The sequence below is a fragment of the Amphiprion ocellaris genome, chromosome 12, assembly GCF_022539595.1.
Source record: "Amphiprion ocellaris isolate individual 3 ecotype Okinawa chromosome 12, ASM2253959v1, whole genome shotgun sequence".
Lineage (NCBI taxonomy): Eukaryota > Metazoa > Chordata > Actinopteri > Pomacentridae > Amphiprion > Amphiprion ocellaris.
The window spans coordinates 4142518-4203981 of NC_072777.1; the positions used below are offsets into that span (position 1 = coordinate 4142518).

Genomic DNA, 61464 nt, shown 5'->3' on the forward strand with positions numbered 1-61464 from the left:
AGTCGCTGCATTGCACAGTTTTAACAGAGCCTTAAACAAAGACTGAGCAGCTATATCTTGCCCGGCATTATTCTTCTCTAAGCTGCTTACAACCCAGTTGTGGTGTGATACAGAGATGAAATCTTGGAGAGGCGTGTCTCTGGATGCAGGAAGCGGTGGCCGCTGATTTGAGAACAGAGCTCTTGGACGGAGGACGTGCTCCGGGGGTATCACACACACCCCAAAAGACGGCGGGACACAATGAGAAATCACAGCTCTTTCACTTTCCGTCCATCTGCCCGCCATGGAGCGTGCTCAGTGTGTGCCACTTGGCTTAATTCTGTCCCATCAGTCACCACAAAAGCCCCCCGATCCAATCACAGGGATCAGACCTGGGCCAAGACCATGAGACGGGGAGCCAAGGAACAGACCAGAATCAACAGCCCATTCTCTCAAGATCACACACACACTCACACACAGAAAATATGGCGGCAAGAAGCGACGCAGGAAGAAACATGGACAGTGAGTGAACCACACAGGAAGTAAGACAGAGAAATGAGTAATAATTCCACCTTTTTTCTTTTTTTTTTGAAATTTAACAAGCTCCAACTTTGCCTCTGGGAACGGATGAAGAGACGACAAAAGTCAAACAAAAATGAGAGCAGAAAAAGTTACCATATGTTACATCTGTAATGCCATTTTTTTTAATGGCCGGAAGATCAGGGTAGAAAGATGAGGGCAGAAAAATGCTTTTCTCAAATACCACACATTCTCTCTCTCTCTCTCTCTGTCTCTGTGCTTCTGCCTCTAACTCGCTGACTGTTAATTGTGTGAGAGCAGGTCATCAGTAGCAGTGCATTAGAATAATGGAAATAGATGGCAGAGACCTACGGATGGCAACACAAGCCATCTTCCCTATTTGCATGGCTGTGTGCTCTGGGACAATTATGTCATTATCACAGACCTCTGAGTGTGTGTGTGAGTGTGTGTGTGTGTGTGTGTGTGTGTGTGTGAGTGTGTGTGTGTGTGTGTGTGTGTGTGTGTGTGTGTGTGCGTGTGTGTGTGTGTGTGTGTGTGTGTGTGTGTGTATGTGTGTGTATGTTGGGTGACAGGTGGGCAAATGAAGCTGCTAAGTGCCAAGGAAATCCGAACTCAATCTCTTTCGGTTCTTCTGTTCAGAATCTCCTGATAGCGTGTCCTCTGTTTGTTTTGGGGGTTTTAATTTAATTATTTGGTTTTAACTTGAAAACATCTTTGCTCTGTTTTCTACTTCTTGCTCAGTTTTTTTTTTCAGATTTCACTCCAGTAAGTGGAATCCCTGCAGTGACTGAAGTGCTTTAACCCTTACTTACTGTTCATATTTAATGCATTTACAGTGTGGTCATCTGAAAATGGAATGAACATTTTCCAAATGTGGGAATTTATAATATAACCATGTTTAACCACTGCAACCATTAACACTGCCCTCACCGCTATATCATAAGAAATCATAATTATCAATATTAATTACTCAGCCAAGGAACACGGCGGAGTTATATGATGATCGGCGTTGGTTTGTCCGTCTGTCTGTCCGTCTGTCTGTTACCAACATTACTCAAAAACAGACTAACGGATTTGGATGAAATTTTCAGGGAAGGTCAGAAATGAGACAAGGACCAAGTGATTAGATTTTGGCAGTGATGCAGCTTATAGTCTGGATCAATGAATTTGTTAAAAATTTCTGTATCATTGCGAGATAGCGGCATGACGTCACTGTAACCATGACAACAAGTGAACACTACACAATCACATGATTGTGATCCTACTACAAATCCACCACTGCGGTCTTATTGGGACTTATCCATTGGAAATGATACAAGGAACAATTGATTAACTTATGGAGGTGTTTCTGAGTCCCATCAGTTCCCGCCGCCTGCTACATATTTAGGTCACGCGATTCAGTATCCGTACATAATGTACACATGCAGAACACACACCTGTGCTCAGCGCATAGTCATTTTGTTTGTGGGTACATCTATATTAAATGGACACATTTGATGATGTCGTGATTTCTGATCATCAGTAACTAATAAATAAACAAATGCTGCATTTCTGACAATGGTATATGGGGGAATGAGCAGCTTTGGTGGAGTACTGTGCTCTCTGAGTGCTTTCCTAGTTCAACATTTACCATTTAGAACACAAAACATTAAATAATAAAATGCTTATTTTGAACTAGTCTCAAAGCAGTGGTAGGAAACTATCCCTAACCCTCTTCATCAGAGGGCCTGTGATCACTGCTAGATCTAAAATCCATCTCAATAGATACAGGTCAAATTTGACCTGAAACAGCCTCAGTGTACAAAAATTTGTAGCACCTGTACAGAAGTATAAAATTTTATTTTTCATTTTTGTGAATTTTGGGTCACTGTAGGAAAAGTCATCAGATTTCAGGCTAGAAGAAGGACATTTAAGGTGTTTTTACTGCTGTCAAATGACAAAACGGGTCAAATTTGCCTCAAACAGTATATAAGGGTTACGGTAGAGTTGAACATTTTTGAACTGGATTTCAGTTGGAGGAGAAGTTTCCAACCACTGCTTCTATTTATGAAGTGGATGCATAATAATGCAAACTGTGATTTGTTTTTTTTTGTTTTGCTTTTGCACTGAAGTTGTGACTCTTGTAAATCTTCTCAACTCTAAAACTAAGCCCTTCTTTTCTTTTGTTAACATTTATTCAGCGATTGTCTGGTAGCATCAATGTATAATTAAAGTAAATGGAGAAAATGGTGCATATCAATGAAAGCAAAGTCTGATCATGCAGTAAATACATCCCAAAATCCACAGACTTTATACTGTTTTTTTAATTATTTTTACCTCTTTGATAAAGACGTTGTGAACAGAAACTTAAATGTTTGTCCTGTATTGTATCTACCTTTTAGAATGATTCCTTTATTTAATGTGGGAAGTCCCCATTTTCCACACCGTACCACGAACTAAACCCACATGTGAGGGGATTCCCATCTTGGCCTCCTCCACCCGTCACCTCGCGACCTCTCCAGGCTATGTAAGGATACGGACTCATTTCCAGCCTGCTGGTGAAAAAATAGCGGAAAGACAAAAGAAAATAGTCAAAAGTCAGCGACAACATCTTCCCTCCTTCCTCCACCCCTGAAATAAGTGACCGTTGCCGAGCATGGCGGGACCTCTGCAGACACCCCGGACTTAAGAAAACAGTGCATAAAGCAGACAGAGGCGACCTTTGACTCAAACAAGTGTCCACCGCCTCCGCTGGACACGACTGACACTTCCTTTACTCATCAAGATGGGGGAAGAGGAGGCCACCTGCTAGCCACACTCTGTCACCTTTCACTGTGTGTTTGTATGTGTGCGTCTCTGCTCTGTTCCCACTTAGATTTGACCCCACTAAAACAGGCATATAGTAGTAACAACCTATTGAAATCACCACCAGTCGGGCCGCTTTTCTCTCCACTTTGAAAACAGCCCGGAACATACAAAAGTACATGTTTTGATGGTGGCAGCTGGATCACGGCGCTGTCTGGATTTAAAAAATTAGTATTGACACGACAAATCTGAGCAGTTATGAACACGAACAACAAGAGGCCATTAAATCCATCAGCAGAGTCTTCAGGCTGTTTCAGTAGCGTCAGAGATGTTGGACAACATGCATTTATCTCACTAGCAGCAGGCATTGTGGAGAAAAGGTGTGAGGTCTTTTTTTTCTGTGAAACCTCTTAGCATCCCATAATCAGGAGTGATAATGTGTCTCATTCTATGCTAATGTGTGTGTTTTACAGCAATCAGGCGACAGGTGATGATAGCACACGCTTAGAGATGTTCTGCTGTGTGCGTGTGCGGCGGGGTGTGTGTGTTAGCGCGCAAGTGTGGACGCAAGGCACCATTAGTGACTTCCCAGGTCCTCTTCAGGAATACAATGGGCGGCGAAATTGCTTTAATGGAAAAAGGCTAATGTGAGACGCACACACACGCATGTACACGTACACACACATGAACACACCGCCTTAGCAAATCACTCAAGCCGGTGAGAGGTAGAAAAAGGGAGGATATTATCACTTACACTTGAAAAAATAGAGATGGAGGAGAGAAAATAGACAGTGAGGAGAGAGTTGGCGCTGCTCTTCTTCCACTTACTTTATGCTTCCACCCACTAGAGTCAGTAGTTTTCCAAAACAGAGGCACAGATTCTCTGGTTAAGATTTTTTTTTTTTTTTTTTTTTTTTTTTTTTTACCCCTAACCCGTCTCACTTCCTTAAACATGCGGGTGCGATTTGTGGAGAGAGACAGGAATGGAAAAAGAGGAGCGATGGATGTATGGAGTTAAATATGCGTAACCTGTCCTCTGCCGGTTCTTCCCCAAAATATTTAGTTTTGTTGAAAGGGTTTTTATTCAAAAGTGGACAGATTTAAAAAAGAATTGCCAAAATAATTATCAATTTAGGCATTTTGCGTATGAATGAATTGATAACCCCGGTGACAACCCTGGAAAGTACATTTACTCAGGTACTGTTAAGTGTAATTTTGAGGTGATTTTACTTTACTTGAGTATTTCCATTTTGTGCTACTTTTCAGAGGGAAATTACACTTTCAACTCCATCACATTATCACAATTGCAGCATTTTCCATTTCAGAGAACAAGTTAAATATCTACATTTTCTCATTGTTCTCTGCTGTGCTGGATGCTGCCATGTCCGTTAGGGCCGTAGCCAGGGACTCCCATGGAGGCCGAGAAAGGACTTATAGAAAGGAGAAAGAACACATCTGAAATTTATCAAGATGAAATCCATGACAATCATGGTTTTGCTGACATTTGCTGCTGTCACTTAATATTTCAACAAGATAAATATGTCACCAGGGCTGCACGGTAGCGTGGTGGTTAGCACTTTCTTACAGGAAGTGTTCACCACCTTACAGCTAGAAGATCCCCGGTTCGCGTCCCAGCCTTCCTGGGATCTTTCTGCATGGAGTTTGCATGTTCAAACACTTCATTTAACAATGAATAATAAAACAAACCCTCAAACTACATCACACTGTTTAAGTCAGTTGTTTCCAACCTTTTTAGCTTCTTACAAAAAGCAGAATATAGTCGGCTGTCAAATTTCAGATGTCTATAAGCCAATAGTGATTCTTCTCTCTAAATATCTATTATGTTTTCATTGCAATGAATGTTCATAAGATATAAAAACTTGCAAAAGATCAGACATTAGAGAGAAAGTCCTAAAGCTGAAAGCAGATTTGTGTAACAGAACATTGTTTTTCTTCTTTTTTTTCCCATTGAACATCTGACAACTTCTCAGATTATATAAAAACTGGCTCCACCTGCAGCAGCTACAACATGCTGCCAACATACTGATGCGTTGCTATTAATAACCCGATGATGTCACATATAATGATATATTAGTCACAGGGACCAAACCAGGACTTTTATTTTAATGTTTGTACTACATTTTTCTGCTTATTCTCATGTGCTAAATACTTCCTTTACTTTATAAAACTGATACTGATGTGTAAAACTGCCAGCTTGGCCCTTTAAGTCTTTAAAAGAGGTCGACCCCAGAGCCTTTCCTCTTGCCGTTTTCTTGCCGTTGCATCATCCACCCAAAATAGAAGTCGTGCATCCGACGAGTAAGATGAACGAGGGTCCATTAAGCCAAATGTGGGCCATTTCCAACACAATAATCTCACAGTTTGCCGCTCGTGCATCAACCGAACCCCAACTTTCTTTGAACGCTACACCCCGTTAACAGCCGGCAGCCTAGACGTCGCTAAATGTACGGTCGACCAAAGACAACTGGGCGCATTAGCATAGCGTCAACAAACAGCTCACGCTCCCTTTTTTTTTCTTTGAGAGACAGGTTGCTACTCGGACGCACACACAAACACACACTCCTGCGCTGCTCGGTAAGACAAGGCACGTTCCTCCTTTGCTACTAATGGTCTCTTCTGTGCCCTGCTCAAGGCTGGCGAGGCCTGCAGCATCTGTTTGACTGGAGGCCATGCCATAAGGTGCCAGGACTCCAAGGATCCTCCGCACTCCCTCAAGAACACTGCTCTCTGCCCCGCTAACCTCACCCCCTCGCCCCCTTTTCACCTCCTTTACACTTCACCCTCAGATGTCGCCCTCTCCCCCCCGCCTTAGACGCCGCGATATCATGACGTCCAGTTAACTCCGCGGCCTCTGCCTCCCCAGACCTGGCTCTCCTCCCGTCACTCATCGCCGCGGTCCTGCGTCTTCGTAACAGCCTCGGGCGCGTCAAAGCAACCCTCCCACCTGGTTCCTTTTTGGTTTCCTTCTCCCCCTAATCTCCCCCGACTCCCCCCGCGCTCTCCTCGTTTCCGTCTAATGCCCCCCTCTCTGTCAAGATGTGTGAGATGTCATCTACCTCCCTTAATCTGCTGCCCCCTTTCCCCCCCGTCTTCCTCTCAACCTCCCTCTTTGCTCTCTCTCCCCTGGGGGTGAGGGAGATGTCGTCTGGCTGCGACTGCGTCTTCGGCTGAATGTGTGTGTGGTAACAGAAAGCGTCTCGTTGCCAGGAAGACTCGCGCCTTGGAGGAACAGACAGATTAGCGGGTAGAGTTTTTGCTCCCAGCGTGGCGTTCAAGCTACATTCCCGGGAACGTCTCCTCCTTAACAAGCATCACATTCCCCTCCAGGTCGCCCGCGGCAACCCCACAACCCTCAGACACAAGGTGGAGGCGAAAGCGATCTGATGGCACTCAGACTGTCGGTTCGTTTGCGCTTATCTCTCTTTTTCTTTTGCCGGAAAGTCAAACGGCGCACGGGCTTAAGATGTTTTTGCATGAGTGTTTGTGTGGCGCTAACAGGAGCCCCCGCTGAGGCCTCTTTAGCCCCACAGAGGGTGAGGATGGAGGGAGCGAGAGGGGAGAAAGAGGGATGGAGCATAAAGGCCTAGGAGGAGGAAGGGGAGGGTGGTCTTATGACAGAGGGGGTCTGTGGCTAACAAGCGGTGTGGAGCCACAGAAGGTGTGTGCAGCCGAGCGTGAGGAAGCGTTTGAGACAGCGCAGGCCCACTGAGATGACCGTGGAGCTAATGCTATGTTAGTGAGCTGCTAACGGCATGCCTGGGCCCTGGCACACCACCCTTCCACACGGATCACAGAGGCCCACAGCGCAACGAAAGGAGACACCTCAGGTCTGGGGGGGAGGTATTACTAGTGACACATCTTTTGGGCACCGGTTGGGACTCCTTTACCATCTGAGCCTCTCGAATCATGACTCACGCGCACGCATCTGGGTTATATAAAGACACCCCTTAAATCCAATGTGGCGGCGAAGGTGAGGTAGAACATCGCTCAGAGCGGGGAAATAACTGTCCCTTCGAGTCGAGGTATACAGAGGAGGCTTTATGCAGCAAGACACTCTAGGTAATTTGACTTGAAGGGAGTTGAGACATCTCCCAGGGTCAGCAGGCATTTAGGCCACTCTGTTCACCGACAGCGTTTCCTGCTTTGATTTCACTCCAAATACACAAATCCAATGTTGCATTCATGTCACACCGTTCGAATTATGAGCAGTCCAAGTTAAAAAAAACTTTTCATGTCTGCTACCAATGCAAAGTCTACTAAAAGATCTACAGACGCGTCAGCAAAGGCCCAATTGCTGGCAGCAACATCAAGTTAAAATCCAGTATTAATAATAATAATAATAATAATAATAATAATAATAAGACTAACTGATCTTTTTCTTTTAATGCTTTCTAAGAACTTGCAACTCAAATAAGTCGCACAACAAAGCTGATTTAGGCTATTTTCCTAATGACTAATATATAAACAAATGCTGCATTCCTAAAAAAAATTGTAAAAAAAGCATTTCTGAGTATGCTATATGGGGGAATGAATAACCTGGTCGTACTATGCTCTCTGAGTGCTGCAAAAAAAAAAAGAAAATAATTTACACAGCTGATGTAGTGTTCACTTGTTGTCATAGTTACAGTGACACCGTGCCACTATCTAGCAGTGATACAGAAATCTTTAACAAATCAGTGGATCCAGACTATAAGCTGCATCACTGCCAAAATCTAATCACTTGGTCCTTGTGTCATTTCTGACCTTCCCTGAAAATTTCATCCAAATCTGTTTGTCCATTTTTGAGTAATGTTGCTAACAGACAGACAAACAAATGTACGCCGATCGTCACATAAAATCGCAGTTCCCTAGCGAAGTAATGATAGTAGTATCGAAACAATACTGAAGAAATGCAAAACTATGTTCCATAAAATTAACATTTTAACAGGTTTCAAATAACTATGATCAAAGATCAACGTCACAGTCTGCCTTCACCTTTCTGGCTGGTCTGTCACATCCCCTGTGCCAGTTTCATCTTACTTTTTTCATCTTTTAAATTTCATGTCATTTTATTATTTAATTCCAATCAGAATTTAGTTTTTCATGTTTTTCTTTTTCTCAGTTAAAAAGAGAACTCACAGATGTCAAGCAGTATGTCCTGGCAAAGGATTCACACTGAAAAGCCTCATCAGCTGTACATTAAACCATCAAAACATCAAATAAATATCTTTATTGCTGGTGGGGGGGAATAAAGAAAGACTATTAAATACCTCAAGATGCAGTAGATGCATTTAATGTGAATGGATCTCTTTTATTTAGAGTCAGAGGTCATATGTTAAGTGTAAAGCATGTAGGGTGGTTTCGTACGGTACGACCTTACAAGCCTACAGTGACCCCTCAGTGACCCCTCAGTGACCCCTCAGTGACCCCTCTGGGTTGTCTTGAGGCAGAAGGCCGATCACTACAATCCACGGTTAATGAAACACCACTGCAGATGGAGCGAGTGTGGCTAACACAGCGGGTCAATGATCTGTCTGCAAGATCAGTAAACCCTCAAGGCCAATTTGTGGTTCATTTTCGCGACCGTGTTTACACTGAAATCAGAGAGCGGTTCTGCACGTGACGAAGCTTTTGATTCTTTTCTTCTTTTTTCTCATCTTGCAGAGGAGTTAAGGTAAGAGACTGAGCTTCTTTACACTATCTGATCAAATTAAAGTGTGAGACCGCCCAAGGCACAAGAGCAGTGACCCCGCTTTAACAAGTAGTAGTACAGCAGTTAATTAAAGTCAGTCCAGGAGGCGATTTGGCTTTGGTTTTATCTGCAGCTGATGACTTTTGCTATAATATACTGTATATGCAATGAATATACAGGAACTCTGCCATGATTGTGTTCACTTTAGCACAATTTAAAGCCCTTGAGTTAGCATATGTCCACTTAAAGTTACTATTTTTGGTATATTTTGGTCCAATTTTAGTATTTTTAGATTCTTACACAACAAAGCTCAGTAGATGTTCATAATGTCAATCTGAAAAGGTAGATTTGTGCCTCTAGTGGCAACTGAATGACGACAGTGTTCAGGTCAATCATTTTAATTGATATTGCTGGGTCATGATCACCTAATTTAAACCCCTTGAGTGAGCGTATGTCCACTTAAAGTTACTATTTTTGGTATATTTTGGTCCAATTTTAGCATTTTTAGACATTAGGGCCATGTTCTTACACAACAAAGTTCAGTAGATTTCCATAATGTCAATCTGAAAAGGTACATTTGGGCCTCTAGTGACAGCTGAAAGACGATAGGGTACAGCTGTGTTTGTTGATCTTCTGTTTATTGATACTGTTGGGTCACGATCAGGTTTCTGAGGATGACACTAGATACCAGCTGATATTGAGTGTAAATTGCGCAATAAAAAAAGAAACTCCAATTAAAGCAAAGCGATGGAGAGACAGAGTTTGGATTAAATGAAAAACTTGAATTTGTTATTTTTGAGTTGAAAAATTTGTTAAAATTAACCTGCTCTTATATCTTATAACAGCAGAAAGTGAGGCTGCTTATCAAAGAAAACTAATTGATTATCTGCCCAATTCGGGGGTGTCAAACATGCGACCCGCGGGCCAAAACCGGCCCTCCAGAGGGTCCAATCTGGCCTGTGGGAGGACTTTGTAAAGTGTAAAAATTACAGAGAAGACATTAACTGCAGATTGTAAATTTGTAAAACTATAACTTTAAAGTAATTTCTAGACCATGACAAGTTGCTTTGATCATAAAGTAAAATACTAGATTGCTGATTGTTCTTTTGTCATTTTGTGTCTCATTTTTGTAATATTTTGTCTTGTTTTTGTTGTTTTTTGTCTTTTCTTTTTCTGACTAGTCATTTCGTTTCTCGTTTTTTGGCATTATGGGTTTCCTTTTTGTCTCACTTGTAGTTTTTGTCTTATTTTTGTCTATTTGTTTTGCTTTATTTGTCGTTTCATATTTTTTTGTCTTGCTTGTGTTGTTTCTCTATTTTTTAGTCATTGTGTTTCTTGTGCTTGTCATTTTTTTGTTTCATTTGTGTCATTTATGTAATTTTTTGTCTCGTTTTTGTCATTTGTCCATTTTTTGTCAAATTTTTTTGTCTCCTTTTTGTTTTGTTTCGTGTCATTTGTCTCATTTTGTGTCTCGTTTTTGTCATTTTGTCTTGTTTTGTTGTTTTTTGTCTGACTTTTGTCATTTTGAGCAAAAAATAAAATATATCGTTCAGCTCCAGATACGTGAGACTAAATGTTTTCTTTTTAGACACTTTGTAATCTGTAGGTTGTAATGTGTAAATGATAAATTGAGGCATAATTTTGCTGAAATTGAATTTGTTTTTCTTAAAAAAAAAAAAAAAAAATCAGGTTGTTCACAATATTTTGTAAAACAGTTATTCCTTAAATGTGAACTTTTTTGCACTAAAACAAAGGGAAAAATTAGAATTGTGATTATTTATCGGTTATTATCCTCTGATTTTACTGGTCACCTGAGATCAAATTGGGATGAATGTTGCACCTGACCTAAGATGAGTTTGACACCCTGATCTAATTAATTATTCCTTTTACTCCTGTTAAACATAAGAAGAGCAGGGCGCCCGTATAGCTCAGCGTATTAAGTGGGTGATCCATGTGCAGAGGCTGGTCCTTGATGCAGTGGCTCGGGTTCGATTCCCGCTTGTGGCCTTTTGCTGCATGTCTTCCCCCCTGTTTCCTGTCTCTCTCTCACTGTACCTTTCAAGAAAAAGGCCAAAAGAAAAAAAAAAAACTTTAAACATAAGAAGAGCAAAATTTGTGACAAATGCCACCAACAGTGGAATAAAAGGTTTGCTTTATTTTCCTCCTCTACCTGTTTTCACCTGTGCCTCGCCATGTGCAACTTTGTGTGCGTGTGTGTGTGTGTGTGTGTGTGTGTGTGTGTGTGTGTGTGTGGGGGGGGGGTGTAATGAAGAGGCATTGTGTCTCTTCATAATGACATCATGGCTCTGACAGAAGCTGGAGAAGATGCCCGAGGTCTCCGAGCTGAACTCTTCAGCTTGGCGCTGAAGTGTGTGTGTGTGTGTGTGTGTGTGTGTGTGTGTGTGTGTGTGTGTGTGTGTGTGTGTGTGTGTGTGTGTGTGTGTGTGTGTGTGTGTGTGTGCGCGCCGGAGAGTGTGTGTGTGTCTGTCCCTGGGCTACTGGAGTCCTCCTGGGCTTTGTGAACGAAAGTCAAACCGTCAAAGACAAAAACAAAACCTGACCACCAGCAATATGAAGCCGAGGGCAGGCCATTTGGCTGCTGCCCACTCTGGTGCCTCGCTGTGAAAGCGACGGGCTGCTGGAGCTGAGGGGAGGTGCATTTAAGGAGAGACAGGGAGACAGAGGGAGCAGGAAGTTGCAGAAAGGAGTTCAGGGGTCAATTCAGCCTGCAGGCCCGGCCGGGTGACGCTGTCGGGGCTCAGAAAGAGAGGCCCGTATTGCATCATGGGAGTCCTTGGCGTGTCCTCTTAATCTTGCCTCTGACCAGACGATGCCTCCCTGTGGCTCTGCACACACACAAAGACACACACGCAAAACACGCAAAACACACACACCTTGGTTCTTTGTATGTGAGCAGCTGCACAGACAGTCGGGTGCTTCACTTAAGTAAAATTAAGAGTGGAACAATGTAAAAATACTCCCTAAAGTCAAAGTTCTTCATTTGAAAAAGTACAGAAGTAGCAACAAAATGCACCGATCAGCCACAACATTAAAACCACTGACAGGTGAAGTGAATAACATTGATCATATTGGTACTATGTGGTTTTCTGCTGGAAAACCTTGGATTTAGACACCCAAATAAACATCTCAGAACAAGCACACTCTCCTTCATGCAAATGGAAATCCTAAATGTCTCTGAAGGAAAATGTTCCCCACCACACTGCAAAAACATCAAACAATCAGAAACATCTTGAGGAACATGACAATCACCCAAGATGTTGATTTGACCTCCACACTTCCAAGACCTCATCCTGATCAAACATCAACAGGATGCAGTGGAACAAGTTTGATTCCCAGAGACCCCACTAAACAACCCAGAGAACCCAAAGGATCCACTGCCAACGTCCTGGTTCCAGACCCCATAGGACACCCTGAGAGGTCCTCTGGTCCAGACCCAATGGTTCAGAGCATTTTGGACCACATAAGGGGGACCAACACAATATTAGGCAGGCGGTTATGATGTTATGCCTGATCAGTGCATACTTGGAGTACCAAAAATAAGATCACTAGCTATGTTTGATTTTTTTTTCTCAATTGGTATGAATGTGTAAGCAGTATTTTCTTGCTATACGTGGACAAATTAACTTTGTATACAGTTTGGGATTTCAGTAGGTTTAGTGATTCTCTTCTTAAGAGGTCAAGACAATCTCAAAGCGCTTGGCATAGTAAGGTAAGACCTTACAAATTTCAAACAGAGAAAACCCAACAATCCCAAGTTGCCTTCACATTCCCTATGAGTGACAGTGGGAAGGAACGAAAACACCCCTGGGATAGGGAGGGAAAAAAAAAAAACACTCCAGCAGAACCAGGCTCAGGGAAGGCAGCCATCTGCCTCGACCGGTGGGGTGAGAGTGAGGATGAGGGGGGTGGAGGATGGCAAAATAAGAAGAAAAGAACAACCAAACTTATACTGAATAAGCATTTATATATTATTTTTACAGCTTTCTGTGATCTTTGCATATTTGGGAAATATTTGATTATTTTACCCCTTTATACAAGAAATGACACCACCTGAAAAGTTTATTTCATCATTGCAGACATCTCAAAAACATCTGAAACAAAGGGCTCCAATTAGACTAGTTTTATCCACAAATGAGGTCATTTTTATAGCAACCTATCATACACCGAGGTTATTCAAAGTGCTTCACAGATAAATGTAGAAATAAAATAAAACAAAGCAATACTTCCTAATTGAAATTTGAAACTAAATTAATAAAAAAAACAAGTTGGATAAAATGCTGTTTAATGTTTAATATATTTTTTAACTATTTTTTGGAACTTAAGTGTTTTGTGTAAAATCTTGATGTGAAAAAACTGTCAAATAAATCTGGTAGAGTAAAAAGTATGACATTTTCCTCCCCAATGTAGTGAAGTAAATATACTAAACAGCAAACAGAAATGGTTCAAAACTAAATGGACACTTGGCTACTAACTGTTTCTTGGCTTGTTTCATTGTTAGTTTATGCACAAAAAGAGCTCACAGATGCCTCCAGCTGACTGAGTCGCTATTTAGAATTCTTCAGAAGATTATGATGAGGTCAAAAAAGCAAAAATCTATCACATATCAAAGGTAGCTGATTTGCCAAAACAGGAAATTCTTAAAAAGCAGGTGCGCGCAGGAAAACTAGAAAATGGCAAATGGCCTATTAGCCCGAGGATCTCTTTACGACTGCATAAGAACGTTCTCCAGGATGTAGGCGTACATGTTTCTTTGTGAACAACAAGAAAAGACTTTGCGAACCTCAGAAGATTGGCCACAAGATGCAAACCCCTGCTAAGGCTCAGAAACAGAAAGGTCAGGCAGCAGCTTGCAAATAAACACAAAAATAAACTGCTTTGATTGTGAAACAAAGTTCTATGGACCAATTAAGTACAAATTAACCTGTCTGAAAATGTTGGAAGGAGAAAAAGCACCACCTCGCCTGCCAAGCGTGGTTGTTTTTCTAGTAGGAGTCGAGCATCTAAGGCTGATAATGGAAGTGGCACACTGGCATTTATTGATGATTTCACTGCTGACAGAAGCAGCAGAATAGCGTTACATTTTAAATAAACAACTAATTAAGGATCTGTCAGAGTCTGCTGGCCGGCCACGCCCCTGCTGTCCGATGGTCTCTGGAGGACGGAGTTCCAGGTGTTAGAAGGTGTAGGTTCATGGAATTGCTCTATGGTCTCCTTAATCCACCGTTTGTATTTGTTAACTTCCAGTGTTACGTTCCCCTCCTGGTCCCAGTCCAGAATGTGGTTATTTCTCTTGCAGTGGTCCATGATGACTGACTGTGACTTTTCTTGTTTTCTTTTTGTGTTCTTGTGAGTTGTCTATTTCTTTTCTGTCTGATGTTCCTTTTTTCCTGTCTTGTATGATTTTCCTCTTTCTCCAATATATGTTTTCTCGCATGATTTGCACGGAATTTCACGCAATTTTTTATCTTGGGGGTGTACTAGTGGATTAAAGTTCTTAAAGACTGAGAGGGAGTCTGCAGATCAAACAGAGTTTGGTAACTCGTTCCACCACCGGGGAACCACAGAAGAGAAGAGTCTAGCTGTCGACCGGCCGTTGTGGTGGTTGGATCAGGTGTCTTTTGTTGGAGGGAGGGAGTTTAGACCTGAATGACAGAGTTCAGATAGGATGGAGTTGCTTTCATTTTTTGTTCTTTGCTACACTGTAAATAACCTGAATAATTCTACTGCAAAAATCAACTGAAGCAGGCGCCCAGACAGCTCAACAGGTTGAGTGGGCAACCTATGAACTATAGTCCCCATGCAGTGGTCATGGGTTTGATTCCCACCCATGGCCCTTCCCTGCAGGGCATAGACGTTTCTAGCTCATTTTGGGGGGGGGTGCTCAAGCACCCCTAAATTGAATCCCAGCACCCCTAAAATTTGAGAGATTTTTTTTTTGTATTGCATGTCCTTTTTTTGACAAACCAGAAAAGTGTAAAAACCATACAGTACTTGGTTGATAGGTAATGTTTTAACAACACAAATACAGTTTATCTTGCCTGTCTGGGAACCTCTGGGTGCTCAGCACCAGTGTTACCAACTCCTCAGTAAGGAAAGTAGCTATTGGCTGTCCTAAAAGTCGCTAGAAGTCACTAAATGATGTCATCACCTAATTTGCATAATTTCCTGTTTACATGTAATTGTAATCAACGTTGTAGGAGAGATAAAAAGTGAGTTTAAAATACCCATAATGTGCTTCTGAACTATAGGCTGAATGCAGGGATTTATTTTAGTGACAGTGAAGAAACATTTTCATTTCCATCCTGCTCTGTAAGCAGGACGGATCTGCAGAGACTTTGATTCATCTGCCGTCTGGACATGGAGTGATGTGGGTCTCCTTCCTCTAATCAGACAGTGGGATGCTGCAGGTCACTAGACTGACCAGCTGTGCTTTGGAAGGGGAGGAGCTCACAGCGCCACCTGCTGCTCGTTGAGGACAGTAACTGCAGAACGATCCCAGCTTTCATGTCAGACAGGGGCGGATCCAGATTAATTTTAGTGGGGGGGCACAGGGGGGTACAACAGATATTTTGGGGGGGTTGTAAGAAAAAATGAAAGCTGCTACTGACCTCTGGCTTTTACAAAGTATTTTTCATGGGTTTTTTTGGCTCTTTAACCCAATAGGAAAGCTGTATATGACCTTTCCATTTTGGACTGTTAACATTCAAATTATGATGGACGTGTTTCCTTGTTTATGTGAATTACAGCATCATTAGCTGCAACATCTGCCTGTTCTGTAAAACTGGTAGCTCAACGACAGCATCCTGAGGGCAATTAAGTGACAAATATTGTGCAAGAACAGCACTATTACAACCCTGTCAATTTCTACTTCTTTAGAATGTTTACTGCCAATTATCACACATAAAACAAGAAATAATATTCTGTACTTTTAGCAACCAGTTCTCAGCTATAAACCATGAACATCACAGGGTTCTGTATGCTAATCAGTCTAAATCAGAATGAGTACTACTCAATACACAGGGAATAAATACTATCTGAAAGTCGGGTTATTGTTGTTTATCAGCACAATACAAAAAGATTCATGTTAGAAATATTCCAGTTAAGACTCTAGAATATCAGGATTTCTGTAAATTTACCTCAATAATATGAATGTTCAGGTTAAGATTGTACAGTGATATTTATTATGTAAGTTTAGTTGATTAAAGTTTATGACTCTGCACTACAATATTATTTATTATTTAAATTGACATCATTATTATAATATTTAGGGTCAGACTCTACAGTATTGAGATTAAGAAATAAAATATTCTATAAAATGTAAATACACTGAACTCATTTGGATATATTTAAGTGAGACTCTACAATATTATTTATGACACAAATCTATCTAAATCAAAATTTGAATCATTTTTAATCCAAACATTTACTGGACTGATTTAAATATTAAAATCACTCCTTTCTAATCCTCTGCTGTACGTTCAAGCCTGAGGCCTTAAATAGAAACACACAAGTATCTGATTGAAGGAACTTCTGCAGAGTCCTGGTTCCAGAACATGATGATAGAATTATAGACAAACTTTAACAAAAGCTGCCTGAGAGTTTACAGGTTTTTATGTTGGATTTCTTCAGTAATTTAATGAGAGTTATCAGCAAAAATCAAGTGTTCATTGGATGAGCTTCATTTCCTAAAACATCCAGAATTGGAGCTCATATCTTTGGCAGCTGTAAAGTTTCTGCTCCTTCAAAGGCCTTCAAACCGGACCAACAAGTTCACCGACTCGTGGGTCTGAGGACGCCGCCGAGACTCGGTCCAGCCGGCCTCCTGTCTGTGGGTGTTTGAGTGCTGAGAGGTTTGTGGATGCATGTGAACGTTCTGTGTTGAAACAGCAGCTTTGGACTCAGTAACGCTGGGAAAAACCAAGAGCTCCTTTATTTGTGACTTCCAATAAAAAAACTGATCAAAATAAGTTTGCCAAGGTTGTGACATAGTATACTATGGCGTTTTTTTCCGCCAAAATTCATGATGATTTTTTTTTCAAAGAAAACCTTTCTGGAGTGTTTTTCACAGCCTCCTTTACATTATTTTATCATATGGCACGTTTTTACAACATGTTGAAAAATCGCATTTTTTTTTCAACATAGTATACTAAGGCTTTTTTTTCCGCCAAAATTCATGATGATTTTTTTTCCTAAGAAAACTTTTCTGGAGTGTTTTTCACAGCGTCCTTTACATTATTTCATCATATGGCACGTTTTTACAACATGTTGAAAAATCGCATTTTTTTTTAGACATAGTATACTATGGCGTTTTTTTTGCGCCAAAATTCATGATGATTTTTTTTTCAAAGAAAACCTAAATGACAGACTAAATGACAGAAATCCACAACTGTAATTTTATTTCAGGACTCGGTTATTAAATTTCAAAACAATCCATGTGACTCTAAAAACTCAACAGCTTTACAAACTCTAAGATTAAACTCTCCACAAGGATCCAAAATAAGTTGGACTTCTACATGAGAGCTTTAATTATTCTTCATCTACTTCCTGAAAATTTTGGTCAATAAAAAAGACAAAAACTAATATTTTCAGCTGAACTAAAGACAGACTTTGTGATTTTTCTGCTCACATGTGTTGTTGTAAACTTACTCTTTCAAATAAATATCCTCCTAACCCCCTGGAAACCAGCGTTTGTCCTGTTTTTGTGTTGCTTCTCGGCGACCCTAGACAGCCGGGTCCTAATGTTTTTTGAGCAACACACCATACTATGACGTTTTTACAATGATGGTTCTACTATGGAACCAGTTTGACATGTTCAGGTATTCTTTGTGTGAAAACTCAGAGATTTCAGGTATCAGAAGGTGGTTTTCAACTTTCTTTGTTAACTTTCTGCTTCAACTTTAAATTAAATTTCCTTCACTAAGCCAGCCCTCTGGACTTCCAGGAAGCTGTGTTCCTATTGGCTGTCCAGGTGGCTGCTTGGTGTTATCAGGAACACCTGAGCAGCTCAGTGTCTTCCTGCTTTATCTGGCAGCAGACAAACATTTCCTCTGCTTCTGTTCACCACTGAACCGGGTTTGGCTCCATTGCTTTAGTGTGTTCTTTAGGTGTTGGCTTGCAGCTTCCAGCAGTAAAATCGTCTTTAATGTGTTTCTTGGTGTGTTTTAGGGCTTTGTACTGGATAGTTGTCTTGGTAAATGTGGTTCTTTAGCCACAGTTAGCACATGGTGCTAATGTGTGCAGTGATTAGTGGATTTGGTACAGCTGAGTTGTGTCTTTATCTTGGCTGTAGTGAGTCTTTAGAGGTTTCTGGTCAGACACATTCTGTATTCTTGTTTGAGAACCAACGTTGGTTGTCCAGAAGGTAAGAGTTCCTGTCCTGATTCTCTGTTCTCAGAGCTTCTCTGGTAGGCTGCAGGAGACTTTAGCGTTTGGGTTGTGCTAGTTTGGTTTTTGTACAGTTTCATTTGGACGACTATCTTGAGGCCCCTCCATGTGGTTTAGTGAGGTTTTCTGGAACAGTTCTACAAAGCAACCTGCAGCAGAAGAGACTTTGAGAGTTTTTAGGAAGTTCTGGAGACCAGACTTTAGAGCAGCAGAAACATTTGTCAGCAGTTTGAGCAGGAGAAGGTGAGCTTCAGAGTAGAAATGAGACAGAAACCTTCTTGACCCGTGTGGTGAGGTCCTGTACCAAGAGTTTGAGCAGGTTGTGAGGAGTCTGTAGTTCTTTGGTCTGAAAGCACAAGAAGAGTCGACTCATTAAAGGAGAAAACAGGAGATATTGTTGCTTCTTCTGTCGCTCTGCAGTTTCCAGTTTCCTTAGACTGAATATCGAGTTTATATTTTAAATGATTTCCCATGTGAGCCCAAGAAGACTTCAATAAACTCCCTCCATCCCCTGGACACAAAAAATTTTATTACCATGTTAAATCTTTTTTTTTAAAAATATGTTTGTGAGTTTCAATCATAGTTTTAGCATAGTTTTTTTTCTCTTTGCTTGTTTAGTTTTGTCATCTGTGTGAAAGGTGCTAAACAAATAAAGTTGAATTGATAAACTGAATAATTGACTAACTCATGATTGTGACAACAGAAATATTTTCATTGTGATTGAAGGGTTTATTTCATTTTTAAGGTTGGGGTTAAAATCTTGACAGAAAAAGAAGATTAAAGAAATAAACTACATAACAGAAAGCAATTAAATCAAAGGAAAAAAATGTAATACAATAAAACTTTAAAAATAAGTAATTTTTAAATGTGTAATGATCTAAAATATTTTCTCTGTAATATTTAATAATGTTATTTTAAAAATTGTGTTTAATTTCATACTTACATGTTTTGTATCGTGTTTAATTATCTAATTCAATATTTTGTCAGTTTAATATCATTTAATTGTATTTAATGTTTAATTTTATTAAACTGACAAAATATTGAATTAGATAATTAAACACGATACAAAACATGTAAGTATGAAATTAAACAAAATTTTTAAAATAACATTATTAAATATTACAGAGAAAATATTTTAGATCATTACACATTTAAAAAATACTTTTTAGACATGAATCATATTAAACTTTTTAAAAAATACAAAATTAAATTAGATTATTGAACCTTTAAAAAGACAAAATATTTAATTAAAAAATTCAATGTTTAATTAGAAAGTTAAATCTTAAAGACAATAAAACTTCAAATAGGAATTAAACAGAAAATACAATGAATCATTTAAAAAGAAAATTAAACATTAAAAGGTGGTACAACATTTAAAAAGAAAAACCTTAAACATTTAATTGAAAAATTAAACATTGGGAAAGAAAAGGACATTTTTCAAACAAGCCAATAAAACATTTGAAAAAACAATTAAACATTAAAAAGACAAAACATTTCTAAATCAAATCAGACATTAGAAAAGAATAAAAGGTGAGAAAAGAGCAAAACTAAACATTTAAGAAGAATCAAACTAAAGACAAAACATTTACAAAGACACCAGTTAAACTTTAGAAGATCAAATTAAACAGAAGAGACAATAAAACGATCAAAAAGAGCAAAAACAGATCAAGATCTTAAAGCGTTTTCTAGTCTGAAATGAAAACATCAAGTTGTTTCTTCAAACATTTCCTTTTTCTATGTTCTTGGTTTGATTGTGGACAGATTTACTAAGAACTCATTTCAGAAAACTGCTTTCCAGATAAAGTCTACTAGTAGTTGAAGGCATTTATCAAACTAATGTTACCTTCTGATCTCCACAAACTTTACTGTTCAGTGAAGAGAATCAAAGTTTGTTGAGGATTTCTAAAAAACCCACAGGTGAAGGTCTGAGAAGAACTCAGATTGATGATCTAAATGTGAAATCAAGACTCTGGTCACAAGTTTTAAGGCTTCTATTAACCAGAAAGTTCAAACTAACAGAGAAGTACTGAGAAACCTTTAAAATTTCAGTCCTCAGACTGGCTAAAGGTTCAAACTAATAGACAACTGCTCAAGAACTTTTAGGTTTTCAGTCCTCAGACTGTCTGAGGGTTCAAACTAACAGAGAACTACTCAGGAACTTAGAAGATATCAGTCCTCAGACTGTCTGAAGGTTCAAACTAACAGAGAAGTACTCAGGAACTTAGAAGATATCAGTCCTCAGAGTGTCTGAAGGTTCAAACTAACAAAGAACTACTCAGGAACTCAGAAGATATCAGTCCTTGGACTGTCTGAAGGTTCAAACTAACAGAGAACTACTGTGGGACTTAGAAAATTTCAGCCCTCAGACTGTGTGAAAGCTCAGGTCCTGAGGACTCGGGAGGTGTGGAGGCTTGGAAAGTCTTGGAACTGAGGGTTCCACCCTCCAGCACAAAGGCTGAAGTCCAACCTCCTGAGAAAAACGGTCGAGTCGAAACTCAAGTTAAAAAAAAACTCGAAAACGACAAAAAATAGATGATAAATGCGCAAAAAAAAGAAGAATTAGTATCTGAGCAAGTAGCTCAGGGGGTTAAGAGGATAGACTCCCAAGCGGAGGGTCGCAGGTTCAAGACCCACCACTGGCAGTTTTCTTTCTTTGTCTTTGTCAGAATTTTGAGAAAATTTAAGAAGTGTCTGGTCTTGAACCAGCGACCTGCAGCTCCATAGGCAAATCCTTAACTCACTGAGCTACAGATCAGATGAAAAGAAATGATTTCGTTGTCCCTTTGGCATCGTAGTTTCTCAAGTGATCACTGGGTGGAGCCAAGGCGGAGTCTGGGTGGAGTCAGGGCGGAGAGTAGGCGGGGAGGTGGGTGGCGGCCTCCCCCCTCTACTCCCCCGCCTCCCCACACCACCCACCACACCTTCCCCCGCCCGACGAGTTTTTCGAAAATCTGAGTCTCCACAGGTTTTCCCGAGTTTCTTGAGTTTCCACCAGGTCGGAGGCAGAACAAGCTGTCATGAAGAGGTGTTGAAGTCGGCCAGGATGGACTGACTTTTTACAGCGACTAGAAGGAAGACGACTAGAAGAGCAGGTCTTTAACCACCATCCATAAAATCCATGGAGTCGCTCCAGAGAAATGAAGGGAGGTCAACTTTTATCAACCTCCATCCACATGTTCAACTTCATATCTTTGAGATTTTTAGCACCACAAACCTTTAGTATCACACTTTATTATCATTTATTAGGACTTTAATGGAATCCACCAGCAGATTTACTTTTTGTTGACAAACTTTATTCTTGTCGTCGTGAGACTGCAGTATTTAAAACTCTTCCTTCTATTTGACCTCATGTTTATAGTTTTAGTGGAGAAAGTTATTTTAGTTGTTGATTAGTCTCTTAAAAAACAAATAATAAATTGGATTAGTCAAGAGGTTTAAATTTCTTACTTTGTCATATTTTAAATATGACAAAAAAATATAAAAATAAAGCATCTTGAGACAATTTGACCTGTAATTGGCGTTATATAAATAAAATTGAATTAAAATTGTATGTATCTTGTAATGTTGGAGTAATTCAGCCATATATGTTAGAAAACACATTTTCTTTGTCCATTAATCTGTTGATTGTTTTCTCCACTAATTCATTTCTTCTTTTGGTTTAGAAAATGTCAAACCCAAAGAGATTCACTTTACTGTCATAAAAACCAAAAAGATTTACATTCATGATGCAGGAATCAGGCAGTTTTTCACTTTTTATCTTAGTTTAGTCAGAAAGATAGTTGATAATGTGTGAATTGTTGCAGCTTGTGAGCCGTAGAAGGTTTTAATCTTTGGGGCCGAGTGTCAGAAAACATTTAGAAACCAACATCAACAAAACACTCAAAGATTTGAACATCATTAAAGGGAAATCCAACTTTTGCATGACAATGTCTAATTAAAGGACGTTTATTTCCAACGTAAATGTGTGATATTCATCCTCTGGAGCTTTCTCTTCACATCGTCTTCCACCTGGACTGGTTTGGTCGGGAGCATGTGCAACAAACATTTGAAAAACTGCACTTTAACATCAATGAATGACACTGAAGTTTAATCGCTACATAAATGAGACTGAGTCTGGATGTGCTGCTCTGTCATTAACTCCTAAGTTTAGGGAAAGTTCAAACAAAAGAGGACAGTTCAGATCAGACTTGAGAATGAGCTTATTTTGAACAAACATCTCAGACTTTCTGAGCTTCAGCACCTCTAGCAAGATATTTTAACAACAAGCAACTCAAGAGATCCAGAAGTTGGAGAGAGTTAGCTTTAGCTGAGCCAAAGAACATGTGGGACGCTAACCTAGCAAACATTTCAGACTTTCCTCTGTGAATTCTGAAAAATAATTTCCTATTTAATGACAGAGCTACACATCTTCACTCAGTCTCATTAAAACAGACTCTAATTCAGTGTCATCCATCCATATTAAAGTGTAGTTACCCAAAATGTTTGTTGCATGAGCTCCAACAAAACCTGTCCAGGTAGAAGGCCACTTTGACAAACAGGAAGTGGAAGATTCCAAGCAGATTTATAGAAGGGGGAACCGGACTGTACTAAGTTTGGTCGAGTATAGAGGGGTGTTTTGTGGGTTTTTAAGGCTGATAATGATTATTAGTGAGGCATTTGGAGTCGATATTCATTTGCAGTAAATGAAAGTATTTAAAATCTTGGCGTTAAACTACAAGAACACAAACTCTAACAGAAAACTTTGTTGACGCGGCATTGTCTGAACCACATTCCTCACACATCCTGTACTTCCTGTTCTTATTTAATGCGCTGTTAAAGATGTAGAACATAAAATTCGCTGGCAGGGATCCTGCTGCTACTGAAGGCGCATGGCACACGGACGCTGAGTGAGATTGACAGGTTTCTTCTCGGAGCTGAAGTGAACCTCCCGCCCTGAATGTGTGTGTAATGTGAGACAGGTCACTAATCAGCCCAGACTCTTGATCCCCGTGGCAGTAAAGCTGACACAAGGGAATACTCTCCAACACTGCTAACAACTCCCCCGATCTGAGCGTGCGTGGATGAGCGAGTGTCGTTTCAGGTGGTAGAGACGCAGAAGAATGGGTTCCGTTCATTCCAGCTGGAATTAGAATCTTCCTAAAAATGGGAAAATATTGGCAGACAAAAAGATTCTTGGATCGTAATACAGAAAATTCTATGAGCAGTAAATTAAATGACTTCGTCAACAAAAGAGATGTGATTGATTTCCATGTTTAAAAGCTTCTCTACAAAATTACTTTTCACGTTTAACTCACATTTTTAGTTGAAACTCTTGTCTCGTGCAAAATCAACCAATCAGCAACTTAATTTTCTCTCAAATAAAGCAATAGTTTAAGATTTCTGGAAATGTGTATTTGCTGTCTTGCAGAGATACACTACCGTTCAAAAGTTTTCCATTAAAAACATCACACTTTTATTCATGTTTATTCATAATTGCACAAGGGTTTTCTAATCATCAATGAGCCTTTCAACACCATTAGCTAACACAATGTAGCATTAGAACACAGGAGTGATGGTTGCTGGAAATGTTCCTCTGTACCTCTATGGAGATATTCCATTAAAAATCAGCTGTTTCCAGCTACAATAGTCATTTACCACATTAACAATGTCTACACTGGATTTCTGATCAATTTAATGTTATATTCATTGAAAAAAATGATTTTCTTTCAAAAATAAGGACATTTCTAAGTGACCCCAAACTTTTGAACGGTAGTGTAAGTTGAGATCAACACAACTCTAAACATTTGCCTACAGATGCCTCTAAAGCTGACATTGACATATATTTTGTTTAGATCATCTGTACAAAAAAACACAGTTGGAGGACACTTGGAGAGCTCAGACACAGTTCACTCTTCCATGACATGGAAATCTGCAAAGCAACTCAACAAAAACATCCATCCATCCATTATCTATACACTGCTTAATCCTCTGTAGGGTCACCGGGGGCTGGAGTCTATCCTAGCTGATGTAGGGTGAAGGAAGTGGACACCCTGGACAGGTCACCAGTCTGTCACAGGACTACATATAGAGACAAACAATCACACTCACATTCATCCCTATGGACAATTTAGAATCATCAATTAACCTCAGCGTGTTTTTGGACTGTTGGAGGAAGCCGGAGTACCCGGAGAAAACCCACACATGCACAGGGAGAACATGCAAACTCCATGCAGAAAGATCCTGGGATGCGAACCGGAGATCTTTCAGCTGTGAGGCGACAGTGCAGGAGTCTGCTGGGAGAACTCTGTTGCATACAGGCACATGTGGTTATATTTTGCTTTCATATACATCTATATTGCCTCTATAGTGCAGTTCCTATGTGGACCCAAAATTTGGGTTGTCCATGGAGGGGTCCACGCGCTTTCGTGGACTTGGGGAGATGATAGAATTTACGTCATGTGTGGACTGTGGCGCAGTCGCAGGCATAGAAAGTCTAAAGCCTTTTAAAGTTACACTTGCTATATCTGCAATGTAAAATTCAATATCTCCTCAAATCTACAATAGTCTTCATGCAGCCCAGAATTTATGGCCATGCAGTGACTGCTACAAGGGAAATACTGTATGCGTGGCAGCAGCGCACTTGCATGCAGATATGACCGACGAAGTGGACTCACGGCAACACCTCTGTGGTAGTCAAGGCTTTACAGTTCCTGTGTATGTGTGAAACAAACCCCAAAGAAAGTTGCATAATATTTAATAACAATGATAGAAACAACTGGGCTGCACAGTAGCTTGGTGGTTAGCACTTTCACATTGCAGCTAGAAGATCCCTGGTTCTCGTCCCGGCCTTCCTGGGAACTTCCTGCATGGAGTTTGCATGTTCTACCTGTACATGCGTGGGTTTTCTCTGGGTTCTCCAGCTTCCTCCACAGTTCAAAAACGTCCATTATGTGCTTGTTTGGTCTCTATATGCAGCCTGTGATAGTCTGGTGAGCTGTCCAGGTGTCCCCTACCTTCATGCTAAGTCAGCTGGGAGAGACTCCAGCCCCCCACGACCCTAATGATTAAGCGGTGTGTAGATAATGGATGAACTGCAACAGCAATGCATCCACAGCGTTTGCAGGCCTTAAAGCACATCTGCAAGGGACTCTAATAAAGACCTGAGTCTTCATGTTGAGCTCATCTACCCAGCAGCCGCATATTCACTATGTATTCATGAGAGTGGTACTTTATCAACCCTCTCATCTAACACTCGAACAAAAGCAAAGTTTCCTCTAAGTTGGCCACAGTTTCAATTTTTGTCAAAAAATCACCTCTCCTCTTGGTTGCCTTTGTTCTCACAAAGATGCAACCTCAGGGGACTCGGCTATTTTTCTGCATGGCTGTGCTTGATCATTGTGAAAACTGCTCATTAAAGTACCTCTGTGTGCCTCTGTGTACCCTGCTGCTGAATGGAAAACTCAAAATTTCATTAGAAAGTTGTACTGGCGCACTACTGAGAAGAGCAGGGTAGAAAAACAGGAAGTGCACCCCAAAAAGAGTAGTATCAGTGACTGCTGGGTATTTACTAGACTGTGTGTTGGCTCATGTTACGGCCACGGTGACACTCAGCAGGAGTGACAGCGGTTTTCCAGGAGTATCATCAGTCCGGCGGATAAGGCGGGTCGTAGCCTCGCAACAAACACAACACACTCCCAGCTCCTCGGACGTTATCGGAGCATCTACACAAGAAGCATCAGGACGGTTCACGTACTCATCCAGGCATGTTTATTGTTTTCCAGAGTGCACTGACATGACACAGAGCACGCACACGAGTGAGCAATAATAGAAATCAGAGAAACAATCTGACGCCACAGTAATGTTTATGCCTGATAAAAGGGGTTAATAGGTCAAATATGAAGCTGGTAATTTACAGTATCTTTTCGCTAACATGTATGTTCCCGTGACGCAGAGAGGAAACAGAGTGCGGCATCTATAGAGGAGTGATTATCTGAGTGGAGGTTACACAAAAGTGTTAATAATATGCTGCGACAACTCTCAAAAGCCTCGCGTGATTATATGAAGTTATACATGGCATGAAATGTACCCATAAAAATGTAAACCAGTCGATGCAGAGATTTTAAAATTAGCATTACGATCTGTGTGGCAAGTTACTTGATGTGTTGCTCAAAAACAAAAGACACAAAATCAGATAAAAAGGATTGAACTGATGTGGCAGGACATGTGATTGACACGTAATCGAGACTTTGACACCTGGGTGAACATTTTTCTCAGCACAACATCCTTAAAAAGGTCTATCCACATGATACACACTGTTTGATAGATTTTTCATAGTATTAAATATATTACATGACTCATAATCCTACATGCACAAAATGCAGTGTGGTACAACACAGAGAGATTTCTCCGATATTCATGTAAACTATTTTACTCTAAAAAAGGGCTGGTTTCCAATGCCGCCTCTGTCTCTATTCAATGAAAAAATTCTGTTTGTTTGCACATAGCTTCAGCTGTGTGTCTTCAACTGGCCCCTTTCTAGCTATAATCTATTAAATAACTGAAATTCTTCTCTCAACAACACACATCTCTCAATAGTTTGTTCATTTTCCTTGCATAGAGTCCGCTCGTGTTACTGATCGTAGGCTCATTGGCAACTAAAGGGATTGAAAAAAAGTTTGACAAGTAAGAAATTAGATATCAGAGCATCAGATTAAAAACTCAACCTGCCTCATGTCAGCTAATCTCAGTGGGCTCCATGAGGAATGATGGAAGTGTCAGAGATGGAAACAAACTGAGTGTATTGCAAAGGCGACTCCAGTCTGTCAGTCTGAATGGAGAACTTAGAGTACTAAAGGAACGCAGTGAGAACAGAAAAGTCGCCTCTCGCTCTCAGTCAGTACGTTTTGGTGTTTAGCTCATGTATGAGGAGTGAGATAATCATCTTCACTCAGGACACACACCTGCTGTATAAATTATTGCACTGCACACGTGTCTAGTGTTCCCTGCACAGTCCATGAGATAAACAAATGAGAACTGTACTAAGAAGGGAATACTGCTGCTTGGCTACTTAAAAAGTATGTGGGGATTGCATGGCTGTATGTAAAATGGGAGATCTGGGCAGAAATGCATAATCTGGATTTACTGTGGATCTACTTGGTGTGTCCAGTCAGAAGGGAGTTCATTCAAGAGAGCTGGTTTCCCAGCATGCAGTTCTACAACGCACAGCGTCTATTTGGGCCAGTCCACTCTGGCAAAGAAAGGGTGTGATTTGATATCGTCCACGCCTCCCACACCGGCCCCCAGCCTCTCCATTGGGTTGTATTGGAGCAACTGCACAGGACGATAAGACAGAGAGCAAAAAAAAAGTAAATATAAAAGTAACAAGTGAAATGGCGTATAATGTCCAAAAAGTCCACAATTCGTACAGTTAATGCATAAAATTTAATTTAATTGAATTTAAATCAGAATCAGAAAAAAAATTATCCCCAAGAGGCAGTTGGGTAGGCAAAGAGCGGCATATTCAAAAACGAGAAAGAAAAAAACAGAAAAAAGGTGGGTGGGCCAAAGCAGCAGATTATGTGCAGTGGCAGGCCTGCTGCCAGCGACAGTATGATTGGTACTGAAAACGTTTTTATTCCAACAGGCCTTTTGTTGACCTGCAACTCCTTTATTTTATTTCTTGTTTGATGCACTTTATTTTAGCTGTTGCTCCCCTGTTTCAACAGTTTAATACCTTTAGCATTATTGTTTTTTGTATCCTTGTTTTATTTTTGTTGTAAAGCACCTTGTGAGTTTATATCTGTGAAAGGTGCTATATAAATAAATTTTACTTGCTTACTAGTTGCTGCAGAGGTAGTAAAGGCAGTAGTGACCATATAGGTGTCAGAGATATGAAACAGATTATGTACAGCAATAAATTAAAAAAATAAATTAGAATTAAAATAAATTTAATAATAAATAAATAAAAATAAAAAATACAAAAAAACCCCAAAAGATAAAAAATAAAAAATATATATATAAAAAAAAAAAAAAACAGCATGTATATGTCTGACAATGTTGTAATTGTAATATGGCACATGAGGACAGTGTAGTTATTACACATAAACAATACTGCACAGAACTTAACGTTACTGTAACCCTTAGAGTTCAGGAGGAGAAATATATATATTTAGCACAGACATGCATCCAGACTAAAGTGAGTTTAATAGTGAATGATGAGCTGTGGCACTAAAATGAGGATGAAGCAGTTCAAAAAATATGATTTTTTACAGTTTAAATGATGTGAGACAGTGAGGGGTTAAATGAGTCCACCAGTATCACAGCTTTACCAGCTCATATACAGCTCTGTAAATTTGCTTTCAGACACTGCGTTACATTGCAAATAGAACGTCGCCTTCTTTTCCTTATTAAATAGCTGTACCATCAGACAGCAGCAGGGCTGAACTGAAAGGGTCTGTGCACTGTTTATGGATGTCTTCTGAAATGTCATTATGATAGCACAAAGTCTTCTTAACCTTAACAGCTAAACAGACACAAATCAAAATGGGTTCAATTTGTCTGCTTAAATGCAATAATATTTGCAGTCGTGGCCTTACAGCAAGCACAAACTGATCTAATTACTTAAGTAAAAAACAAAACAAAGCCAAGCCAAAAATAAGCCTATTAATGAAAATACCATTTATTATGCCAAAGATTACATATATTTTAGACTATAGGTTACTGTGAATGCTTTAGTTGGGTCAATGTAAGGGTTGTCTAGTTTAATCTGTGTCTTAAACTAAAATTTAAGTGCAAATAAAGTACAGCAATAATAAATAACCAATGCTACTGCAGTGTATTTGAGTGTAGGCCAACACATCTGTGGTATTGTGTTATCGTCCTTTTAATTCACATATAAAATTAAAACAAAAATGAAAATGTTCTGGCTTCTCCCAAATGAGACGTGGCTAATTTAGATAAATTTAATTTGAGACATCCGACTCTAAAACACCACTAATACAATAGAGGTGGATGGAATTTAGTTTGTGGTGCCACATTAAAAACTAACATTCAGCTACAACAAGTCTTTCCAGAAGCGGAGCAGTTGGGACTGAAAAATCCACATTCGAAGAACTCGTGTGTTCAGTTTTAACTCCAACTACCTGCTACCGAAGGAGTCGATTTCAGCTGTCTGGAGTGTAGTTTTTAAGCCCCGATATCTCACTTTTCAGGGCTTCCTCTCCTCACAAATCCAGATTTAACTCCTGGGAACAGTAAAGTACTACGAGCACTACGATTTGTGCTACATAAGCAAAGACAAATCCAGTGTAACCATATTAACATGCATCTAAAAACGACCAGTTCTGCGGATCTGCAGTTAGCTTTTCTTTTTCTTTGTTTTTTTAAAACAGTTTTATTCAAATTTTGAAACAACAAACAAAAACAATAATGACAAGAAAAGCACTCAGACAGCACAGTACTCCGCCAGGGTTACTGTCGTTGTATGATTTCAGACAGAGGAAATCTTTCAACAACTCATGGTCCACAGCAGTCAATCTGTAGTAGGATCACAATCATGTGATCACTTGTAGTCATAGTTACAGAGATGATTTCTGTATCACTGCGAAATAGCGGCAGAGCGTCATATGTTTTAAAAAAATGGTCATTTTTTGGATTGTTCAATAAGTCCAAGTTTAGATTGCACTTTAGTGATACCTATTGCCAAGATAATTACTCTGCCAACGAACGGCGGAGTTATGTGATGATCGGTGTACGTTTGTCTGTCTGTTAGCAACATTACTCAAAAACAGACCAACAGATTTGGATGAAATTTTCAGGGAAGATCAGAAATGACACAAGGATCAAGTGATTAGATTTTGGCAGTGATGCAGCTTATAGTCTGGATCCACTGATTTGTTAAAGATTTCTGTATCATTGCGAGATAGTGGCCCAGCGTCACTGTAACCATGACAACAAGTTAACACTACATGAGCTGCCTGCTGATGATCACATGATTGTGATCCTACTACAAATCCACTGCTGCGGACTTATCAGGACTTATCCATCGGAAATGATCCAAGGAACAATTGATTAAATTGTGGGGGTGTTTCTGAGTCCCATCAATTCCTGCCACCCGCTACATATTTAGGTCACACTATCCAGTATCCGTACATAACGTACACATGCATAACACACACCTGTACTCAGCGCAAGGTCATTTTGTTTGTGGGTACAGCTATATTAAATGGCCACATTCTATGTTGCTGTGGTTTATGATCATCAATAACTAATAAATAAATGCTGCATTTATTTAAAAAAAAATGCTGCATTTCTGACAATGCCATATGGGGGAATGAACAGCCTTGGCGGAGTCCTGCACTCTCCGAGTACTTTTCTAGTTCAATACTGAAATGCTTCTTGATATTTAGCTTTGAATGTATTTTCTGTGAGATTTCCAGTTTATTTTATCATCATTGTATCACCAAGAAATTTCCTTTCATGAACTCTCTCAATTTCCACACTATCTACCTGTATTTGTGCCTATGTATCCCTTTTAACATAGCCAAACAACATGAATTTTTACTTAATTTTAATGACAATTTATTTATGTTAAACTACTTTTTCAGTTTGCACATTTCACAACTGATAATTCCCAGCAGTTACTTTAACTGATGAGTTAAATTAGTTACAGTGAGGTTTTATTTTCATATCATATTTGAAAATCCCACTATCATGTCAGCACTCTAATGTTTTGCGCATCTTTTTCCAGACCTTCTAAAAATTCCCCTAGGAGGTGGAAATGTAACCGAGCCGGCCACTTGATGAACGTGTAACTCTGTTTGTGAACCGACCGACTCTCACCTGCTCCAGCAGAGATCTGGCCTCCTCTGAAACAGACTCGGGGATGTTGAGAGCCGTGTGCCGACCGATTCCTGCTGGATGGCAGCGCAGCAGAGACTGTGTGGAGGGAAGGAGGAGTGGAAAGAAGAGAGGCAGATAAGCATCGATGTAAAACAGAATCTACCGACACCCGCTGAGATTAAGTGAATGTTGAAGCGCCAGGAGTGGACAAATAGGAGGAGGCCAGAGAGCCAGAGCACCTGAAACAACACTGATCACAGCAACCACAACAAGGTGATGATTTCACTGCTGTTGCTCTTTCTTGGATCTGTTTTGTGCGTCAAGCCACAGAACAAATGACACGGAAAACATTATTGTTTTTGATTTGCCCATTCTTCATTTATACAGAGCAAGCTAACTGTAAGCTTTTTTTATTTGGTTTTGAAAGTGGAACCTGAGCAGATCAAACTGTCAGTTCGGCTAGGCAGACGTTGTTGCACTCGCAGGAAACTAGAGAGAGAGAACGAGTACAAGACCTGCAAAGGCTTTTCTAACCACCGAACGGAGTCCTATTGTTGAAATAATTGACAATAATGACCGTTATCAGCCGCTCATCTTCCAGCGCATCTGCACCGACAAACTGGAAAGCCGAGAACAGAGTGTGTGCTGCAAGTTAACGCCATAAACTGTTTGTTTGTATTGGGGGACGGGGTGTGTTTTTCCATCAGTTAGGTCGGTTGCCTCGGTCTCCCTTCTGATGCATGCTGCAGGAGTTCTGGCTGCGATCCTAGCCGCAGTCAAGACTGCTCCAGGCAAGATCTTATCCTGCAAGGATCAAGAGACGCTATGTGTGCCTGTGTGAGTGTATCCTTGCCAGGACCGTACCAAGACATAATCATCAAAGGAGGCATCTGTGTGACGGAGGTTTTTGGGTTTGTTATTTTTCTACCCAGGTAAATGAGTGTGTACTGTTCAACAGAATAACACTCACCCCGACTCATGTTTGGGCCACTGAAGAGAAGCGCTGACGGCTGATGTGAAAATTTGCCCAATGGCAATCAGTTAGAAATTATTCAAATTTAAAAAGACAATGAAAAATTGAAGGGACACTCTGCACCTGCACCGGTTTGTCCTTCAAGTTACAATTAGCATGTGTTTGTGTACATGTATGGCAGCTGAATATGTATTTGTTGTCTTGGCTCTGAGATGCTCCCCTTCCTCCCGGGCCTGTCTTGAAAGATGGTCCCTCTGACGCCGGACCCGCCAAGCTGCAGCGCCTCGAGAGCCGCCCCGGTCTTCACCTTCCACGCCGATCGGAGGTCGGCGCGCTCCAAGCCCCGGCGCTGCTGTAGGAGCCAGCAAAGAGGCCCGGGGAGAGCTGACCCCGTGGCCCAGCAGATGGAGCTCAGGCTGGGGGAGAAAGTCACACCGACACCCCTGGCACTCCCCGAGAACCAGAGTAAGAGAGCGCAGCCAAGACGCACCTCGCACACATTCGCACACACCGAAACAACAAACTCCACCTGCTCAAACACACACAGACACGCGCGCAGAATCACACACAACCTGGCACCACCATAAAGAGTGTGAGAGAGTTGAAAGCCAAGACACCTACAGACATCCCACAACACCTTAGCAACAAAGATAGAAAAAAAAAACAAACAAACATCTTTTTGTGCTTTTTGACTCACCATGCCCGTCAGGAGCTCAAACAGGATGGCGCCCAAACTCCACCAATCGCATGACGCCGTCTCCTCGCCGATACCTCCCACCTCTGAAACAACAGCACATAAAGAGGAAGAAATAATCAATAAATTAACAAGCCGGGAAACTGCTCATGTGCTGGAGAATAGAAAAATAATTAACTAGCAAAAAAAGCGAATTAAAAAAAACGATCACGAAATCATTTATTCATCTTGAGATTACAAGATGTTGCTTTCACACCCTCCGCATTAAACACCGTTTCAAGCTGACATCTTAGATTACTTAATATTTCCCTGAATTGATGCAATCAGTTCGAAATGAGCACAAAAACATGGACACAGTCGCACGCACACACAAAAGTGTGCGTCTCATAAAAGGGTGATTTGCATAATAAAAAGCAGTTAAATTGAGGAAACCGTCTGTGCTGCAACTTCACACCATCTGCATGACCTGACCTCAAACACACATACACACTCGTGCAACACACACACACCAAGAAATGTAAAGCAGGAGCACTTGAGAACAAATAGTGAAACATTTTTGTTACACTTTAGCTCAGCTTATGATTATATTTTGCTATTATTTCTGAGAATTTTCTTCATTGGATCATTTATTTGTCAGGTTTGTGAAATGTTGAAATCATGTTTTGTCTGAAACTCCCAAGATTTTCTGTTTAGAAATAAGACAAACTGAAATCCAATTAGCGAAATTGATATAGAGCAGCAGCCTTATTGTGACGCTATCATCAGCGTCACGATAAGGCTGATGCTCTATATTAATTTCTCTAATTCAATAAGGTTTATCCTCTTCTTACTACACTTTAACACACAAATACTCACACCTACAAATGTGTAAATACTATAAAACCCTCTCAAGGTGAACATTTTATAGGCAGACTGTTCACCTCGATCTAAACTGTCCATCTGATGTCTCCTCGATCCACAAAACCAGTCTGACAGCCATCGTGAGAGAGTTTAAATAAGACACAGAAACCAAAAGTGATTCTCATTTGCTAAAGTCAAGCGTGTACAGCGGCTCCACTGGGTACCAGATGGCCTCTTGTGCCGCTCTGCTCTCCTCTCCTCTGCTCTCCGGAGGGAGGGGGGACTGGTCACCCATGGGGCTGGGACGCAGGGTCACGGCTGCCCAGGGACCAGGCTCCTCAGCTGGGGGAGCGTATTAGACAAAGACCCCTCATCTCCTGGAGGCGGCCGGGAACTCCAGGGCCTTGCGCTGCTCTCTTACAGCCAAGGTTAGAGAGGGCTATTTTACGACTTGCATGTTCCCTATACACACACACACACACACAAACACACACACACACACAAACACACACACACACACACACACACACACACACACACACACACACACACACACACACACACACACACACACACACACACACACACACACACACACACACACACACACACACACACATATATACATATATATTTCACAAACACACACAGCCAACTGAGCAACCAGTCTTCAGGGCTCCCCAGGACCACTGTTTTGACAGCCAAGGAGAGGAGATCGTCATTGAACGGACCAGTGATACCTGTGTGGTTATGAGCTGGAGGGAAGATACTGGACACACACACACACACACACACACACACACATGCACACATCTCAGAGCAAGGTCGATGTCATCACAATGGATTAATGTCTAAGGAGCTGCAGGGAGAGTACAGTGGAGCAGGCTACACTTACCGCTCTGTCAGAGCGAGGCAGGGAGAAAGGGAGATGGAGGAAAAAGAGGACAGGAAGGGAGAATAAACCGCATCCACAGGCCATGGGTCACTCAGAGCTCACCGTTACAGCCCGCTAAATCTTACAATCTGAGCACACCTACGCTCACCTGGCGTTTCTTTCTTGACCCGGGCATGAAAAAAACAAACAGGAGAATTCTAAGAAAACAAAACGAGTAGTTGAGACACAACGTGGCATGTTCCCCTCGTGGCCTCTTCTTCCCTTTCCCCTCAACAATGCAGTTCCCCCATGCTTTGTATCTTAATCACACTCCATCTCCTCCCTCCCGAGGCCCATAAGGAACTTTCTCTCTTCTCCTCTCAGACCGACTTCCCTAAAAACCTAACCGACCGCCGTCACTAAAAGAGGAAGTAAAGCACACGCAGACAGGAAGTAAGGAAGGAATCGGTGTATACTGTTCCAAGGCGAGGGGAGATTAACCTGTCAGGTACCTTTCAACAAAGCAACACACAGATCTTTACGTAAGACGAGATATAATAAAAACACACAGCAATAAGAGAAAACAGCTAGGAAAGGAATAGGTCTGAAAGAGTAAAATAAAACGAGACGAAAAATAAAGATTTCAGTGCAAGATGTGAATAAAAATGATTTCTGTAAGTTTGTTCCAGATATGTGCTGCGTTAAAACGGAATCTCCACATTCAGTTTTGTTAGAATTTAGTAGAGTTTTAAGTTTTAGGGAGGATTTGAGCTGTGGGTTGCAGTCACTGAGTCTGATGTATTTTAGTGGCAGCTGGTGGAATTCTACAACTGCTAAGAAAATGTGTTTCAGTGCTTCCTTTCTTTTATCCCGGAATTCTTTTAGACAACAACATTTAAACCAGGGGTGTCAAACTCATTTTAGTTCAGGGGCCACATACAGCCCAATCAAACATGACAAAATATTACAAAAAAGAGACACAAAACAGCAAAAGCGGGAAACAAAATAAGACAAACAACATGAAAAAAAGAGACAAAAAATTAGACAAAAAAAATTACAAAGCAACAACAAAATGGATAAACGACACGTGAGAACAAGACAAAAAAAATGACCGAATTGACACAAACAAGATAAAAAAATGACAAAAGCGAAAAATAAAATCTCAAAAAAATAGACAAACAACACAAGCGAGACAAAAACCCCCACAAAACGACAAAAACTAAACAAAAAACAATCAATAAAGTGAAGTACACAATGACAAAAATAAGACAAAAAACACAAGCGAGACAAAACGGAAACACAAAATGACAAAAACGAGACACATAACAATAAAAACACGAGACAAACGACAAAGGTCAGACAAAAAAGACAAAAAACAAGCAAAACAAGACAAAATATTACAAAAATGAGACACAAAACAACAATGAGCAATCTAGTATTTTACTTTGTGATCAAAACGACTTTTCATGGTCAGGAAATTATTTTAAATTTACAGTTGTACAAACTTACAATATGCAGTTAATGTCTTCTCTGTAATTGTTACACTTTACAAAGTCGTCCCGCGGGTCGGATTGGACCCTCTGGCGGGCCGGTTTTGGCCAGCGGGCCGCATGTTTGACACCCCTGAATTAAACGTTCAACATTTCAAAACATTTACCGAGTTTTGTCGTGGTTCTTAAGCTATATAATATGATGTCCACTGACACAGGCTCATAAACAGTGTACAATCGGCTACTAACCATCACACAGGGGTCTTTATTTCAAGAAAAAGGGTATGAGATACTTTTAGCCAGGTGACTCAAACTTAATTAAAGGTCCAGGAGAGGATTTGTAGGCCGTTTCCAATGTGCTGTTCATGTAGCCTGGTCAGATGGGGAATAGGTAAGATATGCTTTTCATGCTCTCTTGTTAGGAACAACACGCCAACATCATCCACTTTCACATAAGTAAGTTGCTTAGCAGTGGTAGCTGCCTATTCTTAAGTCCCTGTAAATTCTACTTTTACACATTTCCATGATTTCATGACATCGAAGTCTAGGAAACAGTGTTTAGAAAAAAAAAAATCACAACTCTCGACTGACAGCAGCGATGTTCTGAACCACCTACAGGTTTCTAATCAACTGCTGAGGAAAAATAAATAATCACAAAATATTGCTGAGGTGACTGCAGGCAGAATTTGTAACCATCATAAAGCAATAATGAAACAATTCAGGTTTATCTTTGTTGAAAGAGAATACTGGTGATATTATTAAGTACATCTGCGTGTGTTCTACATAATTACTGTAAGACTTTGAGCGAGTTTCACGACTATAAGTGTGTGTCCAGACAGCTGAGGAAATGGCAGTCATAAGCAAATTATACAAGCTAAAACAAACCTATTCTCCATGTTCGTTGTGGAAACAGGCTAAAAATACTGGATTAATAAAGCAGAAGTACTTTCAGGTGACAATGTCTTCCTTGAAAAGCCCTTTAAAACAATGACATAACAGCTCAGCGTCAAAAGAGGAACAACATTTTATCTTCCATCAGATCACGCATAGCTGTGCACGTAAATAGATCTTTTTTTAAACTGTTAAAAACAAACAGTGAGCATGATGATGTGAGTCCTCAGTAACTGCCTTGTTCCCCCAGAGAGGAAGAATTCTGAATTTCCCTTTTCTTAGACACTGAAGTCAGGCCTTGCTTCCTTCTCCACAGAACAATAAACAATTCCTATTTCTGCTCAAATTACTGCACTCACTCAACAGCTTGTTTTTTTTTTTAATTATTCTTATCAGTGAACAAAACATTAGCCATCTGATGTTTATCAGCAATGACAAAATGGTGAGAAAATAAATAAGCAGGAGTGCAGAATAAACAGATTAATACGTCGCCGTTGTATTTTCCGAGCACACTCCCGTGTTTTTTGGGTGTGAATGTGCGTTTTAAAAACATGTTTCCCTCCTTCTAATGCACACACACACACACACACACACACAAACACACACACACACACACACACACACACACACACACACACACACGCACAGTCACAGCAGGCCCCCTGCTAGCTTTCTGGCAAACAGTCATAAATCTGTCATCAGGAATGAAGCCATCGCTAGAGCTGACCCTGTCTGGATAAACAGCAATACATAACAAGGGCAGGAGAGACACACACTAACCTCTGCGTTAGTGTGTGTGTGTGTGTGTGTGTGTGTGTTCACATAAACATAAAGAAAGATGCATGTAGAAGTCTGCAAGTATGGAGTAAATACAAGCAAGCAAAGTAGGTGACAGTCGTTTTTTTCTAAAAGGTGCTTATGATTTTTTTTTTTTATTGTTTTAAGTTATTTTTTGGTTTTATTTGACAGGTTAGTGAAGAGGCAGATAGGAAAGTAGGGAGAATAATGAGGGGAAAGACCTGCAGCAAAGGGCTGTGAGCTGGAACTGAATCCGTTGGGGAATCTAGCCCGTTTATGGGTCACCCGCTCAGCCAGTTGAGCTATCTGGGTGCCCGTTTATGATCAAATTTAACATAAAGATGGACGGAGTGAGACACTAGAAAAAGAGAGAAAGTTGCTGTCAATACAAGTGTTCTTTTCACTTAACAGCGTAACACACCTCCTGCTGGCGGGTAACACTCACTACATCCAATGATCCACATGGGATCAACTGTCGTTTAGCAGCCGAGACCTTTCACACCTGGACGGAGGTCACTGCACCAATGAGCTGTTTTTATTCACAAAATTTGGTATTTTTTAATGGCCTAAGTAATTTTAAATGTGTGCGGTGTGCGAGCTGTAGGCAAAATTCAGCATTAATGTGATTTAAACAGCACAAATCTGCTGGTTTTTACTGCAAACAAGGTGCAACATTAACGTAAAGTTTCTCATTCTGTTGCCTGCTACCACAGACGTGGTGTCTAGGATGGATTACACTTGTGCCTGTCATTTAACTGAAATGCAGCCTGTTTTTATAATGATTTTGAAATTCAGCCAATCATTTATAGCCTTAAATATCTTAAATAGATTTCAGTTGTTAAGACAAAAAATGACACTTGCAGAGAGAGCATAAAAAATGTAATTATTTGGTGCTGAAGCTGAATCATTGGTTGTATCTCAATGTCGAGTGGGCATCTGGTCAAAATGCCCCTTTTTTGTGAATAAAGACATTGTTTTTGTTCAAGTATGTGAAGCATATTACAGGTTATCCATCAACCCCACACTTGACACTAAGGTAAACAGGCCAGCAGCTTGTAATAATGGGGATAAATTTACATGAATTACACAACAATTTAAGTGGCAGACACGTCTCTATAGAATTTCTTATTCTAAGACTCACTCCTGTCTTTAGCTCATCCGCTGCTGCCCACTATAAAACATACGCCTCAAAATGCTTCCACTTCTATTAGTGAGCTTTTAAGAATAAAAATGAACACTTATGGATATTAAATAGAGCCTTTGTCGCCTCTCAGATTTAATACAAAAGCGAGACACGATGTTGCAGACACAAGGAGGATTTAAATGTGACGCGACCTCCCTGGCTTGAGCGAGAGGATGAATATGAGAGAATAGCTTAAAAGTGTGTGGGAGAGCGAACGGGTTCAAGGGTCACTGTATGCTGCATATTTAAGAAAGATGAAATTAAACACAACACACACACACACACACACAATCCAACAGCCTAAGTGAGAAGCAGTACACTTAAACACACTGAATAACTCAACCACCCGTAGACGTGGAATGTATGTGTGCACGCTGACACAGAAATAACCCCACCACACACAGAGAAGTGCTAAGTAGGGCCTCAGTGCTGTAGTCTAGCAGCAGTTTGTTTTAGGCAGCTTTTAAACAGCATGCCAGAGCTGCCACAAGCCAGCTGGGGGCAACACACGGGGTTACAACGCTGCTGGCAGACTGTTGCACAACAGCACACTCTACAGGACGATGGGAAAACTACAACAAAACGGGGGAAAAGTGAGGAAAACATCTATCATCTATCAATCAATCATGTGCCATACCATTCAGCGTAGATGATCATTTCTCTCCTTCTAATCAGATCTTTTGCTTTCTGAATTGTGCCTGTTGCCCGTTCCATGTGCAGCCATGATGTCAGTCCGTTATCATTTTCATTCTGTCTGCCTCGTCCTCTCTTCCTATTAATTTTTCCAGTTGTGACAATATGTTTCAGAGTCTCTTTCCGTATGATGTGTCCAAAAAATGTTGCTTGCCGTTTCCTAATTTTGTTCAGTAGCATATAATTTGTGTTTAGTAATTTTAAAACATCTTCATTTAAAACATCTTCTGGCCGTATAAGATATGAGTTCCATGCATCTGTAAAACACCACCAACTAAACCTGCTGCAGTGATTTTATTTGACATCTCATTATTTATGTTCCCATCATCTATACACCACTTAATCCTCAATAGGGTCACGGGGGGCTTGAGTCTATCCCAGCTGACTTAGGGTGAAGGCAGGAGACAACCTGGACAGGTCAGCAGTCTATCACAGGGCTACATATAGAGACAACCACACTCACATTCACACCTACAGACAAGAAGAATCATCAATTACCCTCAGCATGTTTTTCGACTCTGGGAAGAAGTCAGAGAAAACCCACGCATGCACAGGGATTACCACATTTTTGTGGTAATTACAACAGATTTTCTCTACTTGTAGCCTTATTAGCTTAAATTAATTGTAATCTCTACTTCCGGTCATGGTTTCCATAGAGGTGCAGCACTTTATAATGCGGCTAAAAATGAGCCCACAGTGAGTAAAAATGTGACAGCAGCAAAAAAATGCCTAGAAACTGCTTGGGGTTCAGAGGGTTATTAAAGAATAAAGATGATAGAGTGAGCAAAAGAGAGGAATAAAGTTAATTACATGTTTATTTATGTCTCACCTGGTGCACAGTACATGTTGGCGATGGCCTCTTTGTCACAGGACTCCTCCACATCACTCCAGCTACAGAAGTAAGTGAGCTGAACGTGACCTAAGGAGAAAAGAAAAACACGGAAAGTGTTTGGTTCAGAGTTCAACACAATGCTCTGTCTCCTGTCAAACCTTCGCAGTCGAGTGTCACTCCGACACTCAACTTTCCAAACTATTTACTCACCTTTAGAGCACTTCCTTCCTCCATTCCTTTCTGCCTCTCTACATCCCTCCGTGAGCTTTTCAAGCACACAGCCCCAGCGATTACTCCTGTTTAGCAGCTACCCGTTAACGCTATCATTAGAACTAATGGTGTCATTAGGTAGCTGTGGCCATTAGCCTGGGCTAGCCAGACTGATGCACCACACTAGGCCGTTGATGGGCCCTTTAGAACAATAATTACCACCAGGGAGACGAAAACAGCCACTCAGCTAATTAGACGCTTGTTGATAACGAGGTGGAGAGAGATGATTGTAGGACGACAAGAGAAGAAGTTGAGGGAGAATCTGTGACCTCGCGGTAAAACAACACTTTCTCTTCAGGAAGCGAATTCATGCTGGTAAATAGATGAGATCATGGTTGACTCATAGAGGCTCAGAAGAATTCAATGTGGACTATATATTAAATTCATGCAAGTTACTGGGTTTTTTGGAAATTAAAAAAAACAACAATAAAAAAACATGACATCCACAAAATACCAGCTTTCTGTGCTTGCTGTAGTCTTCAGACTCCGTTTAGTAGAGCTGAACTGACTTTTTTCTTTTCAAAGTTGACCCTAAGAGGTTTTTGGTTCTTTAAGAGCTAAAAGCAGAAGTCCAGTTGCTTTCTACACAAGCTCTTTGGGTTACGATGACCTGGATGACTGACAACCTACACAGATGTATTCAAAGTCGGTATTTAATCAAAAGATTTACGTCTAGTACTTTCCAGTTTTTTTTTTATTTGATACTTTTTTTCACATGTAGGTTTAAGTTCTTGTAATATACAGTCAAGCCTGAAATTATTCATACCCCTAGCAAATTTTGACTTAAAGTTACTTTTATTCAACCAGCAAGTTTTTTTTTTTGATTGGAAATGACACAGGTGTTTCCCAAAAGATAGTAAGATGATGTACAAGAGGCAAGATTGTAGAAAAAATAATTTCTCCGCTCTCATTTACATTTAAAAGTAACTTTAAGTCAAAATTTGCAAAGGGTATGAATAATTTCGGGCTAGACTGTATGTGCGTATATCTCTTGATAAAGATCTACAGTCCTAAATTACGTTCTTTTTGCTTTGAAAATAATCTAGATGCACTGGTGTCTCCATCATAAAGTAACAGGAATAATGTGCTAAGGCAGCTGTTAGCAGAGGTTTGAATTCTCGAAATCCATTTTGTTTTTTTAAGAATCAGCTGGTAGGTAATGTGTTGCACTAAGCCAATTGTTTTTTTCGCTTTCTGTCACTAAGCTGTATGACATATGAACTAGCATTGTAACTCATATGCAGAATATTTATTCAAACATTATTGTGGCAGTTTTTTTCATTTGTTAGATGTACTTTTAGGATGATCTTTTTATATAACAACAGAAGAAACACACAAAACGACTGAACAAAAACCCTCAGTGTGTGCAATCTTACTGAGGAACAGTCCAACACATATATTTACAGAAGTTCTTGTCTTACAAAAAAAAAAAGGCCACTTAAAACGGAGGTCTAACCTTTGTGGTCAAGCAGGATGTTGTTGGGATTTAGGTCCCGGCAGATGATGCCTTCTTGGTGCAGAGAATCCAGGGCTGTCACCATCTCTACTGCCCAGCATCGTACAAACTCCTCCGGGATACGAGCTTGGGAAGCAGCCAACGACAGCTCGTCCAGCTCTGCAAACAGCCGCGACACTTCTTTATCAAATTCACTGCCACCTGTGTCACTAATAACTCTTGATGATTCACCATCAAGACCTAATAAACTCTCAACCACTGCACTGGCCTCAGCCCCATTTATGGCTGGGATGGAGCCTGTGCTGTTGCCACTGGGGTTTGGAACCAAGTCTGTGTTTTCGCTTGTTTTGGGCTCTAGTTTGTCACTACGGGAATCACTATCTGGGATGCCTGCATCAAGGGGGAGGTCATTATTTTGGCATTCAGGGTGATCAAACATTTTGTCAGAGGCCTCTTGTCCAAACGCCAGGTTGTAGTCGTCCCAGAGTGAGTTGAAAGGAGAAGTAGATGCAGCACTTGTGTCACAAGTTGCAGAGGCTATGCATAAAGATGACAGCTCCTGCGGCTGCTCCTCCTCGTCCTCAGGCTGACTGTGAAGCTGTAAAACGTCAGGCTGGATAAACTTCTGAGGAGACGCTGTGACCTCGAGGCCCAGACACACTCCTGAAGTCTCTAATTCCTCCTGTAGAGAGTCTACAGTCCCACTCATTACAGGAAGGTTGACCAAAAGGTCTGGTGGGTGACCTTCGTCCTCGACTACTGCTTCTTTAAACGAGATGACTGGCACAGACTCATTGGAGCCTTTATCACTACAGTCCAAGCCCCAAAACTCCAAGTTGGGGCCTTTGACCTCCTGAGCCAGCTCTGGAAGATCCTCAGTAACGTCGGAGCCCAGGTCAGACGTAGAAAAGAGGGGAACCTGCGCATTAGAAGAGTGCCTCTCTCCTAAGTCGACGCAGGTCGCCTCGCTGGCACTGTCTTTGCTGTCAATTCTAAAAAACTCCATGGGTGTGTGCTTGGACTGATCCAGCGACATAGGCACAGCAGGGGAACATAAAGGACTAAAGACTTCACCATGATCCTGTCCTTCACCACGTTCATTGTCGTGGGTGCAGCCACTTTTGTCAGACAACTCGCTGAAGAAGCCATGCTCCTGAGAACTGATGGGTGAAGAGAGGCTGTCGTTGCTAAGAAGAGAGCGACTTCGCGAGGACGTGGTGGTCGTAGCGTTGGGCACCTCCAATGACAGCATCTCCTGTTCACTCTTCTCTTCCTCCTCCTCCAGCGCATCCGGTTCCACTTTCTCTTGTTCGTACTCATTGCAAAGCGTCAAGTAACTGTTGGTGCACTCTTCTTCAGAGGTGGCTCCAGAATCGGACTGGGTCCCCGTTTGTTCGAGCAGCCTGGGAGGGAGAAGCTTCTTCAGAGGAGACACGGTGGGATTCTCTTCTTCCTTCCGCAGCTCAGATGCAGAATCTGAACCAGCAACAGGCCCTGAATCACAACTGGCTGAATCTGCGTCAAAGTGTGGTATAATGTGCTGTGGACAGTGTACGGCCGTGGTGTGGCTCTTCTGGATGAAAGGAATGTCGAAGCTCTCGTCTGGACTGGAATTGCGCATGTACTTTCCAATGTTAGACCACAGCTTCCCACCTGAAGATAAAACGACAACAAAGAATTAAAAGGTTGAATATTGTGTCCCTTTTCAGCAAATTAATGAAAGTCTCACTCGTCCTCCGAATGTCTTTTTTTTTTTTTTTTTTTTTTAAGCTCAAAATACAGCAAAGATGTTTTATATCCTTATTAGTATATAAACTCTTGGCTTTGGCTCGGGATGTTTCAGTGACTGTAGCTGCTGCTGTCCACACTGCCTTTGGGAAGAACACTCTCTGAATTTGTGATTGATAGCACAAAGCAAAACTGTTAAAGACATGGCAGTTGACACAGACGTGGATGTGTGTAACACCAAGACTTGCATCGCTTTTAACCCCTTGATGCCTGAATTTATTAACAGTTATATTAAAAAAAAAAAAAAAATTACTTGTGTTTTTGCTTTGCAGCTGATGCTAAATTACATCGAGACTTAATTTATCTATAGCACATAGAACAGATATATAATAATAATAATAATAATAATAACAGATATATAACAATGTAGGTCCCACTCCGATCAGTCCTATGAGAAACCAGTGCTTGCAAAAGGTTCCTAGGTACGTACTAAATATGCACAAACCGGCATTGGGAGAATTCATAGGTTATCTCAGCTGCAGTCTGAATGAAAGTGGTATGATGTGAATTCGAGACGCTCATCGGATCTCAGAATAAATATTCGGATACCACCGTCACGACCGAATATTCGGGTCCAGCCCTAGTACGTTTCTTGTTAATTGAAGTACCAACAAGTATTGTCTTTGCGGCCACATGACAGTCTCTCTATAGTTGCCTACTTTGCCCAGAAAACACTTGTCACTGTCTTGCAGACATGCATCTCACTTTTCTGTATATGAAAATATTGCTTCCAAAAAAAACCCAAACTTGGATACACACACATGCACACAGATATAGAGAAACACACGGAGCTGTAGCGTGAGCAATTGGAACCCAGCATCTGTTGTGTGTGATGAGAATGAATAGGGAGTTCACAGTGATGATAATGATAGCGGGGCAGCTCGATGGCTTAGAAAGTAAAACCATCCACATGTTGTTTTGTCCAAAGTCACTCAGGTCACTGCTTCCCTCCGTCTGCTTGTCTTTCCTTAATCAACCCATCAGTTGCTTCTATGTTTAAAGAACTGCGCACTGCAAGAGCACGAGGAGTAATCCTAAAATTCCTGAATCACAGAACTGGGACATAACAGCAGCGAAACTGCTTTTGATTGAACTGGCATTTGATTAGCTTTATTAGATCGTGTTGAACAGCCCCATATGATATTCAATACTGTCCACTAATATTAGCGCAGGGTGGTTATGGAGTACACCAGATTGAATAGGTTACAGGGCATTAAAAAATATGGTTGCATTTCATTGTACGCACTCACCCACACACACGGTCTACACACACATCCTAGAGTGAGTGGGATGTAAGGAGGCCCAGGTGTTGGCATAGCTAATGAAGCATGGCGCCACCTGGTATTCAGAATAATGACCTGTGACACACACCCATCTCTATCAAACATCTGTCTGGAACAAGGGCACAGGGATGGGCGGGAGGCGAGAGGAAAAAAGGGATCAGGTGAAGGAGGGGAAAGACAGGTGGAGGTAAAGAAGACAAAAGAGGGAAGATGAAGCCGGTGAGCGGGAAATGTGTCTCTTACCTTCGGCGTACTGCAGCAGAAGGAAAACCGCGTCTTCGGATACGATGAACTTTCTCAGCTGCACCATGTGGGGCACGGAGTGAGGCATGATGGTCCTCTTAGTCCGCCCACAGTCACTGCTCTTCCTCAGACCCTGAAATAAGAAGAGAGAAGAAAGAAGGAGGTCAGCAAGCATGAGAGTAAATAACATGCATTTAAGGACAAGGGGAGACAAGGGAAATTAAAGAAGGAGGAGGAGGAAGATGAGCATTTAGTAGGGGGAGGCTATAAATGTTTATTAAAAAACACCCACTAATTAGTTTAAATAAGTCTTTATTGTAGAACAAGACAATATCCTAACTTTATCTTTCTGTGTGATTTTGCTTCTTGCGGCCACTGGCATTTTATGAAATATCACAATTATGTTCAAAATTGTTATTTTTCCAGAGAACATTCAATATGCATCCTTGTATGTCTGAAAGGCTATGCTCATTTAGGCAAGACCTAAAGTAAGGGGAGCTGCTCCATGGCCAAACAAAAGACTCTCAGTGTAACTGTAGACCTGTCCTTGGTCCTGCCTAATAAAAAAAAACTTTTCAACCAGAGGAAAAACTTCTGTAATAACAGTGTCATAGCCATTGCCTCTGCTTCTCAAGGATTTGCTGGTACTCTGGCTCTCCGTGGTATTCAAATCACCTGCAAATAAAGCAAAAACCAATTTGCAAGGTGTCCAAGAATGAATGAAATGTAGTATTTCAAGTCACCTTTTGAAAAAAAAAAAAACTGCTACTACTTATTTTTGTCTGTCAATGTCAATCATGCTGCAAAGCTAGTATTATGTTGTGTGATCTGCCTGGATACAAAAATATAGTAGCTTGTTTATGGCGTTGGCAAAATGTTTAGAAAATGCTGATAAAACAGCCACTTGTGACTTACAACAATGCAAGCAATATAATACATGGAGAACTGTGGGTTTTGTGAGTGGTCATATGGTAACGTATTATTGTTTATGGTCTATCAAGAGGCATGTTTTCCTTAAAATCTTACAGACATTCACCAGTAAAATGAGTAATTGATTGTCAGTTTGGCCACATAATAGCCTACATGATTTGGATGATCAATTCTCAGTCTGATATTTAAAATGCACATATCTGTGGTCTTCACATATATGCCAGTAGCCAATGAAGCTGACTTGAAATACAAAATAAAGGCAAAATAGTAAGTTTCTAAGGATATGTAGTTAATTTGAACTCATTACCAGCATTTTCTACAATTACAGCCCTCCCCCAGGTTTAGTAGTAAGGTGCAACAAAAATGAGTAAAGTAGTGTGGCAAAGGAGAAACCTTCCATTAACCAAGTGCCAGCTATGCCCCGTGGCAACCCAAAGTCACTGGATTCATCAAGCTACAAACTGCACACAAAAGCGCCACACAAATCTATCAGAGCTAAAGTTCACATTGGGTGCGTTGCGAGCGTGTGTCGGCATGCATGCATGTGTGTGTGCGCGCATATGTGTGTGTAGTCATTTGTGGCTGCGCTGTGCGTTGGCATCTGGCACACGTCTCACACCTGAGAGCAGAGGAGCTGACAGGGACAGGCCCATTAGAATCAATTACACCGGTCACACACAGGGGCTTCTGGCACACTTCACACTTACAGTCAGGACGACAAGGATGCAGGGCAAAAAAAAAAAACAAAAAACACAACTCACACACACACACACACACACGTTACACTTACTTTCAGGATGAACGTCTCTTGTGTTCTCTTGTCCATGACCAGAAGAACCTGTGATGGAAGAGTGCCATTAATTGCCGGGTATGAACAGACAGTCTTAGATGATGTAGTGGTTACGTCCTCTGGAGCAATGTTTTTCAACGACTGGGTCAGGGCACACATGAGGGTCACCGCAAGATAAATGTAGGTCCCTAAATTATACTAGAAAAATTGGCACTAACATGTTGGATCCTGCTGCGTCGACCAAACTAAGTTCCAGCCATACAACATAGCACAGGCTAAAGGAATCTATAGATCTCCATAGAGTAAAAACCAAATGCAGCCACAACCGTTTTGGTAGCACTTTACAATGTATTTGGATTTTTCATAGATTTATAAAGAGAAAAACATCAAACAAATCAACTATCAACAGATATAGTCATTAAAATTCTTAACAGGGCTGCAACTATTTTTTTCATGTTTAATTAACCCATTAAAGGGCATTGAAATATTTTGAAATTCAAAATTTCAACCCTAGAGAGTTATTGCAGGACATAAGACTTTTTTACTTTTGTGACATTTTTCTAAATTTTTAATTTTCATGTTAAGATTCAAGGTCATTGAAGTTACCATATATGGCTCCTTGCCCGTTAGTGGTACCAAAAAAAATTTAAACATTTCAAGACATTTATATATCATCACTTAGCACAACTACTCAACTGAAAATGTGTGAATTTCGTCAACTAACCATGGTTAGTTTTGACGTTTCGACCGCAAACCTGGAAGCGGACGGAGCCGCAATTCCATTTTTTTCCAACTTCGGAGAAAAGACAAAGTTTGATATGTTCCAGGCCTCTGCTGTAATGTGGAATGATCTTTGCTGATTGGCTGGGTGAAAACCACATGCTTCTCAACCTCACTGAGAGGCGGGAGCAACGCCATATTTAATGTGTGCAGAAGTTGTCAAATATGATCACTTGCCCGACCTAAAAGTTGTTTTTCTATCAATTGATTAGTTATTTTGTCAATAAAATGCCCAAAATGGTACAAAATATTGTTTTTTAAAGTCAAAAATTGCATCCTCAAATGTCTTGTTTCATCTACGAGCCAAAAATATTCTATTTACTTCCATAGAGGAGTAAAGAAAGCAGAAAATAACAAAATCTCAGAGGCTGGTGTAAAATATTTTTGACTTATTTTACTTTTGACTTATTAGTCAATCACTTTGCAAAACAGCTGGTGATTGTTAAATAGCTGACGCCTAAGAGAAAAATCCTTCACCTTTCTGTTTATATAGAAGATAAATACATTTTTCACGTGTTCCTTGAAAAATATCTCAACACAGAGCTTTGCAATGCTTCATGAAAGAAAGATGAACAGTAAATGGTACCATCTCTAAATTGCCTAAATGTACCTAAACTTCAAGAACAAGAACAAAAAAAAGAAGCTCCTACCATTTCTCATTTCACTTTCCTCTACTTTCTCCCTCTGTTTCTTCCTAATATCTTCATTCCCGTCCCTTCTTCAGCCCTGCTCTTCTCTCTCTGACATCTCCATTGCTCTTCTGCTCTCTCTGGGGGGAACTTGAGCATATGTGTGTGTCTGTGTGTTAGTATATTTGTGTGTTTGTGTGCGGTGCGTATGTTTTGTGGGGTGCGTTCTCTCCATGTGACCCTGACTGGGACCAAACAGGTGCAGGCTAAATGGATATGAATGGAGCTGTGAGTAAACAGAGTGGCGGTGCTAGCCAGGGCGCTAATATAATTAAGAAACAAACATCAGGGAAGGGGGGAGGTGGAGGGGAGGCGGGGGCAGCAGGGTGAGGAGCTCTCTCCATCTGTCCCCTCTGTCCCCATTTAAAGTGAAAGGAGGAAGGAGGAGAAAGAGTAGCGGAAAAGCCGGGCCGTTTGCTGGATAACTTTGTTCCTGCTTATGTTTTTTTTTCCTTCTTTTGCCTGAATGGTTTCTGACATACTGTGTGTTTTTCAAGCATCTCTATGGGGTAACACATGTTGGTATTGTGTCAACATTTTCCTTAGGGTTTTGTGTGTGTTGGTGTGTGTGTGTGTATAGGATGAGCATCATTGATCCAATGCTGTGTGTCGCTCTCTGAGCTGCTTGCCAAGTCATTTCATGCCTGAGTGGTGAAGTTGCTTCGCAGGCAGCTGGTTGAGAGGACCAGCAACCCAAACTGACCTTGTGGTAGTCATAACTGACGCTAAACATACACACACTCAGCCCTCGCCATACATCCAGTAAATCTATCACGTTTTATTGCCTCAGAAAAAATAGAAAAAAAAGAGATGGTTGAAGAAGGACACAAGGAGGAGAAATTTGAAGATGGATATCATCCATATCCCGGGACAGGGTTATGATTTAGTAAATGAGTGTTTCCTCCATCAGAGTGTAATTATGCTGAGGGAATTCTGACATTAAATCACATAACACGTGTTAACTTAGGCCTATATTTGTACCTGACAGGGTCACTTGGTAGAGACTCAGATCCTTAAAATGCAGCACAAACAGGCTGAGAAACAGCTTTTTCCCATGGTCCATCAGACTCCTGAACTCAAAACAATAGCGTAGTGTCACTTTTAATGGTTCAAATGCTGCTTATGTGCAATCTTCTGCCCATTTTATTCTACTTGATTGGTTTTTATCTCACTTCATTTACCTCCCACAATGTATTGTATAGATCTTGCTTCTTGTGCATATGTTGTAATTTTGATATATTATAGCCTTGTTTTATATGTACATTTTATTTTATTATTTATTGTTGTAATTTCATTCCTCAAAGCTCGTTATCAATGCACCATCCAGTGGCAGCTATTAATATTTTTGTCATGGACCCACGTATGATGACAAGAAAGCTATTCTATTCTATTCTATTCTATTCTATTCTATTCTATTCTATTCTATTCTATTCTATTCTATTCTATTCTATTCTATTCTATTCTATTCTATTCTATTCTATTCTATTCTATTCTAGTCTATTCTATTCTAGTCTACTCTGTAGTAAAAAATGCTAACTGATGATTTGGTTTATGGAGGAAACGACATCAAAACATATTTGCAAAATTTGGTATGCAAGACTTGTAAACAGTAAACTTACCTTATCTATGACTCCTAACACCCTGTAAGCTCTCAGCTCCTCAGACGGACTCTGCTGCCCTCCTCTGCTAGTGGAAGCGCAGCACTGAGCCCCAAAGGCCTGAAAAAAGACAGAAACATTTCAGTGTTTTAAAGCTATGCAATTATTTTTCAATATTTGGCCCAGGTAACATGTGAAAAATAGTCAAAATCAAATACATAAACAGACAAGAAAAGCACTCAGAGCGCAGCACTCTGAGAAATGCAGCATTTTTTTTTATTAGTTATCAGAAATCACGGCAACATAGAATGTGGCCATTTAATATAGATGTACCCACAAACAAAATGACCTTGTGCTGAGCACAGGCGTGTGTTATACATGTGTATGTTATGTACAGATATCGAATCGCGTGATCTAAATATGTAGCAGGCGACGGGAATTGATGGGACTCAGAAAAACCCCCACAATTTAATCAATTGTTCCTTGCATCACTTCTGACGGATAAGTCCTGATAAGTCCTCAGCAGTGGATTTGTAGTAGGATCACAATCATGTGATCGTCAACAGGCAGCTGACATAGTGTTCACTTGTTGTCATAGTTACAGTGGCGCCGTGCCGCTATCTCGCAGTGATACAGAAATCTTGAACAAATCCGCAGAAAAACTGGATCAATAAAACAAATGCAGCTCAGCTCAAAGCAGTGAACAGAGGAGCAAGTTGCTGGAAGACACATTCAGCACGGTGAAATATCCCTCACCAGCCAATCGACAGAGACTCAAAACTGGAATAAAAATTGTCCAAAATGACAAAAAAATGCCCAAAATTAGTCAAATTGTTTGTAATGGCTGAAAAAATATCATTTTAAATTGATTTCAAGTTATTTTTGGTGAGTTTTCAAGTTATTTGGCGCAATTTTCAGTCATTTGTGGACAATTTGGTGTTACTTCAGACAAGTTTCAAATAATTTTTAACATTTTTTTTTTTTTTTTTTTTAGAAGAAGAGGAGCAACCCAGTAACTCAAATATTGAAAGCACAAAAACCTGACAGACAAATCTATGAAAATTGATCTTATTTACAGAAACAAGCCTATAATCCGCATCACTGCCAAAATCTAATCACTTGGTCCTTGTGTCATTTTTGACCTTCCCTGAAAATTTCATCCAAATTGGTTAGTCTATTTTTGAGTAATGTTGCTTACAGACAGACAGACAGACAGACAGACAGACAGACAGACAGACAGACAGACAGACAGACAGACAGACAGACAGACAGACAGACAGACAGACAGACCAACACCGCGTTCCTTGGCGGAGGTAATAAACTGCAGCCCCTTCTTCAGAAGTCACTACAAGTCAAGCACTGTTATAACATTTCTCAGTGCATACTGGCTGTGATTTTTTTTTAGGGTATTCTGGAGCTGATGCTCACACATGAAGACATTTCCCTCTTACTCACCACAGTCTGTGTTGAGCCTTGACCCATGTTGCTTTTCAGATGCTGACTGGAGATCTGTTCAGCACGCATCAGATACTCAGCAGTCTTCTTCTTCACTGCCTCCCGTCGCGTGGCACTGGGCTCACCTGAAAAAGAAAAGTGAGTTTTTTACTTTCTGTATTAGCCCATTGTTTATTGACAAAATTACTTGCTATTATTGTGACAAGAGGCGAAAAAAGTAGAGTCAGAATCTGTTCCGACTCTTCAGCAGCTTGCAGAAAGATGGCCTCAATGAAGACAAGATTAAACTTTTAGTTCTGATGAAGAGTGTGACCACTTGCTATAAATGAATGCACCTACACAGCAATATGATTTTGTGTTTCCTTTAATTACGGGATGTTACGACCTACCTGTGGGCCATGTAAGATTTTAAATGGATTTACAAGCCAACTGTGAAATCAGTTGCATTGTGCCATCTGTAGTTCTGCTGCACATGAATTTAGCCGTCACTTTTAAACATACACTAAAGACCCAACAGTTGGAAGCAACTTCAAGTTTCTGTTCACAACGTCTTTCTTAAAAATCAGTATGAAGTCTGTGGATTTTGGGATGTATTTACTGCATGATCAGACTTTATTTTCATTGATATGCACCATTTTCCTCTATTTATCTTGAGGCATACATTGATGTTACCAATCGCTGAATAAATGTTAACAAAAGAAAAGAAGGGCTTAGTTGTAGAGTTGAGAAGATTTACAAGACTTCAGTGCAAAAGTAAAAAACAAATCACAGTTTGCATTATTCACTTTAGCTTTTTGGCTTTTGAGAGTTTGCAGACAAAAATCCCAATAAATCTCAACTGTGTCTCTATAACTACCACAGAAATGTCTAGAAAGAAACAGCTGAGTAAAGAAACAAGAGTACAGACACCTGATAATTAGAGTAAAAATCTGATCTGATGAGCGACTCTTTATATAATAATCATGTTGATTTTGTTGCAAACTATGATCTTGTTTTAGTACAAATTTGATCTTGCTTCCAAACTTTTGGCCTGGAGTGCACTCTTCAAGCTTAAATCTAGGGTGGAAGAAACCTGCTATTGCCATATAATATATAATATGCAGGTATAAGCTGTGAGAAGAAGGTGACATGATGTGATAACAGAGAACAAAATGCTCTTGTGTCACATTCAGAACCAACAGGTTACCGTTTTGTAATATTTATATGTTTAAGGTTCATTACTAGCTGCAGTTTTGTATTTCTGTGTCATGCAGCACTACTTAGAAGAATTTCTCACAGTCCTTGTAAATTAAATCCTTTTCTGATTCCCACAAAATATATATTTAGATAAATAATATTGTAAATGTGCAACAAATGGCTTGAAATACTGAATAATGAATTGAGGTAGTCCACTGCATGCTTCTGACAATTCTGCATCTGCACCTAAAAAATGTGCTTTCCTTTAACTCTGCGCAACACGAGTAAATTCTTTACACACCATGGGTTCAATGACAATAAAATTAAAATATATCGTGGGGAATTTGGGAAAATTTTTAGTCATTTTTGACATTTCTTTGCATCATTTTGTTCCAGTTTCAGGAAAATTTGGACATGTCTGAAGACATCTGGGACAATTTTTATTCCTTTTTGCTACATAAATTATCATCGGCACATCAAAAATGGCACTAGCATTTAAGCTGACAAGGTTAAAAATAAAATAAGCTTTTATTCTGTACAACATCTTATATACACTATCGTTCAAAAGTTTGGGGTCACTTAGAAATGTCCTTATTTTTGAACGAAAAGCAGTTTTTTTCAGTGAAAATAGCATTAAATGAATGATAAATCCAGTCTAGACATTGTTAATGTGGTAAATGACTATTGTAGCTGGAAACAGCTGATTTTTAATGGAATATCTCCATAGGGGTACAGAGGAACATTTCCAGCAACCATCACTCCTGTCTTCTAATGCTACATTGTGTTAGTTAATGGTGTTGAAAGGTTAATTGATGATTAGAAAACCCTTGTGCAGTTATGTTAGCACATGGATAAAAGTGGGAGTTTTCATGGAGAACATGAAATTGTCTGGGTGACCCCCAACTTTTGAACGGTGGTGTATGTTCTTAGTACTAAATGAAACTATTAGAAAAGTTATCAAACTCTCTGTCAAACTGACCTTGCACTCCTTGCAGCAGCAAGTCAACTCCACTGCGGTAGTACGAAAAAGCTGCCTGGTAATCCTGTTCTTTTTCCTTTTGTACAGCGAAACAGATGAGCTCGCTGGCTTTGTCTAGGTAGTCTGACTTCACGTCCTTCGGGTCGCCACCTCTGGCTTTCTTCAGACCGCCGGAGAAGAGCGGCGTTCGACCTGGCCAGCTGACCTCTGGGTTAGGGGCGGAGGAGGCAGGGACTGGGGCAGGAGATGGAGTGCGGCGGTCATGCAGTGAAGGCAAGCGTGGGCTGCAGCTACTACTAATGTTGGTGTCTCCCCCTTGTGGCTGGTTTGGGGAGGTGCGACCTGAGGCCATGCCATCATCCAACTCAGCCAGAGAGTCCGTATCCACAGCCAGGGAGGTCAGGTCGCTGTCACTGGACGGACCTGGGGAGGGATAGGAATCCTCAGTCACCTACATACCTAGTAAGAAGCCTCACACGACCAAAGAACTGAAGTATAGTTGAGCTCTAATGTTCATGGAAGCTTTAAACTTTACCTCCATACTCGGATGTGATAGTCAAATCATCTGCACCACTGATGTCTCTTTGAACTGAAAGACACAGCCACATGGTAATAAATAAGTTTGAATTAGCAGTCACTATATGGGTCATTCCAGAATTAGAGGACATTTGGGCATCAAAATTTTTTAAGAATTAACCTTCTCTTAGACAATTTTCTGCTACATATTCATCAATAATAGGTATTGATTGGCTCAGCTTATACATCAATGGTACCATTTTTATTCCATGTTTTCTGTGTTGTTTGCTAACCCTACTCTAATCACAGTAACAGGGTTGCTAATCCATGCTAATGTGATCTTTTTCTCAGCAGTAGAAGCTAGATATTTAGCTGCTGTTACTGCTGACCAAGAGGACAAACTGACTGATGGAAAACAGTCCAAAGAATTAGTCTGATCCTGATAATATGAGGTACAGTGAGACATTCAATCAAGACTGACAATGTTATGAAAATATGAAAAATAGAAGAGGACATAGCTTTGCTCTACCCTTTCTTTAGGAAAACTGTTTGATGACGTTGACAACAAAAGACATACAACGTTAAAAACAAGACACAAAATGAGAAAAACAAGACACAAAATGACAGAAATTGGACTCGTAATGAGAAAAACAAGACAAAATGAGACAAAAACGAGACACAAATGACAAGAATGAGACACAAATGACAAAAATGAGACACAAAATGACAGAAATTGACAAAACCAAGACATAAAACGACAAAAACGAGACACAAAATGACAAAAACAAGACACAAAACGATAGAAATGAAACAGAAAATGAGAAAAATAAGACACAAAATGACAGAAATAAGACAGAAAAGACAAAAACAAGACATAAAACGACAAAATTGAGGCACAAAATGAGAAAAAAAGAGACACAAAAGTACAAAAACATCATGAACAGGGTTGTTGTGGGACACACATTCCATGCATAATAATTATTCATTCAAATATTATGTTAATTAAAAAATAAATTCCCACAATTACAAGAGACATCAATGGAAAAAAATAATACCAAAAAAAGGAGATTTAAATTTCATTTGATCTGTTTTATTTAAGGTTCAATTTGATCATCAGGGGGGCGGGACAATAGAAAAATGGTATTTTATGGGGAACTCCAGATTTATTTGGTATTTTTAAAAAATACATTTGAACATTTTTTTCTCCTAGTTTTTTTAGATTTGGTGTCAGGACAAGAACATTTACACAACAACTGCATGTTTTAGTATTTTGTACATGGATTATTTGAAATTTGATGAGTGGGATGGAAAATGTCCTCCAATTCTGGAATGACCCATATATGAGGAGACAGGTTGATTTTGGGGGGACTTATTGTGTGTGATCTCACCATCAGAGCTACAGTCTGATAAACTGTCAGCCAGGAAGTCAGAAAAGGGCTCAGCTGGTCCAATGAGCTCTGAGCCGTCGTGAACCTCACCTCCCTGACAAAAATAAATAAAAATTGCAGTTAACAGTCTATGTGGGATTATTATTATTACTGTTACTGTGTGCTCGGGTACCTTGAAGAAATCCTGGATGTGCTGACTACTGTAAAGAACAGGGATATTAGCAGAGAACTGTAGGAGATCCTCAGAGCACTGTCTTCTTTCCTCAATCACTGAGTCATCAAAACGACCTACATTTGCACAGATGAGAAATTTCCATTAAGCAAGTGTGCAAATCCAGCAAAACCAGTACATGTGTGTAGTACAATAATGCTAAGCTGCCTCAAAGAGAGGCTGAGAATCAGTACAAACCCTGCAACTGTTAAAGATAACAATACAATAAAGTCAAGGATAATGTACCAGAGGGGCAAGGACAAATAAAATGGAAGAAAAGCTTAGTTTCAATGACATTTTCAAAAAAGATAAGCTTCTGGTTTCTATGCTTTCCTCGGGATAAATGTCTGACAGATGGAAATGGAGAGGTTTAATTTCTTACCAAAGACTTTGGCCTTAGCAAAGGGAGGAAACAGCTCGGACTGGCTACACACATTCTTGTGCAGCTGCCAGAGATTCTGATGTAGCTTCCGGAAATCACTGTATCTCTTCCATACCGTTATCTACAGAAAGGGAGAGAGAGAGAAAGAGAGGGATGACATGGCTGGAGATACAATGGAAGCTAACTTCAGAAAGGAGAATCAATAATTTTGTGTATAAAGATCTATGAAGTCACATTAAACTATCAAGTCTGCTGACCGAACACCGCTTGAAGAAGTAGCTATAGTTAATATTTGTCTGTAAATTAGGGCTGAAACGATTCCTTGAGCTACTCAAGTTATTCGATTACCAAAATTGCTCGAGGCAAAATTCTCTGAATCAAAGCTTCATTTAATCCACTACATACTGGACCCCAGGTCACTACCTGGTGGACCCAGACTTCATCGTATACAGACCTATAATCAATAAATTAGAAAAGGATTTTAAAATTTAAATGGCACAGCTTTTCTAGCATTTAAAGCATGTATCAGATCAGAGGCTGAACTATGAAGGCAGTTTAACATAGTCAGACTTTCTTTGTGTGAGTCGACAAAAACTGAAACCTCAGTCAGAGTTAACAGGTATGAAGGTAGTTTTCAACTTTCTTTGTTCACTCAGGTTTTCTGCTTCAAATTCATGTACACAAACAGAAGAGTTTAACTATCATTTGACTCGTCTTCGGCACAAAATGAACCAATCACAAACAGGTTATTTTCATGGAGAACAATGAGGAACATAACAATTTATGACAGTAAAAAGGTGCGACTGGAAATTATGTAAGACAGGAATGCTGGTAGAAATTGTTAAATGAACATATTGTAATAAAAATACGGTTAAAAAAAATGAGCATAATGTATTTATTTTACCAATCAATGCAGCTGATTATTTCTAACAGACAGCTGCACAATAACACTATCAAACTTGATATATTCAAACATGATATTGTATTGAAGTGCATGTAGGTCTGATATTGTCTCATAATGAAGGAAATCACTCTAATTTGTGGCCAAATCAAAATGAAACTAATGTTACTGATTGAATATTCTCTGTAATAAATACTAATAAACTGATCACTTTTCTTATTTGTGTTCTATCAGCTGCAGTAGCAGCAGTTTAAACAGACCAAACATAAAAACACGTTTATGTGATTTCTGCATCACCAACTAAATACATGTGGGGTTCCCATGACTTTGAGATTCAGCAGAATACCCCTGTACTATACTATATATGTACAATACCCCTGTACTATACTATATATGTACAATACCCCTGTACTATACTATATATGTACAATAACCCTGTACTATACTATATATATGTACAATACCCCTGTACTATACTATATATGTACAATAACCCTGTACTATACTATATATATGTACAATACCCCTGTACTATACTATATATATGTACAATACCCCTGTACTATACTATATATGTACAATACCCCTGTACTATACTATATATATGTACAATACCCCTGTACTACTAAACTATGTATAATACACCGCAGATGTCCGCCCTGTTCCATCAGGATGGTTATTTCTGTTGCACAGCGCGCTCACTTCCGCTTTTGATGCTGTAACATGCATGCCTAGTGCGGAATTCAATTATTGAATTAATCACCAGAATAATCAACAGAATACTCGATTACTAAAATAATCGATAGCTGCAGCCCTACTGTAAATGCAACCCCATTATTGCTTCATAGAATTTTCAGCATCAGAATCATTCAAATATTGTGTCCAGTTAAAGAAAAATATGTGCAATAATGTAAGCGACCGATCCTATGCCAACACATGAATCAAATTAACCCATGTGTCCTCTTATCTCACCGCCATCTTGTGTGACAAAAATGCACAACATTCTCACACAAGCCTGGATGAAGTGGTTACTTACATGAAGGGAGAAGTCAAAGCAAACTGGAATAATGTTGAAGCTGGAAGTCCAGTTTGCTACAATCTTAAACTAGCACAACTGGACTGATCACGACTTAGGAACACTAGTCAGTAACAGAGCTATGTCTGCTCTCACTCTGTCTCTTAGACACACATGCAGTAATTGACATCATGCCTGTTGCATCAGCGCTGCTTCCAGGCTTGACAGCATTCCTCAGTTTGTATGAAACGTAAGCGAGTTTGTGTTTGATTTCACTGCATGTTCACAGATGCATAACAAGATGTTCTGTCCAACTGTGTAAAGACAAAGTGGCTGTTCAGAGGAAAACATTTATACTTAATAAATTAAAATACTGAATGGTAATTTTATGACAGGGCGTATAGACAGAGGGCTTGGAAGATAAAAATGCACAGTGAATGGAGATTTAAATTACATCTGTATAACTGAATTAACCAGCAAAGGAAATTGAAGTTTGTTTTGTGAAATCTCATGTGTTAAGTGGACAAGATGAGTCACACATGGGCTTTTCCCACAAGTTAGCTGTGTCAGTTTCATTTTCTATTTGTGGAAATATCTTGAACACAAACAGTAAGCTTGAAAATGGGGGAAATTCCTTCCAAAATATGTCACTAAACCTCTGTCACACAGTCACCTACTTCACTCACTTACTGTGGGTACATAAAAATAAACACTGCACACTTAAGGAGTTACTATTAAAAAAAAAAAAAAAAAATGCCGGCCTGTCTTACCTCTTGGACATCCTCGGGGTTCTTCCTGGAGATTATCTGTGTGAAAGAAGGACAAGAGAACTCAAGGATCTGGAAACTCCATGTGACTGCTCCCTATATTTTTGCTGCAGACTTTCTCGTGGGGCTGGCACTAGCAATGAGCAGGGACATGACAATGAGAGCATTATGAGGAACATGACAGCGGTTTGGAGTGTTAGAGCGAGACATCACCAGCTGCAGGATGGCAGCCAGGCAGAGACAAGGAAACTCAGCCTGTTCTTGTCTGAAACTATTAAACTGGCTGCTGAACTTTATGGTGAAGAGTTGATTAACAATGAACTATTTTTTTTTTTTTTTTTTTTTTACTATCAGAAGACATGCTTCTCTATAACAGCATCCAATCTGTAGGTTGCATTTTGTTTAGGATTTTCCTTACTCTGAGGGACAGATTTTAACATTATAATCATAAAGTTAAACCTGACAATTGCTCCATCACAGCTTAGTTAACAGCAGGTCTGACTTGGTAATAAAGGACCCTTCACAATATTTCAAGTCATTTCATTGAGAAAATTACCTCAAAATATAATGACAGCATGAACCAGCTGTTATCTGATCAATGTCTGTTTACGCTAATGCTATAAATGACATTAACTCCACTAGCTGCTAAGCTGTTTAGCATCGTTTGGGTTGGATTCAGTCTATCTGCTCGATATTGCTAATTCCAGTTAGCCACCAAGCTTACAAAGAACCAATATTTTAAAACATAAGCGAGTCTAAATGAGCTCAATAGCTACACTTGTTGTGTCCACACAAGCTGGACCCGCTGTCAGCTCATTATTAAGAGGCTACACTTGCGTTTTTAATGTTTGTTGCCCGCATCATATTAGCTCGGCTAGCACAGCCATGCTAGCTAACAACACCTAGCATTAGCCTAGCCAGCCAGAGTGCCCATCGTCCGTTTACTCACCCTCGCGGTAACTTTGTACACAGTGTAGCCTTTCTGGTGCTTTTTGGGGTCCGTGACAGTATAAAACCGAGCAAGTTCTCCTCTGTCCCGCTGCGATATCATTCTGATAGTGACAACAACATTGCCGAAGCCACCAGCCGGCTAGCCGCTCACATTCATTCTCTGCCTGCACAGTCAGTGACAAGTGTGGACAGAGAGGCTAGAGCGCCCCCCAGAGGAAAATCTGTGGAACTGCATGTTTCAAACTGTACAATGGACTGCTGCGATAAAAGCCTGGCTGACTGGCCTCCCTGATTGAAAATGCTGACATTATATATATTATTTTATTAATGGATTATTGTTAGATCCCTGTGCTTGCAAATAAATATAAACATTCAGTTTTTTTTCAATGAAGTTAACATTAAATGAATCAGAAATCCAGTCTAGACACTGTTAATGTGGTAAATGACTATTGTAGGTGAAAACAGCTGATTTTTAATGGAATATCTACATAGGGGGGTACAGAGGCCCATTTCCTGCCCAAAACCCTTGTGCAGTTATGTTAGCACATGAATAAAAGTGTGAGTTTTCATGGAAAACATGAAATTGTCTGAGTGACCCCAAATGTTGTACGGTGGTGTACATATATATAGTTTTACATGTACATATCATAAATATGTTTACACTCTATTTCGAATAATTTTAGTTTTGTGTCTTACCAGTCTGATGGTGAGATTTTGCATCAAAATTTCATTCAAATGGGCACCCGCTAGTGTATGTTCTGTTAGACAATATAGTGTCTATTCTATTCTATTCTATTCTATTCTATTCTATTCTATTCTATTCTATTCTATTCTATTCTATTCTATTCTATTCTATTCTATTCTATCCTTGTTACTCTCTGAAGAGTCTGTGATGTGTTTGCCTTCTCATTGAACTTAGATTTGTCCCAAATGAAGCCATTTTTATTCCATCTTTAACCTAATTTATCTTATAAAGTTTGTCCTAAACTGTCATATATATATATACTATATATATATATATATAATATATATATATATATATATATATATATATATATATATATATATAAAACACATGAAAGATAATAATTTTTTTATACATACATTACATACAGTATATATATATATATTTACTATATATATAAGTATATATGTATGTATGTATGTAATGTATGTATGTATATATAAAATTTTATCTTTTCATGTGTTATATATTATAATATATATATATTATATATATATATTATATATATTATATATATATATAGTTATATATATTATATATATATATACAATATATATATATATATATATATATATAATATATATATATATATATATATAGTATGTATGTATGTATGTATAAAAAATTTTATCTTTCATGTGTTTTTTATATTATTTTTTGTGTT

General features: G+C 39.9%; 1 protein-coding gene across 3 annotated transcripts; it reads right to left on the bottom strand.

Annotated features, from left to right (window-relative positions):
- Positions 1-16923: 16923 nt before the first annotated feature.
- rps6kc1 (ribosomal protein S6 kinase polypeptide 1) lies at positions 16924-60238 on the bottom strand. 3 transcript variants are annotated; one of them, XM_055016054.1, is made up of 16 exons: positions 60054-60238; positions 59108-59143; positions 56422-56542; positions 56001-56116; positions 55829-55922; positions 54460-54513; positions 53925-54347; positions 51770-51894; positions 50336-50434; positions 47248-47295; positions 45528-45660; positions 42214-43866; positions 40485-40574; positions 32890-32972; positions 31220-31315; positions 16924-18746 (listed from the first exon to the last, which is right to left on the bottom strand). In XM_055016054.1, exons 1-16 carry the CDS (start codon positions 60153-60155, stop codon positions 18651-18653), a joined length of 3369 nt encoding a protein of 1122 aa, XP_054872029.1. In that variant the 5' UTR covers positions 60156-60238; the 3' UTR covers positions 16924-18650. The 3 variants fall into 3 exon arrangements, with proteins under 3 accessions (XP_054872029.1, XP_023125540.2, XP_023125539.2); XM_023269772.3 differs by lacking the exon at positions 16924-18746 and adding an exon at positions 22135-23536; XM_023269771.3 differs by lacking the exon at positions 16924-18746 and adding an exon at positions 26130-27709 and having other exon boundaries at positions 60054-60237.
- Positions 60239-61464: the final 1226 nt, after the last annotated feature.

Coding starts and splice junctions, on each gene's coding strand:
- rps6kc1 (XM_023269771.3), bottom strand. CDS start 60,155: ATGATATCGCAGCGGGACAGAGGAGAACTTGCTCGGTTTTATACTGTC. Junction 55,923..56,000: donor ACATCCAGGATTTCTTCAAG/GTACCCGAGCAC, acceptor TATTTTTGTCAG/GGAGGTGAGGTTCACGACGG. Junction 47,296..50,335: donor TGTTAGGAGTCATAGATAAG/GTAAGTTTACTG, acceptor CTTCCATCACAG/GTTCTTCTGGTCATGGACAA.